This window comes from Lampetra fluviatilis, chromosome 11, assembly GCF_964198595.1.
Source record: "Lampetra fluviatilis chromosome 11, kcLamFluv1.1, whole genome shotgun sequence".
Classification (NCBI taxonomy): Eukaryota; Metazoa; Chordata; class Hyperoartia; order Petromyzontiformes; family Petromyzontidae; genus Lampetra; species Lampetra fluviatilis.
In genome coordinates, this window is record NC_136285.1 from 13,075,036 (window position 1) to 13,135,983 (window position 60,948).

The window sequence follows — 60,948 nt, forward strand, 5'->3', positions numbered from 1 at the left end:
AAGCGTATTTAGAAAGAAATACAGAAATCAGAATGTGGAAATATATATCTATCTACACGCAGTGGTGTTGTGTATGGCACTTTTATTTTTCATCCCGCATACTGCCAGTTCTTCATCGGCTGCACGTGGGTTACTGAGACTCCATGCGCCAGAGGAAAAATCGGGACCACCGCAGGTAGCAAAAAATATTGGAGCACCGATGCATTTATATGGCCAATGCGAGTTAATTACTCGATAACCCCATTCACTTCAAGTGGTTATCGCATAATTCACCGTTATTGGCCACATAAAAAAAAAAATTGGAACCACTAAAGTCATGCCACCTCAGGCGGCACCGACAAGTGAAATATCTGGTGTGGCCTCATGGGCCTATGAATATTATTTTTTATAAGGCCCTAAACGACTTGGGACTTCTGCCAAGACATGGCATCTAAAAGCCTTTGGAATGCCACGTCTGTTTAACACGCCTATCGGTGCCGTGGCATCGTCTCAAAAGGACCATGGGTCACGATTTCTCAACGACAGGACTGACATTCTGGAACTCACTCCCAGCTGAGATGCATCTTGTTCCAACATTGCTGGGTTTTTGAAAACATGCAAGCACTGTATGTTCACCCAGGGCGTTCTGTGAAATGATGTGGGTTTCTGAGAAATCAGAAGTATTTAATGTAACGTATGGGCCTGATTTCTGCGAGCTCATGGAGGATGGGTGAGCCTGGTGCCTTGGGGGCGGCTGGGTAGCTCTGCTATGTCCTAAGCTGCTTTTAGGATAACTTTTATATTACTCTAATAAAGAATGTATGATTGATACTCAACCTGCTGTGGCCGTTCCGATTAACTCACGAGTCCCACCACCTCGTAACATCTAAATCAGCTGAAGCCTCCCGTAAAATCACGTGACCTTTGTGTGGCAAACCCCACTTTAAATCCTTCCCCTCTCCCCCCGCCCCCTGTGAAAACAGACGCTGCTGCGTGCGGGCTTGCTGCTTCCTTGTCACTCGCTCTCTTGCATTTCCTATCATCACCCTCTCATACGTCACATCCAGGCCTGATCCTTTATTTTTATCCCTTCCTGCTGCTCATCTTGAGCCATGCCCTCTTTGTCCGGCATCCGCCGTTCCCTCTCCTGGTCACCTTTCCCTGTTTGCCCTTTTTTGTTGCAACTGACTCTGCTCCCCTTCCTATGGTGTCCTATGGGTAGAAAGTGTTTCATGATGTCTATAGTTTAATTCTTAAAATACAGGCCTTAAGGAATATTGTGCCACGGTAATGTAGCACGTGCCATTGCCGGCTACTTTTACCAGTATGCAAACATGAACCGAACTTTATATGCACATAATTTTAATATCAGTGCTATCCACATTAAGATGTGACAGTTGTGTACAACAATGCCCTCTCATTACATCTCATGACTGGTAGCTAACTGCTTTTACGTGATTTTAACTGACTGTTAAATGTATCCAACTCTTCCATTGAAAAGGTGATTTACTCCTTTGATAAATCACCTGCTGTATGAAGGCGTCCCAAAAAATTTGGTCATTGGGGTTACATGACCATACTTCACCATGCTGGTCAATGCACACTGGTGATGGATGGAATGGGAGACCAGGACTTGTTGAGATATCACTCGCCACTGACGCTCGCCATAGCTTGGTTGCCATATTCATATTGCAGCGCACCAACCCATCCGCCACTACTTCACACACCCCAGTATCTGTGTGCAATATCGATAACATGTTTTTTTTTACATCCTCTAAGCCGGTGCGCGCTTGGCTGCCTGTGACTCGCACGTAAAATCGCGCACTCTGTGAAGACTGGAACATGTGAGTGTGGGTGGTGCCCTGTAATTTGCTGTAGTTTTGTGGCAAGAGAACACACACAGGTGTTGGCACGGCGCGGTGATTCAACGTAAAGCCTCACATCTGCGCTCAGATCCGCGCACTCGTTCCGAGGATACTAACAGCGGGGTTTTTTGGTTCAGATTTTGACGAGCCAGACGAGACCACACGTGGTTGCGGGATCTAATATGGGTATAGTTACTAAGGAATATAATCGTTAATTTCCGACACTCAAACATACATAATCTAATAACAGCGTTTGTTTACTGTTTGTTGATCGGCTGTCATGAGCGAGGGTTTACATTGTACAATCAATGTAAAATTAATAATTCGTTGATTAAAACAAAAAAAACCTGGCCGCGGTATTCTGCGTGACACTAAAATCCAGTTTGCTCGGATTCACCAACGGAACATCTGAGCGGCCGTGGCATTTGCAACGCGTGGGATGAATTCCTGCGGCTGGCCACCGTGACAGCGCAAGTGACGCCGACCCGGCGAGTCCCGCTCTCGGAGGAGGACCCTTGAATTGAAACAAAAAAAACCCACAAACGTGTCGCCGGCATCGCGCGTGCAGCTGCGGCTGCTCTTTCCGTGACCCCCGTGGACTCTTCGAGAACGCGGTAGAGTTGGAACACCAACGCACATCCACTTGAATCGCATCAGACCCCATGTTCTTAGGTGGTGGGGGATTTTTTTTTTTTTGCCGACCTGTGCTCTCTCTCAAATATGATTATGGCTGGATACAAAAAAAAGAGAGAGGAGAGAGAGAGAGCGAGACGGAGAGAAAAGGCCGCGCCAGGCTACATGCTGTAGAGTTGAAATGCAGCTGCATTTCAAGACGTTGTCAACCGGCGTAAAATGCCAGTTTATACGATAAAAAAAGGAATTGTGTGAATTGAACATAAATATTTAACAATACCGATGAGATCATTCAACTAGATTATGTCTTTTTCAGGCACGCGAATTTAGTGCAAAGCGCATTCTTATATATTTTTTTCATCCAACATAAGCTCGTAAAAATTGCAAGTGGCTAGGGCCATTTGGGTGCTTGTACCGATCGCAAATCCACTTTTGTTTGTTTGTTTGTTTCCGCTTCCACAGTCGGCTGGTGCCGGAACAGCCGGCCATCCATCCTCCGAGCCGCCTCGGCCGCGTGTGCCCTCGCGCGCTCCCCCCACCGAGCTGCGCCAAAGTGCTCGCGGAACTCCAAGCGACAATTTATAACGCGGCCGCGCTCTGGCCGCACCCAGAGCCCGGGTCAATGCGCAGAGAAGCGCCCTTCCGCTTCGAACACTAAATTACGCTTCCAGCAATGACGAATGGCCAGGGGTCGGGTGCAACCCAGTGTGCCAGAATGCCTTCAAAGGGGTCGCTAAACGCTGCCGGGAAGTTGCCGTCGCGAAACGGCGAGCAGCGCACTGGGACTTGCGATCCAGAGGGTCGACGGTTCGATCCCCCGGCAAGGCGGTCGAAGTAATATTATGGATAAGAAATAAATAAGTAGCTAAATAAATAATTCATTGCGTTGAGAGGGTGCCCCCCATGGTGACGTCACGCCAGGGCGTCTCAGAGCAATTTAGACGCTATAAGACGTCGTTAATTATGAATGTGGTTTTTAAAATTGGTGTAAATGTATATATGTTGAACTTCTTCCGCACCGCGCACGTGACCAACCGCACTACTCAGAGGTTGTGACAAAATAGCTCAAGAGGTGTTCGGTGCAGAAACTGCTGCGTTAAATGGACACGTTCATTAACTCCTCTCCCCCACCTCGTCCGCCCAGCTGCATAAATGGGTTCACCACCGTTGATCAGCGGGTCGCATGTGGTGGAGTAGAGTGTGTTGGTATTCCCACCTCTTTCAAAAGGCCTGGCCAGCGTGGAGAAGTAGGCCAAATCCCCCCTCTCCCTCCTCGCAGATGGGTTCATCTGAGCTCCATCAAGTGGGAGATCCTTCAGCCAGCAGTGGCACGAGTGTTCACCTACAATTATCACGATTGGTGACGTACGGTGCGAAATAAGTTCAACATTCGCACGCACAAGCAATTGCAGGTCCGCACCTTTGCTTCATTAAACGCTGCCGACACACCCCGCAACTGGAGCTGGCTCAGAGCGCCCAGTGACAAATAACGATGGAGATGAATTCGTTGCGAGCGATTTCAGTTCCTTGACTGCCATGGAATCGTTCCCGGCGGTTTTTCTTTTTTACTTTAACATCACGGCGCTCTTTCGGGCGACACGATCATCAAAGCGCCGTGCTCATTAGATTTGATTGCCAAAGGCAGTCATGCTTTTGGATGTGCGGTTCAAAACACGTGATCATTACACACACACCGCATTCTTTAAACAATTTGCCTGCCGAGCAAAATCAGTGCTCCAGCTCTTTCATTGTTTTTCCCAGGAGAGAAATAAGCTGTCATCGTCGCTTGAGTTTATTCATACAGAGACTACATTATGCTGTCTTTCCCCCGCACCTCCGATTAGCACGGTTGGTTATGTACGGTGCGAATGAAGTTCAACATACATATAGTACATAAATACATTTGAAGCTTTCGTGACTGCAGGAATCCATACTCTTTGGTTTTTTCCGTAAAGTCACGTAGGTAGAAAATAAAATCAATCGCGACGTTTCGGGCGCAACACAAGTGTCCGTCATCAGGTGGGAAAGTGTGGTCTGCTGCTGAGGCAGACTGTTTTAAAAGGTTTGAAATGGGAGTAGCCCAAGAAGTGGCCGGGGCTAGTGATGTGAATTTGAGAAATAATCATGTAGCTGTAAGATAGGAGAGCGGCCTCCTATAACCCTTGAGCTACACACATTTCAAACATTTTGAAACAGTCTGCCTCAGCAGCAGACCACGCTTTCCCACCTGATGATGGACGCTTGTGTTGCGCCCGAAACGTCGTAATTTATTTTATTTTATACCTACGTGACTTTAGCGAAAAAAACAAAGAGTATACACGAATGCATGTTAAAGGTAAAGGTGCAGCCCTGCAATGTCTTTCTCACTCCACTGCTGGTGGAAGGTCCTCCACTAGAGAGAGTACACAATATGCCCCACTAGAGGGTATTTTGCCTACTCTTCCACGTTAGCCAGACGCCCTGGAAGAGGTTGGGAGTATCCACACTTTATCCCACCACAATCCACTTTCCAATTGAGTGTGGTGTACCCACATACATATATCCTGTATATACCACTGGGTGGACACAGGTTGGGTAGTGTAAGAAACTTACACTATCGTATTCAACTTTCGTCGCCTGGAGATCGAACCAACGACCTCTCTGCACTTGCATAACCAGTGTTGTTAAGCCGTAAACACCGCGGCAGCGTCTCTAAGAAGCCTCTATGGGTGCGGTTGTGTGTTGGGTAAATCTTTTTTTGTCTATATTAAAGGGAAATGTGTGAATATGTGTTTCTGTTCGAAATGTTTAGCATACTTCCCGACATGCAACACACTTGAAATTTGGCATGTGGGTAGCTTCCAGACTGTACACAAGGCAAAACGTAGAAAAATTGAATTTTGTATTTGGGGGGGGGGGGGCGCAATATTGAATGTATTTTGCACGGCAAGTGAGCGGTGACGTCACATCTGTGATGTCACCCTCATGCGGCAGCGTCACGCAGTGTGCCCGCTGACGTCACGCATCCCCCCCCCCCGCCACCGTCCGCGTTGGCCGTGTATTAATCGAAGACAAGAATCCAAGTCTCGGGCGAAGCCGGGTCGTAAAGCCAGTCAATAACACATTGAAGTTGGCAAACGCCACAGCAACATATCACGATCCGCGAAATAAACGTGTGAAATTAATTTCTGCCCGGGGTAGCATCGCGAAATGTTGCCATCTAAGTGACGAATCGCTTTCATAACCTGGCCTCCCTTGTGCGTACACCGCAAGTTACAGGCGTGACGATATGCGCACTTGGGAGCACGGTGACATCACCGTGCAGGTGAGGACACGGGCATTGAGTGGTGGTGGGGGGGGCTTCAGGGCGCGCGCCCTCCTCTTGACCCCCTTAAGAGCCACAACGGGGAAACGAACGTTGAGCGATGCACGTGGAGACATCACAATTGTGACATCCGCGGGCCGCATCAACGTGCAGAAAACAAGTGAAAGGCCTCCGATGAGGAGGGGGGAGAAGGGGGGGGGATGTCATTGGCAAGCCAGTGTGACGTGCCTTGCATTCCACAATTTCAGCGCGTTGATGTATTATTATTATTGCTCAGCGTCAGCATTTCCCCCATCCCGCCTGCGCAATGAGTTCGTTTCCACCGACAACCCTCCTCTGCATTCCTGCTGCGTGGGGAAACATATCCGAAAAAGGAAATTTGGGGGGGGGGGGGGGGGCAAGGTAATAGGAGTTGACGATGAAAAAGTGGGTGTCGGAGATTCTGCGAGGCTCTCCTGGCTAACGATTTTAAATTGCAAGCGACGCAGATGTTATTTATACAGACATCCATCCTGTGCGGCTGTCCGACCAGCCGGAACGGCCAGCTGACACACGACATCCAGTTTAACAGCACGGAGGCTTTCGCGACCAAAATTATATTCATGAAAAAAGTTTTATTATTACCACGTCATCACTGATGGGTTCAGTGATGACGTCATCTTGCTCTATTTAAGACTGGAAGCAGGTGGATGGTTTCACTATTCTGGCAAATCGCCCGATGATGCTGCTTGTAATTGCAAGCGAAACGTCGTACTACTCAAATTGTAAATGTTGTGGATTTACTCTCCAACACACCGGTGGGCTGAAGTAGTAACTATTTGGCGTTTTGTTTACGTGACAAATCCCTTACTTATTGGCTGTGTCGGGTGGTGGAGGGTTACGACACATTTATACTTACGCGATCTCAAAAACCTTTATACTGGTAGGAACCTTCTGGTTACACCAGCCCACAGGGGATAATTGTGTCCGTCCGTCGTGCAGGGAGGGGCTGGGTGGGGGTGGGAGGGGTGGGGCTGGTCATCCCGTGGTGCCCTTATAAAACTCAACGTTTAACCTACTCACGCCGGCTTGTGCCCGCCCTCACAGTCGGCCATATTTGCGGAATACACCACGCCGCCGTTGACCCTGGCCATTGACCGAACAACCCAACGCGTTCCTACCAGCTCCCTCCACAGGAATGTGCTGATGAACACGACATCGACCCTGCCAATCAACCAAATCAGCTGGACCAAGTGTCACTTCACAGATGTATCCATGAGTCAGCTTATGTGTGTGCGTGTGTATATACAGGGTGCTTCAAAAAATGTTTAACACTTATGAGAATTTGCAACAACACCACAAGAAATGGGCCTCCGGGCTCTGGAGACCACCTGGAGAAGATTCCAGGCACGTGTTGACAACGATGGCGAAAAAGCGGAGACTATTTGACTTTTTGAAGCTATTAACATACATTTGTTATCATGTTACAGTGCATTATTCGTTCTTTTTCCATTAAAAATGATAGTCCCATTTAAGTGTTAAAAAAAAATTGAAGCACCCTGAATATGTGTGTATAATGTAGGGAGTGGTGCACTGCGCTACAAAATTGGCGACCCAAGTACAATTCCTGATCACGGCCAATACCAGTGACGATCGATTATCTGAACCGTTCCTGGGCCTCCCCTAAGTCGATTCAGCCTCAAATGAGTACATGGTGCAGTGTGTAAAAACATCGCCACTGGGGAAACAAAGGCGGTTGGGTGTGGTTCTGGCCACCCACCCTCTCATGTGCCGTTACGGCCTTCATAGGTGCTCGCTACCCAAAAGTCTGTTAAGTCTGTACAGGGGATATTTGTCTGTGTTGTTTTTTGTGTGTATACAGGTTAAGGCAGTCAGCCGATTCCGACCCGTCAACCCTAAACTAAGCTGTTAGGTGTGATGAATGGCTGTCTCCCACAGGGACCCACATTGGGCCACCCATGCTGCCACGAACTGAATTCTCTAGGAACCATAATTTGTATTGCTTTTACCGCTGCCCCGGTGTGATAAATGGCTATTTTACAATTCCATTTCACACTATGCATACGCTGTTCACAGCACTGCAGTATGCTTTAGACTGAATGCTGTCGAGTGGTGCCACAGTGCTCTCTGGTTCTTTCGGTAAAGTCACGTCGCTATAAAATAACCAAAGAGTATGGATCCCTGCAGTCACGAAAACTTCAAATCTGGATTGGTACCACAGTGGTTTGTACACCGCGTACTGGACCTATCAACCTGAATTAGATTCCGAGCCATAGCCCAGCATCAGTGGCTCGCGATATCAGAAACGGCCCTTTTACTGGTAGGAACCACCTGGTTCCACCAACCCACAGGGGATTATTGTGTCCGTCCGTCCGTCGTGCATCCAAAAATGGGAGGGGTGGGGCTGGGTGGAGAGGGGAGGGTGAGGAGGGGCTGGGTGGGGAGGGTGGGGAGGGGCTGGGTGGGGAGGGTGGGGCTGGGTGGGGGGTGGGAGGGGTGGGGCTGGTTGGGGAGGGGCTGGTCACCCCGTGGTGCCCATATAAAACGCAACGTTTAACCTACTCACGCCGACTTGTGCCCGCCCTCACAGTCGGGCATATTTGCGGAATACACCACGCCGCCGATGACCCTGGCCATTGACCGAGCAACCCAACGTTCCTACCAGCTCCCTCCGCAGGAATGTGTTTATAGCCACCATCCCCACACTGCTCAAAATACCTATCACGGTGAGGTGTGGCCAAACAACTGGATAGACCAACAACTGCGTGGGAAGGCTTTCAATGCAGCAGTGCATTGACAAAAAGACTGTAAATTATTATCATTTTATACCGAATGTTTGGGATCCTTAGTAATAACAACATGGGCACTCTTTCTGTCCACCCCCACCCACCCACCTAAAAATGCTGCACGCGAAATTCCTGCAGCGAGTCTACGAAATTACAGCGTAGAGTCTGCAATAAGTGCATCACCAACATCAAAAGGTAATGCGAGGCGCTGGCTTTGAATGACGCCACTGAGAGACAGCAAGGCAATCACATGGGTGGCCTCCTCGCCTGCTGCCCTTGGTGACAACTTCACGACTATGCTGGTTGTCACTACGAGCGAGAGGTTGTCGTACCTCCGATTAGCACGGTTGGCCTACGTACGGTGCGAAAAAAGTTCAACACACACATGCGTGCCGAATTTTTTCATGCGTGTGGAACGCTGAAGCAATAAATAGGCACGATTGATCATCATCACACGGCTACGGTAACCCCAAAGACATTCAAAGACAAAGGCGCACACAGGAACACACTTACTGTCCTCACATACAGACCTATAGACTAATATGGAAATCTATAGACTCACACAGAAAGCCATACTCACACAATATACCCATAGACAAATTTGGAGATCCATAGACTCGCATACATACCAATATATCTCTCGCTATATTAATTGGCCGTGTCGGGTGGTGGACGGAGTACGACACACATTTTACTTAAACGGCCACGTGACCCAATCCATCACGCGTGTATCATAGTATTGGTCGGTGAGGCCCACGTGTTAAACATCAAACACTGTCGCGTGTGTGCTCGTTTAATTTTTCATCCATCAACCACTACACAGATGTGTGGGGGAAATGCACGGCTAATTGCAGTTGATTGATATACGAAACACCGCGTCCCTCCACATTGATTGTGCGTAATTAATAACGCACAATTCTTTTGCACAATGTAATTGTATAGGCCCCCCCTTGTGATAGTAACGCGCCGCATCATCGTATTTTTACTACTTGATTGTATTATTACAGTTTATTAATACGTATCCAAGCAAATGGATCGTAAGCCCTAATATCCAATTAGCCTCTGACACGTGCATTAGTTTGCACACCACCCACACAAGGTTTCACTTCCAGCTGCGAAGTACAAATGTGTCCCATTAGAGGCGTGCTTCAGATAAATAATTTCAATAGAGCTTAAAAAAAAGAACGTTAGGTCTTGCGGCGTATGCAGAGGGCATATTTGTGTTTTCGTGAGCGATCATAGCAGAGGATGTCGTAACAAAAAAACAAGCAAACACTGCACTATAATATTAAATTAACATAATTGTACCAATTCCTGGTGCAATTTGCATGCACCTAACAATGTGTGCCTGAGGTGAAATATTAGAAGAGCATCCAACAGGATGTACAACCGAAGAGATGAAGCTATTAAATCAACGGGTAGGCAAATTCTCGGATGGATTATTGCATTTCAGAAACGCGACAAGGTGGAGGTGGATTGGGGAGGCCTTCATCCGGAAGCGGATTGTCAATGGCTGATGATTTTAAACACATTCCTGCCGAGGGAGCTGGTAGGAACGTTGGGTTGCTCGGTCAATGGCCAGGGTCAACGGCGGCGTGGTGTATTCCGCAAATATGTCCAACTGTGAGGGCGGGCACAAGCCGGCGTGAGTAGGTTAAACGTTGAGTTTTATAAGGGCACCACGGGGTGACCAGCCCCTCCCCACCCAGCCCTACCCCTCCCACCCCCCACCCAGCCCCACCCTCCTCACCCAGCCCCTCCCCACCCAGCCCCTCTCCACCCTCCCCACTCAGCCCCTCCCCACCCTCCCCACTCAGCCCCTCCCCACCCTCCCCTCCCCACCCAGCCCCTCGCCACCCTCCCCTCCCCATCCAGCCCCACCCTCCTCACCCAGCCCCTCCCCACCCTCCCCACCTAGCCCCTCCCCACCCTCCCCTCCCCACCCAACCCCACCCTCCCCACTCAGCCCCTCCCCACCCTCCCCTCCCCACCCAGCCCCACCCTCCTCACCCAGCCCCTCCCCACCCTCCCCACCCAGCCCCTCCCCACCCTCCCCTCCCCACTCAGCCCCTCCCCACCCTCCCCATCCAGCCCCACCCTCCTCACCCAGCCCCTCCCCACCCTCCCCACCCAGCCCCTCCCCACCCTCCCTTCCCCACCCAACCCCACCCTCCCCACTCAGCCCCTCCCCACCCTCCCCTCCCCATCCAGCCCCACCCTCCTCACCCAGCCCCTCCCCACCCTTCCCACCCAGCCCCTCCCCACCCTCCCCTCCCCACCCAACCCCACCCTCCCGACCCAATCCCTCCCCACCTTCCCCTCTCCACCCAGCCCCTCCCTCCCCACCCAGCCCCTCCCTGCACGACGGACGGACATAATAATCCCCTGTGGGCTGGTGTAACCAGAGATTCCTACCAGTAAAAGGATAACTGTTATATGCATGTATGAATGTTTAACTTCTTTCGCACCGTACGTAGCCAACCGTGTTAAATATCATAAACTCCCAGTATTAGAATGTATTCACTGTATAGCGCTGTGTAACACAGTTTTTATTTATATTTCATGGCATGAAAGCAATAAGACATTGTGTCCTGGGTTTTCCCTGCTTAGAGGTCATCAGGGAGAATAACATCTCTGCTGGCCTCTATTCCTGTTAATTATTGGTTTCAATATTATTAGAATGACAGTGGAGAAAAAAGCCTATCTTTCCTATCTGATTTCACTCTTTTTTTAGATCGCTGGGATAGGTTCCACTTAGCCGATATCATCATCATCATTGACATCATTGTCATCTTCGTCATCATCCATGGTCAATCCACTGCTGGGCGAAGACCTACTTAAGTCATTGCCATTCCTCGCAGTCCTGCGATGTCGTCCTCTTTGCAGATTCCCCCCCTTTCCCCCCCCCCCCCCCTTGCATAGTAATTTTGTAAAATAAACCTTTATTTTAATGGAATTAAATTCGGGGTCACCAGACATCTGGACCACTGCGCGTGCAACAAGAACGCGTTTGGAAAATTGAAGCGAGCCATGACTGTCCGCGTGGGGGCCACCGTACGAACAACACGTCGTTTGGCGGGGGATGTCGCTCGCTCGGCGACGATTTAAATTGCGCGCGAAATTCTTTTTTTAATAATCATTACCGTGACGAGCTTTCGTTGATTTTTGTTTCAGTTTCTTAACGTCTTGTTCTGTCGTGTAAAGCACGCTTCAAGCTCGCTCGCGACGCGTTTCAGCGGTGGACGCAGCATATTAAACGTCGCAGGCTCGGCTGCTTGCGTTGGGAGGCCGCTGTATTTACAGACGAGGCCTCCTCTCACTCATCCCGACGGCCCCCCCCTCACCGAGATCACTAAACAGGTTGAGTAATAACAACACCGTCTTAACAACAGATCGAGAGGGGTGCCTGGGGGGGGAGGCGTTGCTTCACTCACGCCACCGTTGGTCCGACGCGCGGTGACTTGGCCTAGCCCAGGAGGTCTACAACCAAGATAACACGAGTTATATTTTTTTCTTCTATAATTATATTTTAAGAGTCGCAATGCACGTGCATACCTGGCAACCCATACCGTTTACCCGTATTCTTGTACAGGGAAATGTTGTTTTGAAAATGTTTGTTTTGAAAATGTTTGTTTTGAAAATGTTTGTTTGATTGTTTCTCCTTTGCGATGGGGCTTTATAGGATGAACGTTGACATTGATATGGGACACGGGGTTGACCAATTATTTCTAGATTTGAAGCTTTCGTGACTGCAAGGATTCATACTCTTAGGTTTTTTCGGTAAAGTCACGTAGGTAAAAAATAAAAATAAATAATACCTACGTGAATTGACCAATTATGTCTCAATTGGTCTGTCATAAGGTAGAGAGGGCACCGATAAGGGGTTGACAGGTATGTGCGCCTGGTGAATCCCAGACGGGGTGGTCCTTAATTTAAAAAAACGTCACGAATTACCGTACAGCAAGGCCGCCCTGGTTATATTTGCGGATATAATAGTCAATCACAGGGATAAGGCCAAATTCGAAAACTACACCGCAATTTGTTTCTGTTGTATGTACTGTTGAACTTCTTTCTCACCGTACGTAGCCAACCGTGCTAATTGGAGGTCCGGGATTAACCACGGCAACAATAACCCTCTCCCCCCACTTGCAGGCTAATGCCCCAGGTCTGTCTTTAAACTTCGACTGAACCTGGCCTCTTGTCGAGTTCTCGCCTGGTATAACAAAGTAGCGTTGAAACTCGAAATGTTAAGTGCATGCATCAGAGATAACTCCAGCTAGTCTGCTCTTTGACGCTGGCCAGATGTTTTGAAGGTGTGAGTACCCCACGCTTTACCCCACCTGATGAGGATTGCTTGTGTTGCGATCTAAACGTCGTGATTCGTTTTATTTGATTTCTACCTACGTGGCTTTACCGAAAGAACCAAAAAGTATGGATTCCTGCAGTCACGAAAGCTTGAAATCAAGATTGCGGTGTACCCATTTATACTGCTGATGCACAGTGGGCAGGCAGGAACGATTTAAGAAACTCATTTAAAACTACGAACCGGTTACCGGTTCGTTTATTACCACTAGATTGCAAGCCTAGTGTGCTAACCACGAACACCACCGTTATGCTGAGATCATGTCCTTTATTTTACCAGGTGGGAACCCTCCTAAAAAAATGTTTGATGCTCATTTCTTTATTTAACCCGGGGAGAGCCCATTCAGATGCTATTCCACGAAATGTATTTTACTAAACAATTTAAGAACACCTTAAGTGTTAATTTTACATTTATTAAATGCAGGTTAATTTATTTAAGCAGGTGTGAAATGAGTCATTGTATTTAGTAGAGAGCTAAGGAAGCCATATGAGACATATAGATTCATCACATCTGTTCTTATGTAATGAAGTATCTCGACTCTCTAATCAGCTATTTACTAAATACTGAACATATGTTGCACGCTTGCTTGTAACTGTGCACTTTTGTGGTTTGTGTACCTCACAGAATGCCGGTGAAACCCTTGCCAGCCACCAGTTTACCTGATCACCACTGCCCTCCAGGACTGAAGCGGATATACTTTCGAGATCTCGATGTTGGCAAAGTTAGAGACGACCGCTATGTCAAGGTTGTTTGGACGGCAGCACCTTACCCTTGCACAGCACAGTGCAATGCTCATTGACCATGCCTTGTTTTTACCGATTGCATCAACTCTCAAGGACGTGCATGACGGTTGTTTGATGCATATTTCTGCTTTGCCTGCGCACAGGGGCGGATTTGCAAGAGGTTTCCGCTGATCACTGGGAATACTAAACTAATCAAAGTGGTCTTGGAGGAAGGTGTGTACGAAAATTGCAATTCACAACACAAGCCGATACAATTAAGTTAACATGTAAGGTCCATAATAGAGTTTTTTTTAGGTTAGATCGCGTAAATATATGAATGTGTCGTTAAAACCCGCCACCACCTGACACAGCCAACTAGTAAGGGTTGTCACGTAAACAGAACGTGCACACCGGTGTGTTGGAGAGCCAAGCCACAACATTTACAAACTGAGTATGACGTTTTGCCAGTAATTACAACTAGCTTCATCAGGCGACAGCCTGATTTGTGGAGAAGTTTTACTGTTTCGTTAGTTTAACACGTAAACTAACATGTAAGGTGTTAGCTGTCCTACTTTTATAACGCGATGGTTTTCCTGGGTCCATATAAAAGGGGGAAAAAATCCCAGATGTCATCATAAGCCATGCCATATACACTTATCTATGCATACACAGAAATATATTTACATACAGCTTGTATTGTAGAAAAACAAATACACATTAAATTTAAGTATGGTAATATTCTCTCACAATGTGGTGCTGCGATATATTCAATTACCCTCGGGCAAATTGAGCTTATGCGAACTTCATGGATGTGGCCAAAAGTTTCCTTATCCAGACACTTGCCTGTTAGGAATATTGCAGAAAATGGTATTTGCTTGATTGTGTCGTGCTTGAGTTAGCCTTCAAATGTGCCACTTTTGCATTTTCCTCTGCGCTCAACCACATCATTACACGCACCTAATAAAAAGTGACTTTAAAATAGCTCTGGGTAAAATATCAAGCCTTTGTAATGAACAGCTCTACTATCTGCTCAGTAAATCCTGTAATGCTATACTCTATATACGTAAACATAAGCTTGCTTCTCTCGTGCTTTGTGATGTTTTCAGATGCCGGACCTTCAACGGCTGATGGAAAAGCCATGAATGTGTTCATCTTTGGAAGTCTGGCCCTTGAGAGTGACAAAGCTTTGAATGATGGGGTGCGTTCACAAAATAATGTACATGTACTCCACTTTTGTGATGCAGGTTATTTGATCATACTGAATCATGGTTCTCAGTACAGATTGGTGAAGGTGAACAGTGGATTTTACCACACTTCCCTTTGCCAAATGTAGCCCCGCAGCAGCCTACAACACTTTTTTGTGCATGGTGGTCATCTATCCCAAGCACTATCCAGGTTCAAAAGTGCATTTTCGGTGATTATTTCAAATGCAAGAGCGCTGAAAGGTGTCATGTGAACAACAAAGAGCAACTTAAAGCATGTTCATAGTTGTCGACAAATGGTTGTGGATTTTTGAGAGTGGCATAGTTGCCCTTAAAAGCAATGACCGAAAAATATACCTCTTAAATACCTATACTGTATTACCAAGCTGTCTGACGCAATTTTGACGCTTTGTATTGTGAGCGTAAGAATTGTAATTCACCTGGCATTACACGCACACTTTTGTAAACGCCGGCAGTTGTCAAGGCCACTGCGCGTGGCACATTGCCACCCGTCTGACCGCCGTGTGTTTTGGCCACCAGGACGTGGTGGCCCTGTCGGAGTTCTTGGTGGACAAGTCGCCACATGCAAATATAGATGGGCGCCACCGTCTGCAGCTGGAGCTCAGCAATGACGACTGCTCCTGCATCTGGGTGAGAGCCGAGGCCGCACGTAGCACTTTTGACCTTGAACCAAAATGTGCGATTACATTATTCGACATTTGGTTTTTCTTAAAAAAAATGAAATACGGTAATATTTTATAAATAAAATACTGGTGAGGCGGTGGCGCAGTGGTTCGGATGCTGCATTATGAACCCGGCGACAGGTCTTGGGCCCCCTCCTTCCTTCAGCAACTCGCACTTGTACAAGTGGTGAAGTATGGTCAATCCCATATTGGTGGGAGGCCTTCAGCAGTGCAAATGAAATGTATATTTGAGATGTGCTCAGCAAGTTGATACATTCCACCGTGTAGACTGTGTGATATGTCAACTGCTGGAAAAAAAATGTTTCACTGAAATGTGATGAGTTAATCTTTCCTTTAGACATCTCCACCCACGTCTTCCACAACACTTGTGAACAATGCAGACGTTTCGAGTCCGCCGACCAAAAGGAAAGCCAAGGTATGCTGCTGTGCAAAGTCGGTGACTGCGAGACATTACATACGGCCTTTACTCTGGCATGTAAATTCTTAAGTTGTCTGCTTTAATATTTACGAAAATCTAATTATGTTCATGGCAAGTTGGGATTATTGTAAAAATATTTTAATGTTATGCATTCATACCTTGCCAAATGCTGTTTTATGGAAAGCGTGTTTCAGCTATGCACGGTTTACTCATTGAGGTACGTTTTCCGGAACATGGCGGTGATGTTTTGGCTCTACGCGGTTTGGCGCTGATAAGACTCTCATCTCCGCAGCAACGAGTAGTGCGGGGTCCGCTTGTAGATGCTGCGGATGAATATCTCTTTGCCATCTTCCCTCCCCAACACTCTCATGTAGTGTCACTCAATTCGTAAGCCCCCCTTTAACACCCCCATCAACATTCTTTTCACCATCATAATCACCATCATTCACCGTAAGTAAAATAAACATTTTCAGTTAAACTTTTTTTGGTTAATTTTACGTCCCAAATTTATTTGAATTCCAAGCATGTTATGTGTACTTTTTTTTTTACTTGTCATAATCCTGTAGAATTATAAGTTAAACAAAGAGAGAGGAGATGATAATTTCAGACCAAGGAATGCAACCCTGTTTTCCCCATGAGGACCATTAGTTGTTGAACGTGGTTTTGCCCAACACAGCATTTTCCAGGCAAGTAACCCCCACATTCAGGGAGATAATATTGGAGTATATTGTGAGAAATCTTGCATTAACTTAACGTCATAAGAAGCAATTATTTTTATTATCTAGACCAGGGGTGGGGAACCTTTTTTCTGCCAAGGGCCATTTGAATATTTATAACATCATTCGTGGGCCATACAAAATTATCAACTAACTCACCCCTAATGTGATGGCTGGAACTGCTTCTCTTTGGCGAGGCGTGTGATGTTAGCTGGTATTGATGATGTTGCTACTCGCAACTGCTTTTCCAGATTTGCTCCTAGATTTATTGAATTTCGAGTCCCGCCTGCGGTTGCCTTGGCAGGGCCACACCAAATGATTTCGCGGGCCTTATACGGCCCGCGGACTGGACGTTCCCCGCCCCTGATCTAGACTATAGAACTGTACAATTTTAAATTCTTGAGTTGGTGTTCTTCCAACACAGCACAATATAAATCAAACACTCATTGTAATCAATAAAATTTGCTCCATTGTAAACGTTTATAGGTTAGCTTTAGTGAATCTCATGAGCCTTGTTTAGTTTATTTTTGTTCATCCAGGGTAGGGCCCATTGATAAAAAAAAACGTCCGGCGGCATGCTGCTATAATGACTCAACATTACATATTGCTAGTCCTGCAGTAATACTACCCTGGAAAAACTAGCCGAGTGGTCATGTAGATGTTAATTTCTTTGACATCACAACAGCTTCTTAGGCAGACAGCGATGGCAATAGGACATGGCAGCCTACGAAGCACTGCAGGATGCTGTGTGTGAGCCGGTGATATGAACAACGATGAAAATGTAATGCTGGAGGATTTTTTTTTTTCCTATCAAAACCTTTCGTGTCTCGTCATGATGCATTTGTTGCTTTTGCCGACAGAATTCGGATGTAAGCTACACATACGTCACCATCGATAAGATTCGAGAGGGCATGGTGGTGAACGTCTATGCTGCTGTCAAGTTCTTCAGGCCTCCGACATCCACAAACGGCACAGGCAAGCCAAAAATCCATGCATGCTCGTGTCATAATTGCGCTCATCCTCGTCTTTGCTGAGCCCCCCGAACACACTCTTAACAACCATTGTACACTGTAGCTTTCAGCCCAGAACACTCAGAAGGCGTTATGTAAGGTTTTTGGTACAATCTGTGCTTCGGTTTAAGTCACCCAGATCTACCGTTGTTTTCTTGGTTTCCAAACTGGCTGGACACCTATTTTGGTTAATTTATACATCTCAATGAAAATACGAATGCTTATTTAGGTTTTTTAAATACATTTTTAAAAATAATCTTTATTTCAACAGCTGCCAGAATACAGGACGAACCACGGGTGAACTCGGCACTGATTTGTCACAGTTGATGTTTTTTTGCGTAAAATAATAAATATTTTCGTTAAATATATTAATATATTGACATGTATATTACATGTATTTATATTTATCATATATTATATGCATGTAATATATTTAGATACATAAAATATATATCTTTGTGGTATACATTAATTACACTTCTCTCACCAAGTAAATCTGGAATTGGGTCACGGGGCTTTACGTTGTATATCTTCCAGCGCTATTACCAATGAAGATGCTTATCCTGGCATCGCAAGTTAACATTTTGGACTTTGTCGGAGCCTCGCGCGACACACCTAATGTTTAAACGGGGCTCGTGTTCGTACACTCACTCGTGGTAGCGCTCTAAAAATGTAGTTGACACTGTCGTTTAATTTGGCTGCCTCCCCCCCCACCCACCCACCCCGCTCTTGACAGTTTTGCGGCACTTGAGGTTCCGGCCCTGTGGGCTAACAGAGCGGCCAAGGCGGGTGTTAAATTTAGGAGCTGTTTTCACACTTTGACTCGGGGCTTTCCAGATGCGTGTCGTTTGACTTAATTAAATGCAAAATATTAAATTAGGTGAGGCAGTAATAAGACGTGGGCCACTGAATATAACTCCACGCTTCAGTAAGTACAATTGATTGGGTAAGATTCTGGTTTCATTAGCAGTTGCTGATAACTACTACGGAAATTTTGCTGCATGGTATATTAGAGCTTGTTATATTATTCAAATAGATTGAGTTATTCTTAAGAAGCATTTCTTAAGGACAGCCATCAACTGATAATATAAAGTTATTTAAGCTTTGTCTAATAATGCAGTTATTTCATGGGACCTCCTTTGCCAGTACCAAAATATGAGAATAGATTTTCCCCTTTTTTCTGGCAAAAAAACAGGTGTTAAGATGCCAAAAGGCGTCCTCTGGTCTAACACCTTTTGAGACTAGGCTCCAAAGAAAGCTGTCTTTGGTGTGGACCAATCAGTTTCAAAGACAATGCATATATTATGTTTTTTGTGGTTAATGCAGACATGATTCCTTGATTAAAGGTTTCAGTTTGGTGTTTTAGCATCTTAACATCTGTTTTGTTGCCATAAAAAAGGGGGAAACCTATTGTCACAATGCAGTTATTTTTTTGTTATATTCCATCAAGAGAATAATTTAATCGGCTTGCACAAATTACACTCCTCATAAAGTTAAACTGTCTGCAATTGGGTCATAGGCTTTATGTTGTATGTTAATGTTGATTGTTATTGAAAAGTACTTTTTAAAATGCTAAAATCAATTTACCATTCATTTCAGAAAGTTTAAAGATGTAAAGACTTAAGTACGTTTTGTTAGTAATCTTACATTTGCTGATTTTATTGGCTGCAACCAGATAAAATTACGCAAATTGTTCCAGTTAGGAAAATTAGTGAAAATCCCTTGCCAGGTTCACGTCCCAAGCTTGGTCATACTGTTTCTGTTGAATTCGATGCAAATTGCTCCCAAGCAGAGCTGAATCCTTTGTTGAATAAATTAAGGCTGAATAAAACCCAAGTCACCTTGCAAACAAATAAAATATGTTTCAGAAAGAGTATAACTGTCTTTCGATTTAAAGCTTTCGTGACTGCAGGGATTCATATTCTTGGTTCTTTCGGTAAAATCACGTAGAAGGGAAATAATACAAATGTATTGTTTTATTTTATCACGTAGAAGGCAAATAATCCAAATGTATTGTTTTATTTTTATGATTTCCCTTCTACGTGACTTTACCCAAAGAAACAAGAATATAACTGTCTTGTTGAAAATTAAATAATAGTTTCCCTTTCCATGTCATTAATTATAGTTGAGCCTAAGAGCCAGGAGGCAAATACACAGTCAGGGTACCATCACAGATTCAATCCAAGCTCCTGGTCCACTGTTCTTCAAGTGCAAAAAACCCCATAAATATCATCCTCCCCCACGATGACAATAATTGTCACGATTAAGGGTTTAAGAATCGATTATTTTTCGTGTCCCATAGTCACCGTCTTCTTTGCCTCGTTCACTCCATTGGCTCTCTAAGCGTAGCATTAGCACATAATTGCGTATAATTTTCAGAAAACGTTAATTGATTCATGAAATGCACAATTGATTGATATGGCCTCACGAAACGATTTTAAATTATGTGTATCCTTGCATGCCTCATCATTAGGCTTGTTTGTGAGCCACATTCTTCTTAATCCATTATGCACTGGGGTAAGAGATTACATTGTATTGCCAAAATGTACAGTTATAGGGCATATTTGTATGCGTGTAGCTTCATCACCATCAGCCACACTTGGTCAACTGCTTAGTTGAAGGGCTTACAAAGTGCGACCCCATTATATAACAATCGATCTGCACGCGAGCTGATTTCATCGGTTCCATCTCCTCCCAAATACATTTCATCCAGTGTGTGGGATTCCAATATTCTTGACCATCCGCTTTCTCTGCATTGCTGACGGCAAAATCATGCTGCCATCCAATAGAATTAATTACAGAAAATGTTATGAGTGTACCTTGCCACCAACAAAATTATTAATTCTCGGCAATATTTATGTTTTGTGTTTTGTTGCCGCTGTACTTACACACCACGGATCTCCCTTGTAAAATAGCCGGGCAATTGACTAAAAAGGATAATCCGTGTAACAAATAAAAATAAATGTAAGACTAAACAAAAGTTCACTGCTGTGTCGGGTGGTGGAGGGTTACGACACATTTATAAATAACGCGATCTGACCCAAAAACCTATATTATGAATAATATTGGTCGCGAAAGCCTGCGTGTTAAATTCACTGCCATCTTATCTGTCCTCAGATCACTTCATGATACTGTCGCTGGTAGACCAGAGCAAGCCAGAGCATGGGCTCCGGTGCATGCTGTTTGGCCATCCTGAGCAGCTGCCACAGGTCACACGCGTCGGAGACATCGTGAGGATGCACAGGCTCAAGGTGTGCGGCACAAAGAATACCACGTGTCTCTGAAAGCGCTGATTAGTGCTTTGTTGGGAGACTGCTGGGAATAATATTAGATATTGTAAGCTTAGGTTGTGAGGTACTCGGGAGATGGTAATACATCAGAAAGGTCATTACTCCTTTTCACATGACTAAGTCTTGTGGTCTATACCAGTTTCATATTTAACACATTTACAGTGCATTTTTTTTGTATTTGTTGGTAGGGTTGTGTACACACACACACACGGGTGTTTGCCTTGGCTGGAGGGGATAAATGTCCTCCACATGCTCGGTTACCTAAATGCACACGAAGAGACGATGCTTCGTGCCCACAAGTTGTTTAAGTACGGTCTAGTTACACGCTTACTGGCGCTTAACTGATCTCGTGAAAATACTTTGTGCCCTCCGAGAGGAATAGTTTTTTTACAGGTTGCATTGTCGTTTAAGTGTTCTCTAAATCCCTTAAGCCACACGGCAAAAACTACGTTGTTGTCAGTGTCGCTTTGTTTCTAGTTTGAGTTCTGATAATGGAGACTTGGCCTCTCGAGGTTGCATAGCTTGAGCACAAGCTGCTGTGCCAGACCGGGCTATGCAAAGCTTGGAGTTAAATAAGCACCTTCTGCTTTCGATGGTAAATCGGGTGTAGAATGGTATTTTGGTCTGTGAGCTTGTGAGCACGTTTGTTGTGCTCGCTTGCACAGGCATACGTAGTAAGTGGGTTTTTCTGTCACTAGCTAAATGAACCCATAACATCCGGATGTGTCCCATGACTCCCCTGCCAGAGAGCCTTTGCCACTTTGTAATTTTTTTTCTAACCAAAATGTCCCATTCTTGCATGTGGTTTGCTGCTCAGATTTTATTTTTTCCATGCGCGTCTATTCTGCGCCTCTTCTCTCGTCACATCTGCTATCCTTACATCGAGATGTGTAGACTTACATTCAGAACCACAGGCTTACAATAGTCCACTACAGATACAGACTTACATAGAGACAGATTCACTTACATAGAGATCCATAGACTTACATCTACGAAGCTAAGAGTCTCATTATTGCATCGGGTTCGCTGCTCAGATCTTCCTCTGAGCTTCTATTCTGTGCCTCACAGCCACTGTCCTCGTATCTCGTTCCACCGCGTCCTATACATCTCCATCTCCCTCTCAGTTTCACCTCCCAGACGTCAATTTTATTAACCCCTGCTGAGGCTTCAACTTATTTATTCCTCCTCCTCACCCCGAGAGATATTCCAAACGTCCATATTTGCCAATTGATGTGGTCTCAAAGTGCACCTAGTTTGGCACAGGCCCCATGGTAACATCACCACCACTTAGTAACGAATGCACCGGCTGCTGCTGCTGCTGTTGTTTAGCCCGCGGTGCTGATTTACTTTACTCACCTTGACAGGACGGCAGGATGAGGTTTCACAGCTTGGAGAGTGGTGTTCCCGCGACACGTGTTTTGTGCTCGCATTCCCAAATGAATCGTCCGCACTGCCGCGACGCGTTAGCGCCCACGTCGGCTCGCTTTCTCATTTGCTTGACATCGTTGCTCACGCCCGCGTGTGTGCCTGCGTCTGTGCAGGTCCAGCTATACCAAGGGGTGCTGCAGGGCAGCAGTAGCCCCGGGTTCTCGACGCTTGTGTTTAGCGGTCAAATGGGCGCTTCAATGGAACCGTCCTCCACCACTAAAAACTACCACCTCAACCCAGCCGTGGACCACACGATCCTGCTGGCTCTCCGTCAGTGGGCGTCCGAGCGCTTTGTGTCACCCTCCTACGGTGTCTGCTTCTCTGAAGTCAAGCCACCCCAGTTCCTGGATATTCGGTGTCAACTCGTGGCCAAGGCCGTGGTCGACCACAGGACGACCATTCTCAAGGTGCCGGTGATCAGCAGAGCCTTTAGCTGTAGGTTTCGGCATGAATTTAGTTGAGGTGGCTGGGTGGCTCAAAGATCTGAGCTCGCACCAATGAGATTCTGCGGTATAATCAGAGTTTCAGACACCTGTGATGTATCATTGTCCTCATGCCCTGTATTAGTGGGGGTTCTCAACACAGTCACCAACGACTGCACGAAAAAAAACATCTTCACATTTACATTGGTTCTGCTCTTAATTTGGCAAAATTTCAGTTCTGAGAATCAAACATCGGTTTGACTTTCATATGACAAACATGAATCTTGATGCCAGAGCAGCTGAGAGTGTTCTGCACTGGCTCGGAGATCCCTCGAAGAGATGTCCGAGGTAGCTGAGCGACATCCGCTTCCGTGAGCCATTCCCTACGATGAGGGGTTGCGAGAGATCTTTGTAGGTACTTTATCGTAACATAACGCCGATCATGCAATGTGGATTACATTGGGGGGAAATATTTGTTTTTTAAGTACAGCATCTTAGGTTTAAAAAAAATATCCCGTCGTTGTAAAGTTTGAGGTATAAAGCCCTCCTAACAAAGGGGTTTGCACAATTGAAAAGGTAATCTTATCTTACGGAGATGTATTAGTCCATTTGTGCAAGGGGCTTTAAAATCATTATAAATTCGTACATTCGACGGCAGTGGTTAACATACAGAGTGTGGTAGTTTAAAAGTGGTGGTGTAGCTACGGTGAGGGTAACGAGGGCAGGTGGGAGTGGGTCAAGGGGGGGCTGGGGCACTCTAGTTGACCCGGGAGGGCACGTGACCGGTTAAGTGGTGGATGTAGTAGATTTGAAGCTTTCGTGACTGCAAGGATTCATACTCTTAGTATTTTTCGGTAAAGTCACGTAGGTAAAAATGATACAGCAAATCTGGCTGTGACGGCCCCACCTGATGACGGAGACTTGTGTTGCCTCCGAAACGTCGTGAATTTTTATTATTTTATTTTCATAAATTTTTATTTAATTTTTTAGCTACGTGACTTTACCGAAAAAACTAAGAGTATCAGTGGTGGATGCTTGAACGTGTGCTTTGTTCCCCCAGGTATGGGACGGAACACACTGCCCTTACCCCATCCACTGCTTTCCTATCGACTATTCTATCCTGGTGTCAAGGTCGGACTTACTTCAGCGGTCAAAAGGACTGGTCGTGGATATTGCCGCCTATGATAACCATGCGAAAACCACAAGGGACCTGCAGGTGAGATTACTTTTTTTTTCTATTATCATGAACGACATTTGTTGTTACTTGCAACTAAGACCGCACATCCTTGTTGGAAATACTTACACAAGTAGTATGAAAAGATAATGCATCGTTATTTGTGGATAGCTGGGCAAACTATCATTGCTATTCTGTAAAGGAATACAATTGGATACATCAGAGTTATTGAAAAGCAACAACTTTTGGTGTCCGATTATGTGCGGAAGTTGAAAAACCACAGATGATCACGTAGAGCCTTTTTGTCAATCGTCTATTGGATGAGCATCTTCCACTCCGTGTGTGTCATGGGGTGTTAATTTTCCCCATACTTCACCTTGCTCGTTAATATGGGTTGGTGAAGGAAGGGAACATAGCCATTGCAGCATAGTACAGTACAACAACGGATTTTAGCTGCATTGACTTGTGTTTAAAACAACCCTGCAGCATCAATCATTGAACCCTTTTTAAATAATTACATTTTGAAACAATGCTCGATGAGAATTTTCAACAATGTTGTGATTCTTTTTAACTTGTTCATTTGAATGTTGGCATTCATTGGCTGAGAGGAGCATCTTTCATACCGTGACTCTCCCATTGAGCAGCTTGTACCTTCTTGCCATTGCAGCAAGAGAGTGCATTTAGTTACCCACTTCAGGTTGCGACGATGCTCATGGCATCGGGGCCAGTGCGATCACTGAGCAGCATCCTGGCGTGAGAGTGACGTCAGATATTCGCAGCTCACCAGGAGCACCGTCACATTATCGCCATTACATAGCGGAATGTGACCGGCCCTTTCATAATCTTGTCCGCCACCCGCTGTCGACAGCGGGGAATCAAGTGGCCATGAAGTTCTCACTGGCGAGAGGAGCGGGGCGAGCGTCAACGCCGCCCACAAGTGGCGGCTGGCGGACGTGATGAATCGTTGCTAAAAGAGCGAATAGTTTCTTTCTATGGATAATGACGTTAATGGTCGGCTCAATAAATATTTACATTGAAATTTTACGCAATTAAGAAATTGGGCGTCCAATGGCCCACCCACCCTAGCTAATAGCTTGGTCACATGAAAGACATTGCATATTTATTATTTTATTACGGCCAGGACTAATCCTTTTCCCAGTTGGTCAGGTCCGAGTTTAAAGCCTAAGGTCATTTGGAGTATTAAGTCTTCCGTTAGTCTCAGTTTCCCATAATAATACTTTATTTTTTATTTTCCTTGTTATTAATTAACATTGCAAAATGAACATACCATTTTACACTACATCACTGTCAATAATGCTGTTTTTAATACAAATATCTGGAGTGGGATTTTTTTTTTTAAGAGTTGCTCTCATGCTGGGACGTTGTTGTTAATCTGCTTAACCATGAGGTGGTGTGTCTCGTATGTTGTGCAAAACGTTTATAAGATTCTAAAGATGAAAGCGCAGACAAAGCGATCCGTTGCAGGTGCAAGGTTTGGCGAAATCAGACGGGATGGATTTTTTAAAAGCTCAGCCGTGAATTCTACTTTTTGTATGTGTGTGTGTGGTGACTGGCTGGCATGAAATTAAATTTAAATAGGATTTATTATGGCACATTCCCCCCCAGTCATATGGGACCGAGTATGAAAAACCATTTAGTCTTAATTTAAAGTTTTGTGGGGCTTCTTTTAATAGTTGTTTTGTTTTTAATTAAAATGTAATCATGGGAAATGAATACCGCATAAAAAGACTTCGTGTTTGGATATCTGTAATATTAATTTCCATTCAAATGCAAATTTCCATCTGCTTTTAAACCATTAAACATCCTCCTCTTTTACAAATTGCTCTTTTAACATCCGCAACTTCCACTTTTTTTGCAGTTCCTATAAGCCATAGATTTTAAAGTTCATCTGGAATGTACGTATTGTTATAGTACCTCGGATTGATATGCAGGTCATGTCAAAGCAATCATTTTTACAGAAGTAGTATAAAACATTGCTTCTTATTCATCGCACAAAATCAAGCTCTCCGCAATAATAGTCTTAAAGACATTGAAGTGCTTAAAGCATTTATATTTAAATGCCCTGGGCTGTTGCTGAATAAAGAAACAGATGCAGTGTGCGTCTCACAAACACTGCAAGCTCTGTTGGCCGACGCAATCGCACGTTGGGTTAAATAGGGAATTGGCTAGAGACTCCATCACAGCAGCAAACGGTGTCTTGCGAGAGCCTATCTTTAATTAGCGGTGCACAAAACTGCCTTGATGCTGTAAGCCCTTGTCATGAGGGCTTTTTATTTTTTATATATATGTTATCTGCAAAAGATTGACATTAATGACAGCTTTATAAAAATGCCGGCTTTCTTTTTGCGTCTAATAATGCATTCATTAATGGAGCATTCAATAGTTCTTTGTGTTCTTAGAAATTGCATTTATAACTAGCACAATGCTGCAGTTGGTCATACAATGATGTGGCTACTAATAATGCAGCCAACAGCGGACTCACCAGCAAATCCTAGGCTCTTTGCCGTCATCTGCTGGACATGAAGATAAAGGATCCCTATTAAGCAGAGCTGTTGAAACTGACAGTTATATTCTGGGCCTTGTTTTAGGTGTCCCTATCTGGTGATATATTATGCATGCGGTTGCAAATGAATATTTTCATAGCTCGTAGGTTTAAATATCAAAGCGCTTGGGTTTCATTTATCATACGCTGACAGCAGATTTATTCTGCAGGGCACAGACTGCACTTCACAGGCTCGTGCCTGCAGAAATCAGCACATAAAAAGAAGTGTCACTATCAGTACCTTGAACAGCAGTTTGCAAAGACAACACAAATCACTGGGGGAATATTGTTTGCGTTCCATTAATTGTGGTTGCTAAGGCAATACGAACGTTGAGATGAAATGCATCTCCCTGTGAATATCTCATGCCTCCTCCTGCAAACGTACGTATTGGCGTAGTGACACTAGAAATAATGCCAATCGCAATGTGCAAGGCTTTAGCCATTTACATGAGATTACATTTGGCCTGCAATATATCTTTATTGGTTTTGCTTATGTTGTAGTTTTCACTCAGCCACTGTACAATTCAAGTTTAAATGCGCATTTTAAAACAAAAGTCTCCTAAGACATCATGCAAGTATTGGGTATTACCAGCAAGGTTCAGAGGATCGTGGATCCTGCTGGAGAAGATTGTGTTGCACACAAAGCATGACAATGTGGTTTACTATTATTGTGGGGTTCTCCGAGATGCAACCATTTAGCAAGAATGTAGCAGCTCGTATTTCTGTCATGCATATAACAGTCTCAGGGCTGATGGTTACCATCTCCCCACCCTACCCTGCACATGTAACTATTATGATTCACCTCAAACCCCCCCCCCCCTCATCCACCACCAGCCCCCCCTTTTCCCGGCTTTGCAATTAATTTGCACGATTAGAGTTGCGAATTCCATATTCTATTGTTAGCCGTCTCGTGAACTTTTGTTCGCGCAAATTAGCAGGTTTTGTGGGGTGGGGTAAAGTGTAGGTACTTGCACCGCTTTTAAGATGTCTTCCCAGTGTGAAAGAGTAGGCCAAATACCCTCTATAGTGACTCAAGGGAGTTCTTTCCAGTTGAGGCCCTTCTGCCAGCAGTGGCGTGAGCAAGACATTGCAGGCTGCATTGTAATTTATACTAAATGCAACGTTTAAAAATAATTAGTTTTTTGCACGAATCATTTTCAGCTCTTTCACGATTCAGGGTTGATGTACCTGGAGCGCAAGCGTCGATTTTAGTTGGTGAACCTCCGATTAGCACGGTTGGCTACGTACCACGCGAAAGAAGTTCAACCACGTACATTCGTACGTACGAACCGATGCGTCGTTACGCGTGCTTGCCCCATCCCTCCCCATGCAACGTGTCGTGCAGCTGGGGTCGTTCCTGGAGATTTTAAACCTGCACACCTACCTACGGCAGTCAAAGGACAAGTCCGATACGACCCAGGGCGAGCTGGAGTTCGTTCTACACGGGGGCGGTACCGCCTTCGGCCGTGCCATCATCACGCTCCCCAAAGACAGCCCAGAGCTCCTCTCACTGCATCGGTATGGCTTCTGACATAGCTACAAGACTAGTTTGACATCATCATCGTCCCCACTAAATATTTATACCGCACCCTCCTGCAGTGCCTCTTAAGGCATCCTGCGACAGGGCACCAAGGGGTGCCACGGTGGCGAGATGTTAACTACCTCGCCTGGTATACTGGAGGTCGTGGGTTCGATCCCAACCCTGACACCTGCTTTATATTTTGAGTTTTCATGTCTTTCTCCCTGTGGTTGAATGGATTTTTCTCCAGGTCCTCCGGTTTTTCCTTCCACATTTCGAATCAACACGCGTTTAGAGTATTTGACTGCTATCATTTGTGACCAGGTCTCTTCTGAACAAGAGCGATATAGCTCAGTGAGCCTTCCCTGGGAAAATAAAGAATAGTTTTTTTAATAGATTGATTTGCCAATAATTAATTGACCTGGACGCCGGTGCACGTGGATGGCCTTCTCTTTTTTAAAATAACTTAACAGGATTTTTCAATTAAAACTATATTTTTATGAACCTTATGGCGGGACCCCGGGGTCCTGAATAAACGGAAGTCAAAATCGTAATTAATTCATTTCTTTTTGGCGACTCCATCCCACATAGCTCGTAGAAGAGATGGCGGAGAGCAGCGACGCAGCCAGGACCCGTAACAGCCCCGAACATCTGGTTCGGTCCCCCTTATATCTGCCCGGCACGGCCAAGCTCCACCTCTGGCCTCGCCCCCTTTCCAGAACCTTCTGGCTGGTTCCCGGAGCTTCTCGATTGACTCCACCTTTCACCTTTACCCCAGATACTCCCCCCTTATAATACGGCATGTAATGCAGCCGTGACCGTAATTACCCCTTTAGATGTCACCCTGTCATTACACACATTTATCAATGTCTAAGGTTGTACATTCACGTGTCAGTGTTTTAAAAAAAGGAAGGGTTATTAGGAATGTTACATTACACCAAACCTATCTTGCTCTTGAATATTGTTTTTTGTGTTGTTTAGTTCATGTAACTTGCTGACCCACCCCTACGGGACGTTTGTGAACAAGAGCTTCATAGCTCATCAGATTCCTCCGGGATAAAGAATGATTCTGATTCTGTTATGCATTCCTCTCTTCCTTCCGATGCCTGTCTCTGAACCACAGGGCTCTGGGAAAGGTGGCAGAGGAAGCTGCAGATGCCTTGCTCACAGATTCTCTGCTAGCAGCAGCAGGCGACACGGATGAAAGTAATTCTGGTCATAACTAACTTGTGCATGCTGGCCACTTGGTCAAGTGGGACGTTTCTCATGAGTCGTGGAATATCTGTAGATTTCTAATTGTAATCTTTTAGTCAAAGTTTCCTTTAACTTTTTACGTCCGTAAAATTTGTAAACATAACGTAGTAAAGCTTATTCCAAAATTCCTTTGATAGATACACATTGTGATGGACATTTCTTCAAGGAAGATGCAAGACCAAACAGCTCTTGTAGGTACCTACCTGGGCTCTGTCAAAATGAGATTAAAATGTTGATTTTAAGTTATTAAAGAAAAAAAAAATGCACAATAGTGGGTGTCATTGTAATCTTACTTTCGGGTCATGTCACTGTAATGCCATGCCTAATCGGTTAACAACCAAAAACATTGAGTTCCACTTGTTAGGCTTGTAACGATGGATTGCTTTGTTGATTCACATTCATTCTGCAGCAAATTAAAGCTAAAAGAAAATGAACAAACTATGGTACAAACTAGGTGGAAAAAAACTAGAAAAACAATCCATTCCTGAATTATGTCAGAGATCATTGAATCGCCATTGGTCGTGAATTGTTACATAACGATCACTTACTTAACCGTTCTGCAGTCAAGCAATGAATGAGTTCCTGAAGTATTTAAAATGTCACGTTGGTGCATTAGCCAAAGGTTTCAGTAACTGGTGTCATTTAACCATCCCCAGCACCAGAAGAGTGGCAGGGCGAGGCAGTGGAAGGCTTAGTGGGTCCACAGGAGGAGCTCAGCGATGACGACACGGAACCTCGCTGCCTGCAACGTTCGGCCACCGGTAGGCATAGCTCTATGGATTCGGGGGAATACGGGAGAAGTAGCCTCCTCCGTGTACGAAACAAACGTCCCCGTGTCGCCTTAACAGATTGGGGCAAGTGCTGTTAGCGAGCACCTATAAAGGCCGGAACGGTACACAAAGGGGGTGGGTGGCCAGCACCACGGCCGGCCGCCTTTGTCTCCCCAGTGGCGATGTTTACACACCGCACTTGGTACTCATTTGAGGTTGAGTCGACCTCGGGGATGCCCAGCACCAGTAAAAATAAGCGTCACCGGGGTTGGCCGTGAGCGGGAATCCAACTGGAGTCGCTTGGTTTTGTAGCGCAGCGCGCGAACAGCGACACACACCACTCCTCCGTGTTACGCATGCCGCACGGACTCCCAACCATCACAAATGTGCCCGCCGCCCTGCAGTTCTGACGGCCCACCATCACATAAAGGCCGTTGCCCTGAGCACGGTGTTGGCTGCCCCGGTCCCGAATAAACATCGCGTCCGCGCCAGGCTCATCGGCTACCGTCCAGAGTCGCTCTTGCGCAGCATCAGGCTGCACTGCCCGCGGTGCAACGCCCTGTAAGCAATACGCATCGCTCACACAGTTTTCACCACCGGGGCTCACGCCAAGACTGTATTAGCGACTCCTGGCACGGCAGTACTATATAGCTCTTGATGTATTTTCGGGTTTTATCGCACGAGCGGCATAATGTCTTGACATTTCGCTCACAGTTCCTGAAGAAGCTGTCAGCATGGAGCGAAACATCAGACACGATGCCCCAAATATCACGTGATAACACCTGAAAACTGACCGCGATGAGTGCCAAGCAATCAGGACGGTGGAACTAGAGTTTCCACTTAGGCAGTACTGTAGGTCATGCTTCGGCAGAACTGTGACTTATCTTCAGGCAGTGCTCCAGTTCGCACTCATCACGCTGTAGATTTAGGCTACTTTGATTGAGTCCTGAAGCTTGTACAATGAGCCTACTATGAGTTATTACAGGAAGTAATGTAGCTATAAGGCAAGGACTGACTCGTGCCAATGCAGAAGTGTACTGTAGTTTACCCAGTGGACGCACACGATTTGCCTGCTAAGTAATACTGTATTATATTGCACATCAAACCCGAATGTCGCTAAAAATCCCACGCTCTGCATTTAGCAAGCAATGGCAATGTTTGAATTAACCATTCGGGCATCGTGACACTAAGCCGAGATGAGCAATGAAGCTCAAGTCATTTGCATTTTAAAACTTGTCTCGTGCAACAATGCCCTGCACACACCGTCGTCAGCCGGGACATCCCGAGCCAGGAGGTCGTCTCGTCGGTGCTCAAAGGCCTGGCCACGTGGCCGGATGACCCGGTGGTGCAGAGGAGCAAGGAGCACGAGTCCAGCTTGTGGAGCCACTGCTCCGAGGAGGACGCAGCTGCCTTGGAAGATGGCTGGACCTGCCGAGAAAGACCCGTCTTCCGCTACGTGCCGTGTGGTGGAAGAACGGGCGCTAAGCAGGCGTCTGCTTTGCTCGTGGAAGGTGAGACGCCGTCGTCACAGCTGCAGCCATTGTTCATTTAGTCGGCATCTTTTTTTTTTATTCGAGTCCTAGTCCCAAGGCTAGTTGAGGACATCCTGTGGAATTTTTAGTCAGGTTCTTGGTGAATTTCATTTGGTTTTTCCCATAGCAGTATGCGTCTTCATTCAGGCTCATTAGTTTTGTGTCGGCATATTACTGGTTGGAACCTCCTGGTTACACCAGCCCACAGGGGATTAGTGTGTCCGTCCGTCCGTTGTGCAGGGAGGGGCTGGGTGGGGGGTGGGAGGGGTTGGGCTGGGTGGGGAGGGGAGGGGCTGGTCACCCCGTGGTGCCCTTATAAAACTCAACATTTAACCTACTCACGCCGGCTTGTGCCCGCCCTCACAGTCGGCTATATTTGCGGAATACACCACGCCGCCGTTGACCCTGGCCATTGACCGAACAACCCAACGTTCCTACCAGCTCCCTCCGCAGGAATGTGTTTTAATCGTTAATTTCGTAAACAAAACAAGTCAAGAGTGTTTTTCTGCTCGAACAAGAAATGTTACAGTGCTCATTTCGTTTGGCGTACCCTTGCCAGTGGTGGAAATTCTTACATCCCCATGGCAGGGATCCGTTTCTTTCTAGGAAATCCAATGTTAACCTCCCAGGGGTCCCCCAACGTGTGCTGCTCGTTAGATCCGCGTTGCTTGTTAGACCCACACTGCTTGTTAGACTCGTGCTGCTCGACCACGCATAGCCCCCGTCTGGAATTTCAACTCAAAAGTATATATATTTTTTTCTTTCAAATATGACTTGACGCAATAACCCTGTCCTGTGTCGATCATTGTTTCCGTGACGCAGTCCGGGGAGCTTATTCTGTGTTTTCTGCGAGGCTTTGCAGGCACGGCTGTAACGGAACTGCAAAACCTTTCCGAAGACGTTGGGTGCGTCATCCCCGTGACGCCGCGGGACAACATTCTCACCATGTGCGATGACCCAGTTCCGTTTGTCATCAAAAAGAGTCGGAGTTACTTCAGGTCAAGCGGCACCTTCCACACACTCGCCCTGGGGGGGGGGGGGGGGGGGGGGGAGGGTCGTGCCATTTAGATGACCTCTTGAGTTGACAATTTGAAAATAAAATTACTCACCGCCTAAGATCCTGCATAAATATCAGGCAGCCACCCACAGTCAAGCCACATTCTTCAGTTATTTGAGTTGACCGTCTCAGTCCCGGGGTGAATGACCTCAGACATTTATTACATTTGGGTTTCCACTTTATTAAATTCCAGCTCTTTGAGAGTTGAAAATATCAGTTTGACTTCCATGCAACAACAGGTGGGCAAGTGCCGCCCCCTCGGTTGGGTGAGGTCTCAGTTGAAGGGATCTTGGAAGTAGTTCTGTGATAGCTGCTACCACTGTAGATATCACAGACACGACGGGTCGGACTGCTTGGCAGATACTCTTTGTTTTTTTCGGTAAAGTCACGTAGGTAAAAAATAAAATACATAAATAATGATAACAACTACATTAAATCACGACGTTTCGGGCGCAACACAAGCGTCCGTCTTCAGGTGGGGACAACGTGGCGAAAGCACAACCGCTTCAGTGTGTCTAAGAGATGGCTGTGATAAGGAATTATATAGAGAAGGTGGGGGAGGGGGCATGGTGAGTGTGGGGGCGGGGTGTGGGCTGGGAGGTAACCTGGAGTTCAAACTGAAGCTTTGTGATGCAGGGGGCGGAAGTAGATAAGAAAGCTTGGCAGATGTTCCTGAAAGCGTCTTCTCTTGACACGACACCGACAGCACGGTCATAAAAGTTACAATTAAAAAATGTTTTCCCACAGATGTCTGGATTGCAGTCAGCCAAGAGCAGGAAGTCTTTGCGGCTTGGAGAAGTTGAAATCCTTTGACGTGAACAAGATCGCTGGAGGTGGTGCTCGCTGAAGGCTGCCATCACAGCCCCATTAACTTGTTGTACTCGGCAAACATGTTTTTTTTATCCATCGTCACTATTATTAACATACTGCATTATCACTGTGCTTCTCAGCTTTGGGAATACAACCCATGCGCTATATCTTCACTCTGAGATTCCAACTGCGCGACTCCACGGGCGACATCGTAGCCTCGCTCGCTGCAGACGAGGCTGTAAGTTGCAACTCAATCCCCTCCACAACCCCCCCGCCCCCCCCCCCCCACCGCTAGCTGTCGGGTTACACCTCACAGGGCAGCTACACCGCGTTTCCAGCCGGTGGGGAAGCAAGCCGGCTCGGTGCTCAAGCCAGGTGAATGGTCTCAGCTGAGATTACGACGGCAGCCTTGCCAGGCCGACCAGACTCGAGTGCCCAATTTTTACGAGCAGTGCCGCGGGCTTTCACCTGGGCCACCCTTGGGAAATACTCGTGATAATCCACGGGGTCAGTGCATAAGAAGAGACGGGCTTGGACATTGACGTCCCTCGCTGAGGTCAACGTCAGGGCTGTGGTTTTGGGGACTGCCCTTGTCATCGTCCGGAACGATAAATCCACTGCCGTCATAAATATCCCTGCGATGCAAATTCCATCCAGCTCTTAAACCCGAGCTGATCTCGTTGCTTCTTGAGCGTGTATCCACCTTTGGCTGCCACTGTCGTTAGTCTTGACCACTTACCATCCCTTCTAGGGACATGTCCTGCCCGAGCCCGCCAAGCGACTGCGTACGAGTTTATTTCATCGCTCCATATCTGCAGCGGCGAACCTTGTTTGTGTTTTTTCAACTTTTGCTAGTCTAGCCTAACTAACGTCTCCGTTAAACACTCCTTAAAATACACTCTTATTGTGATTGCGTGCCTGCGGCTGTGGAGCATAGAAAGAGGGCAGAGTGGGAAGGGCTGAAACCATGGCTGCATGATTTGGGAAGCAGTGCAAAATTCGAGCTAAGCTGGTCCAGGACAATTCCTAGAGTGATGAGTCAACTTGCCAGTTGTCATTAGAATGTCACATTAGATTATTGTACTGCCTCATGCTACTGCTTCTCAAGTGCTGCTTCGTTAACTTGAATGGAAAACTGCTGGGCAAGCAACGAGGGTGCCATGCGTTTGCCACAAATAAATCACAATACCTTGCTGATCTCGTCAAGGAGCATAGACCATTACCTGCACTCTGGTGAGCCTCACAGCAGCGGATGTTGGCTAACCATCGTACAAAGACAGTCACTGCATCACACGCTTTAAGGTACGCTTCTGTGGCTGTCTGGAATGCTCTTCCGATATTCGTAAGCCACTGGAGCTACGCACTTTTAAATCAAGATTGAAAACTCATTTAATTACAACTACGTTTTGTTTAGTTTGTTATCCTTCCCCCACACTTGTGATTAGCATGGTTGGCTTCGTACAGTGCGAAAGAAGTTCAACATACATACATACATGTTGCCATAAGTACGACCCCACAGCATCGCCAAACAATGGAGCCTTTCAACGGGACGCGCAAAGACTCATTTTCACAGTTATTAATTGCTGGCAGAGTACTAATTGAACTCTTGGGATGGTGGTGATAAGTGTAGGTGCTGTGACGTGTGCCAGCGTGTGCGTGCCGATCCTGACCGCTGGTTTTTAATTGTCACCTGTTGCACCACGGTCGTCCTAATTGCGTTTTAAGCAAGAGTACAGTGGGACCGATCTCTCCGTCTGGAGCTGCAGTCTTTCTGTGTTCGTCTCAGCCAGCAATGACTGCGAATCTGTTTGCGCAGGAGATATTTTTCTGCGGTCTACAAGCAGAGGAGGTGCTTGCGGATCAAGATTTGCAGCGTCGTCTGGTGGACATCTTGCACCGGCTGTGTCCCTACGATAGTAACGCAGGTAACCACGTGTTATCCGTGTCCCGTGTTCGAAACGCGCTCTGAAAAATGTTAGCCGTGTTCAATCAACTTTTCTTTCGGAAGAGTTCAATAGGAGCAACAGCAAAAATGGCCGTTTTGGTTTTCCTGCCCAGAAACGGAATGAGATTTTTGCTTTCGTATTATTGTGATTTGTGTTGGTTTTTCGTTTTTGAGTGGGCTGGTTTCCAACAGAATATTATTTCAACTTGCCTTATTCACAATCTTATTAAAAAGTAAATGCATAGCAGGAAAGTTACGATGCCCCAATCGCTTTGTAAATTGCCTCGCCATAAACCAGTAGCCGTACATGCCCTCCAGCAGGATCCTTGTGCCGTTATTAAATGACCTAAATGTTGGGCACATACGTGGGTCACCTTATTCGTTTTCCTCATCCAACAGAGAACCACCCGTGGCTCGAGTGCTGCCTGAAGTCATTTTACAGCGACAACCTGAAAGCCCAGCGGAGAGTGCACTATCGCATCTTCAGCTCGACGCTGGGCACAGACGAGTGACAAATCTCTGCAGAGGCGATGTTGCGTTGAGGATAACCCAGCGCTGTCCCCCCCCAACCACCGCATTCCCGTGTCTTTCACCTGATATTAAATGGGTCCTGCAAAAGAGCTGGCTGAAGGTGAAGTGTGGTGGGATCTGATCGAGACCGGAGTAAAATGTGTCCCGGCTTGTTCTTACTTTCCTTCTCCGCGGTCGATAATGTAAATTGTATATCGTTTATACCAAGGGCTTTCGGTACAATGAATCAAGTTGGCAGGTCGTCCATGCAAACATTGGCTTGTGATTGGTTATATTAAGCAATCTGAGGTATTCACTTTGGGAATACAACACGTTTTTTCACCAGGATACGGACTGCAATTTTCCAAATGTGGTAATTGTCATTAACACAGGCGCGTCTCCCGTAAACAGCAAGATGCGTTTCGCGAAAATTGCTCGGCAAGCTAGTATCTGAATCGATCTGTCGTATTCCCATTGACTCCTCTCATGCTACAAGCCAAGTTACGATTCGGCCCCATCATCTTCCACTCTTTTTTTTATTAGATTCAAATTACTGGATAATTTTTTTAATAAAGAACATGGAATTTATCACCACACGAGAAGAACCACAGTGCAAGGTCCCCCCCGATAGCCTGAACAGACTGTTGGGGCAAGTGCTGTGAGCAGAGTAGCAGCCATCAAGGCCAGTACGGCACACATGAGGGGTGAGTGGCCAGCACCACGCCTGGCCGCCTTTGTCTCACTCGTGGTGATGTTTACACACCGCAGCGAAGCTGGTAAACAAACAGCTGCGCCTGCGGTGCATCCCCTGGTGCCACGGGACGCATTTATGCATCGGTCTTCGCTAGATAAGCGAATATTTTGATAGCTTTTCGAACAAATAGGGAGAAATTCTAATTGCTCGTGATAGCGAATTCTCATAGAAAGAACGCCCGTTAAGCGAGACACGCCTGTAACCTTAATGGATTTACAGTAGGTTTTACACTTTAATGTTTTTTTAGAAAAATGTGTTTACAGAATGACAGACTTTTGCTGCCCCCTCCTGGTATGTTGAGCCAATAAAAAAACGTCATGAGCATGTGTGTACGCCTCGATTGTTTAAAGTTTAAACCCTTAAAATGACGTGTATACACAGGGACAGAACACAGTTATGCTGCATCAACAGCTAGACCTGCTACTGAAGATATGTAAAAAAGTCTAATTACGATTGTTAAAAGAAAGTTAGAAAATATTTTAGTTTTAAAAATAATTGGCATTAGATTGCGTGACTTTAAAAAATGCGAGACATTTTTTCTTGAAAACTTAACAGTGCTTGCCAACTTTGGGGGGAAAGCGTAATGCTTAGTTCAGTCGACAGGATAGTTTATGCACAATGCATTGGACATTCGCCGAGGGTCCACAGACCATACCGTGTCAACCCATGCGGTTTCCCCGTATTCTTATACAGGGAAATCGAGTTCAGGTCCATATAGCGTACAGCTGTTTCAATACGGGCAAAAAAGTACATGTTTGTGTTTCTCCCTTGTAATCGGACTGTAGGATGAACGTTGATATATAAGTGCATGGGCTGACCAATACGCTCTCAATTGGTCTGCCAGACATGTGGAAAGGTAGCGAACCAAAGCTGTGCGAGGTATGAAGGTATTTTCAGCCAATTAAGTAATTACGGAGTTGAGTCAAGAATGGTGGCAATAGTGAAACGCGCACGAGCAAAATCGCCCAATGGATCCTGAAATTGTTAATGTGGATTTACTCTCCAACACCTAACTGGCACGTTTTTGTTTATGTGACAAACCTTACTAATTGCGCAATCTCGTCCAAAAAACTTTAATGAATATTGGTCACGAAAACCTCCGTGTCAAACGGACAGGCAAGTTTAGCCACGATGTTGACTGGTGAAAAAGATACCGCGGGTTGTCCCTGCATGTCTGAGTGCCTTGCCCGAGGCCACTGTGGAAAGTCGTTGAAAGGCTCATTGTACAGTGACACCGTCAGCTTAAGAGCTAAAAAAACACAGGCGGGCATAGCGAGAGGTGTGATGGCGCACGTGTGATAATTGCCTGCATCTAATTTCAGACCCAACTAGTCGCAAGGGTGTGGGGGGGTGGTCGGTTTGCAATTATTGTTAATCTCGACAGTGAGCAATTAACGTATGGCTTTTTAACAAGTGTTTCATTGAAATAATTGATATACCAAAAATGCTGGTCGCAACATACTATGAAATAAATCAGCAGTTGAATGCGTCAATTTTTATTTCTACATGCATATGTACAGCTTATAAAAAAGCAGAACATGCCTGCCCACTAAGGAAGTAATGTACAAGCGGGATAAGGTAATGATTACACATTACATTCCTAGACTATATATACACACACACAAGCCGTCAGGATTTTAAAAGTTTTTCAAAACTGGCTTTTGTTGCAACTAAAATCCTTTACTTTCACATTTCAGAACGAATGTCTGACGAATGCATTGATGGTTCAAACGGCCGCACAGATCAACAGGAAATCCACTATTCCATCCAGACGATACAAACAAGTGCTATTAATTTGAACAAGCGCACACGCAATTCATTTCATTGCCATTTTAACCACCTTTTTATAAATCTGATTTTCCACATTAACATTTTTTATTTTCTACAAAAATGACATTGATTGGGAAGAAAAACATTATTAACTGGCCATCCGTATCTACCACAACACTCGAATCATGGCCCTCCCCCCCGATTCAGTTTGTGCACAATTCAACGATGTCACCACACGCCAACAGTATTTCGCTCGGTTGTCAAGATGCAACAACGGTACCCCCTACGCTAAATAATACAGGAGGCAACACATTAGAAATATGCATCCTACTTCATCAAATACCAGTAATTCCTTGTTCCACAAGGGGACACCAATCGTGAGTTTCCCTGCCTCACAAGTTACGTAAAAAAAAGCCATTGGCTTGGCTAAAACTTTGGTACCATGGGTCTATTTATGTTCTTTACATTTTCAATTTAGGCTTTAACTTTCCTGAATTTACCTGCAACAGGTTGTAGGCAATGTCTCGATTCATAGGGAACTTTATTTCAAGCGCAGGGAGGTTATTAGTCCATTAAAATTACCTTTCCCAGCCAAAAGTGGAACTGCAAAGGCGATATATTTCAGAAGCTAAGTTTGCATTAGAACGAGACTACAAATCCCATGTTTATTTCCTACTCACTAATGCAAAGGAGTATAAACTACATTGTGGAGTCTCTTGAAGCCAAATAATGTTTTTAAGTGGCGAGGGTGTACCGCAGCTTGTCGAATTGCCAGTGTGGAGACAATACCCTAAACGCTGTTGAAAGCAGTGCAGATAGTTAATGTTTTTATTAAAACGTCAACATTCCTAAAATCAAAACGATGAAGAAATGCCACCCAAATTAAAAACTGTTCCAAGATAAACCTCTAGAACTGGGTCCAACTGTTCACCAATTGATCTCCACTTAAACAATCCGTGATTAAACCCAGCAAATAGGTAAAAATACATTAAACCACAATGTTACACGGGCACATTGATTCCAAGCGTAGCCAACAATTAAAATCAAGCAAGTGTTGAGGTAACAATGTTACTAACCATAACCAATGAAGACCCAAGGCAACAGAATAAACCATGAAAGAAAGCATCACGCTAACAAATGCTGTCTATGCAAGGAAAAATTCCATTTAGTTGGGCCTGCATTACCTGGGGGGGGCTGACGCTTACAAGCACGTCATTGACAGGCACTGCCGTGGGGCCTGGCCCAACCCTAAACAGCTGACACAACGTACCGATCCCTCACGCCGACGCACGCGGATGATGCGCAAGGCAGCTTGCGTTGCAAGCACGCCATATGCCCGTCAGTAATATTTGGGCGTGTGTTTTAGACGCAAGACGACAATACCGTCATGCTGACCACCCACACCTCTTCTGCTGCCGTCAACATGAATGGGTCTGCTGGGTATAAGCGACGCACGAGACAGGTTCACAATCGACCACTCTGCAGAAGTGGCTGTGGGCAAGGGAAACTACGCAATGCACCCTGAAAACACAAAGGACTTAGAGACGCATTTCTAGATTACTCCACTTCTGTTGTCATACTTTGAAAATCTAGATTTGTTACAATTATTTGAAGCAAGCCCAAGCAAATGTACAGCATAATAGATTTTTCAATCTTACCATTATACTTATTGAGGTTCACTGCCTGCATCGTGCATGACGGCCAAGATCATTGTACCTAGACTGGGGGGTTAGAGTAATGAGTGCGTGGTGGTCGGTCCTCAAAAGGAATGTAAACCGAGCAATTGATTCGACATACAATATATACAGTTGAGAAAAACAGTGTCGTCAATGTCTTTTGAAAATACATTAAATAAAGCCATGCAAAATATGGGGGGGGGGGGGGGGAGGGAGCTTAAATATGGAGTGCATCTCTCGATAGCAAACGTTCCCTGTAACAGGTGGTGGGAAGTCCTCTTTGGCATCCATAATGAGATTGTCAGTTCAGAGTTATCACAAGGCTTATTAAATAGCGAGATGCTGACGATTAAGTTATGCCCTTAAATTAGACTTAAATCAGTCACTTGCTCAACTCTTGTCCTGGTACAAGATTGTCGGCATTTAAAAATGCAATACTATGACAGGACACTACTGTGAAGTGAGCTGCACTGCCAAAACGATGTCGGAGTTAAACCAAAATGCTGTATTCTGAAAACACTCATCACAGCATGCTCGTAAATATCATTAACTTCACGAACTTCACTGAGATGAATGCCAGAGGATACACATGGCCCATTTCTGCATTTAAAAGTTAGTGTAAACATGTACCTTGCAAGTTTTAAAATTAGTTTAAAAAAAAAAATTCACTTGTAAAGATGGGCCTGATCCGGTGAAAATTCCTGGTATGAAAAATATATGTTCAAGGCCTGCCAGACAATAATAACGTCTAATTACCAAATGCAAAATCCATAAGTCGCGTTAATATAAATAACAAAACGCACCGAGTGGTAGAATCTCGCATCACAACATACGAAACGTTCGTCATGATACCACGGGCATTGATACATGGAGGGGGGGGGGATATTATATTCTTGATTGCATGCAAAGTTATAAATAAGTTACGCAGCTCTTTTCTGTTTAATTATGTCTATGGCATTCAGTCGTAGAGTTACACGAATGTCTGATGCTACATGAAGTTCCCTGCCCGGCTGAGGGTTGTATGTAAAAAAATAATCAGCACAAGAGCAGTATAGCTTTGCAATAGCTTATATTTTTCAAAGAAAAATCTACAGTTCCAATTTGGTCATTTGTACAGCTAAAATGATCGTAAAAAGCATTCCCCTCTGCAGCGTTTGGATTTCTAGCTTATCCAATGCATATGCACAACATCTGAACGGGACACGTCTCCTGGTCTTTTTATTAGCTTTATAAATGGAGCTGAACATCGCGTTTGCACTGAACTTCACAGTGCAGACTCCTTAATTGGCTGACTTGCTCTGTTATGATGACATGATTGACTGGTTCAGATTCCTGATTTGCTCTAATACTCATTTTTCCACCGACATCCAATCAGCACCAGGATGGCCCCCCCACCACCCTCACAGTATGGGTGGGGTTCTCTTCCCCACTGGCCGTTTGCCGTGCCTAGCCAGAACCAAACGGGAATACGCTGGCCTCAATTTATTTGAACCCGAGGCAAGCAGGGGCCATGGGCAAAGTTGAATAATTATCGTTATGCGTTGTTAGTACACATGAACGTGCAATGATGACATCGCTCGTTCATTGTGTCACGCCTCCAGTTCTGCAGTGGAAAGACAACCTGGCACCACCTCCTGAGCCGCAAAGAGGGTGGGGCTTGGCAAGGCTCGGTTGTACGGTGTAAAAATATGTATACGACAGTCACATGCAATTTTCCTGTTCTTAAACACGTTCTTTTTGTATAGCTCGGTAAATACACACAAGCACACAATTCCTACAGGCATACGCCATTTTCCCATACCACAGCGTGGATGTGATCCATGTCGTACCAAACACTGGAGGCACCTGCAATTTCATAGCTGATGTTTGTATATTGCAAGCTGCAGGGAAAGGAAAAAGCACAGCCTGCAATTTTATCATTTTTCAGAAATTTGGAAAATGTAGTGCTGTGGCATCCACAGTTATCAAAGTAGCGGTAAGAATACCCACAGTGTTCTGTGGTGTTATGGCCAATTGTTTTTAAGCAAACATCTGCAATGGGAAAACTAAATCCAGAGTACAAAAAGTACCAAACAAAAAAATTGTTTGGTGGCATGCAGTGTTGTGCGTTATTTTGTTCAATTTCACCGTTTACAGCTGTGCATCTGCAAAAACCGTTAAGGGCCACGATACACTTGGGGGCAGTTACAGGGCAATCGTTCCAGCAATATTCACTGGCAAGGCATTCAAGGGAGTGATGGTTCTGTCTATAAAATTATTGGAGATGGTGAGGCAATTTACTGCCGGCAAAGATTGTTGGTGACGATTGCCCGAAAATGTTCCCGTGTAAAATGGCCCTTAGGGCCCAACTTTGCAGAGTTGATCACAAAATGAACTCGGACCATGATGTGTTTTTTTCTGACATGCTGCATTGCAGCTACAAAAATGCAGGTGCCAAGGTTAGGACCAACATCCCTGCAAATGAAACCTGACATTTCGCACAAACGTACCACATGTGTATGACTATTGGATTAAACTGACAAAAAAAACTAGGAAAACCGAATTTGAAAGGTAAAAAAAGGCTCCACATTATTTAAATAAAGGTCCTTTTCCATCCACGAACCATGTACACATTACAAATTATGGATGGCCTTAAACATTTATAAAACAGTGAAACTTGTCAGGAAATAGTCCCACCACTCAAAGACAGTAAATTTATATCAAGTTGCATTTCAATTGAGATATCTTTGAATTATTTACAGGTGTACCTTTCTTTCCCCCCAACCTTAAAAATGTTAAACGCTTCCGCACTAAACAGCTCGGTGAAGTGAAAAAAAAAACATTTAAGTAGTTGGGATGACAGCCTTTCAAGTTCACGTCACCTTCCACACCGAGCAAATGCCAGGTGCGTCATAAGCACTGTGGCGATGCATAATCTTCCTGTCAAGGGCCGTCTTCACGAATTGACAATGTTCACCTGTTTAATAACGTGGCTTGAGTTGATTTTATACATTCAAGTAAACTTGTGTGTAGTCATTTCTGGATACATTTGTTTTTAAGTTAAATTACAAGCGTGACCAGCAGAAATTAGATCCACTGTTTTGCTCTTGTGCCAGGTGAGCGTGGTTTGGGTAGGCCCTTGCCTCAGTCCTGTTGTTTTTAACTCCACTTTACAGGAGTCCGTAACCACTCTGTAATGATGAGACCAATGCTCGCGAACATCAGCAAGAACCCCGCCACGCAGAACATTATGGCCTGTGGACAAGAAAAAGGCACAAATCCCCTCGTATAAATGCTCAGGCAGTTTGTCTCAATGAAAGCCAGATAATGGCACTTGATTGAATATTCAGATGAAAATACAGCAGTAATGTTGACTCTCATCTCAAATTCTCGTTTTTTTATACCAATGTTATTCTTATCTTGCTTTAATTCAGTTCCTGAAGAAACGCCAAGCCCCATAATGCCAAACAATATCCAGTACGATGTGTAAATACATTGGGTAGCTAAGATGAATGCTAAGTTTCAAGTGGCATAGCAGTTAGCTTAGCGGGGGATACTTACGCCAATTTTTTCTTTTCGAGATTGTGTCGCCAACTTCAAGTAGAAAAGCGAAGGCAAGATGAAGATGAGTAATGTACCCGCAGATGACCCTGTATTTTGAAAAGAAAACCATCAGTTTCCACATACACAATTGATTGGATAAAGCGAAACCTTTGCCAATTAAACAAAGTCAACTTTTAAATAATAAAATGCTTCAAGTTACATTTAAAAGTGAAAGAATACTTTGAAATAAAAAAAATGCACCACTTGTGTTTGAATCTAATTTTTGTTTTAACTTGACATCTTGCCTAACAACCCACACCCATTCACCTCCACAGACCCAACATCTCCAGGTCACATACCTCGAGTGTGCATAAGAAATTCACAACCAATTTCACTCTAAATTGTGACAACCGTTAAAACTGTGGAGGTAGTGAAGAATGTTCACACTCCTACTACCATCCATGCCACACCCGCAAGAGGACGCAGCAACAAATAAAAACGGCCATGAAAAATCAAATCAAGGGGCACTCACCTATGAAGCCAAAAATCTCTCGGATGGATGGCACGAAAATGACGAGCAAGATATCAAGTACCAGGAACCCCATTGCGATAACAATGTGCCTCCACCAACTGAAGGTTTTGGTGCGGAAGAACAGCTCCTCAACTGAGCTCCGCATCTGCATGTGAGAATGGGAAACACCGTCGCCAACATCAAAGCACCGCAAATCCCGACGCTTTCCAATTCACTCCCGATTTCACTCCAGTCACTCGCTGGCAATCAGTCGCCTCTTCATCACTCTATCATAGTTACTTGCTAACTATGAACCTCTTTACCGATACACTCCAGACACCAACTCACCAATGGTCAGTCGCCTGCTTACTCTTCTATCCATAATACAAACAATGTTCTCATGAATGTCACTCATTGAGTCTTCCAAAGTTGAGTGTTTATCAAACTAACCATTCATTTTGTCTCATCCATACGGTGTTCAACCACAACAATGCGGGTCACAACACTTCTCTTTCTGCTTATTTCCTCGTATTGTTCGGCTTCGGAATATCATTCCATCGTCTCGCATTTCTACAAGTGTTTAGAATCATACAATCTTGCAATCTTGCACAATTCAAGAAATATTAACCCTTATTCATTGCTTTTTCAATCGTGCTGTTTGATGCTGGTCGCTTGGCATTTTGGGCCTTTGGGTCTGTTCTCAGCAACAGCGATAATACAAAGCGGGATTTTCAGCGATCCCGGGCTCTCGTACTCTCCCCAGATCTTTTATCTCAGAACCTCAAATCGACATCTGCACAAACATCCCCTGCATCTGCCAATGCCTTATTCGCAGCTGCTGCAAAGATTCACATCCATGCATTCAGTGCATAGTGATTTAAATATTAAGAAAAAAATATTTTTAAAATTCTCAACCGCTCGAACTGCGAAAGGGCACGTACCGGGAACAGCACGACGGGCACAGTGAGAGTGACGGCGATGAGCACGGCAAGGCGCACGAGGAGGATGACAACACTGAAGCCGCCCAGCTTCACAAACGTGTGCAGCAGCTCTGCTTCTACGCCGCCTGGCAGGGGGAAATACGCCACCACGAGAATGAGCAACGTTATAGGAATACTGTGCACAGAGCTTCCTTTACGAAGCTCCCAGGACGTTGATGGCGAAATGTCAGAGACATGCCGAGCAACACATGTGGAAACAACCAGAGAGCACACGAGGTCGCTTTCCGCGTGATATCCTCATTCGTGTTCGTGGTGGTTTTCCTCGGGGTACTTCCAGTTTCACACCACGTCTAACACTTATTACTTGTAACTGAACAAATATCCCAATGCAGCCTCCTCCTGAAAAAAGTTGAGACCTCGTTCTTTCCTGGGTAAAATGGCCATTTTATCAGTCTTGTACCTTGCAAAAAAATATTGCATGAATTTGGAATGGATTATTTATTGCTTTCCAATTAGCGTTCGTCTTCAGAAGTATGTAATTGCCAGTATGGAGCTGATTAGGAGCTGCTCATGCAAATCGTGAATTTTCGCTGTAATTTCAACAAGTCCCTCCCCCCCCTCCTGTTTAGCCTAAACTTTCTCACTGAAAACAAAATGCATTGCAATGTTAGTCAAGGTATTCCGCTAAATTAATTAACGTACAAAGTGAAAGCTGTATCTCTCGTCAGATGATCATTCAACAAGCCAGTGTTACACCTTGCCTCCTATTCAAGCAGCACATTCATAAACTCAGCTCCCCGTGGCTCCTTACCATAAAATGTTAAGTAGCCAAAGATGGCCGTGAGCAGGTACATTCCAAGCATGGCAAACATGGATATGTTGGAAACTTGCTGCATTTTCTTCTGGGTGGGTCTGCGCAAAATGAACATGGTTGTCAGAGGTTAAACTTGAAAATCCCCCAAAAAATGCCAAACTTGACATAAATACCATGACAATAGCATCCACAACTACGCTGGGAATTGCTGTGAAATCATTAATAGTCAAACACTAGATGAGATTATAAAGTTAATTTTCAAGAAGACCTGAGCCACCAATATAAGAATACAATGTGATTACAAAAACGTTTGAGACAATAACAAGTACGGAAAACGCAACCTATACATCAACGCTAAGCAATTCCAAAATAAGCATTTATTTCGCCATGTGGTCCTGAAGCTGCGTGGGCCAGTGCAAGGTTCTTACTCCTTGAGCTCCATGTAGATTGGCAGGATCTCTGGATGAGCCACGAACGCAAACATCAAGATTGGGATGGTGTACGCCGTCTGCGACGCACAAACCACACACGCAGCCGCATCTTCAGCAAAGCATTCTGAGAAGCTGGGCCCATCGAAAACCAACCGATTTATGAAACGTATTCTAAGTAGCCGCCCGAAAACTCATCGCCACCAACGCAGCCCTTCCACACGCTCACCTTGAAGTTGAACAATCCGAGATAAATGGGGCAGGTGCCACCCAGCGTCTCGTTGACGGTCGTGTCGTACGTGAATGTGTACGCTTCAGTTTGGTTCACCGTGGTTACTACCAAGCAGGATATCTGGAACTTCTTGATGATGATCTGGAACATGATACAAAAATGCACACCGGACAAACGGGTCATCAGGTCACTGCTCCAGTATGACATGTAAATTGCTCACTTGAGTCAGAAATGCAATGTAGGCATTGGCAAATAGATTCTTGAATCTTAACGCCGAATTCAAACACTTAATTGAACCTCTGGGGTGAGACGTTCAATAATTATATGCCAAGGCGATCACAACATCATTACGCTATTGCACTTTTTAGAACAGTAATTGTGATTGGACATGACAACACCTTTCTGCACTTACCACAATTAGAAAGAAAACCATGCAGGCCAGAGAGAAGCTGCTGGTGTACCCAAGCAAGCCTGCAAGGCAAGTTCAGAATACATTCCATTTGTCATTGTAGGCTCCCATCATAAGCGGCTCGGCTAGCAGAGACAATTAACTGTAACTGGCAGCAGCTACACATCTGCCACTTTGTGAAGTCACTCAAAAAAGTAAAACACTATCACGCACTTAAAAAAAAGTTGCTAGTGTGTATGTTGAACTTATTTCGCACCATAGCTTAGTCAACCGTGCTAATCAGAGGTGCGCACAAGGCACAGGCCTTGAATGCCAAGCAGCCATCAACAGTGATATTGAACGTATAATCCTTGAGTTAATACGTTTCTTGAATTGAGCAAGGTTATAAGGTGGTGGGAAAAGGGACAATGGGATGGAATTTAAACGTCGAGCAGAGAAGTATTGAGACCTGTAGTCTGGTGGTTTAACACTGAACAGATGATGCAAAACAGTCAAGTCTCTGGTGGAAAATCCTCAACAGAGAAAGCAAGGAGTGAAAGTTTCATGGAAACAGCAACTATGGTAGTAACATATTCTTGGTTCTTTCGGTAAAGTCACGTAGAAGGGAAATAATAAAATAATTTTTATTAAGTCACGTACAAGGGAAATAATACATTTTTACAAAAATTCCCTTCTACGTGACTTTACCGACAGAACCAAGAATACGAATCCCTGCAGTCACGACGGCTTTAAATCAATATGGTAGTAACGGTAGAAGAGTGATGAAGAGGCAACCGACCGTGGATGAGCGAGTGACCAAAGTGAATAGGTTCTCAATCATCAATTGATGCTACTGCCTGACTTCACACAGTGCTGTGTCAATCCACCGTTGGATCAAGGACTCCCCCCCCCCGCTCAGTGTCGATCATGTAATTGTTTGACCATATTTCACCAGTGCGGGTTGGGTGGAGGGGGGTGCACCCTGGCAGAGCCGTTAACCGTTTCAGATATCACTCGCCACCCTGAGGTAGCTGGAGTTGGGCATCAAGCTCAGGGTCACCTGATTTTTTGTGCATTTCACTGCACCACCCACTCCACCCGGTACAAAAAAGTGTGTAGTAATGTCTAAATTCTGCAATAAATGTGTATTCCTCAAGCAAGCTTTAGAGTTAACATTTTTACAATTCTCAATATTGTATCGTCTTCCATAAATGCAAAAAATATACCTTTACACACAAACAAGCAGTAGCACTCACCTATGTTTTTAAGTGAACACAAGGGAAGGATAACCAGAAATCCAACGATTATCACCAGTATGTTTCCATTCAACAAATACTGTACACTGCAGGGGGAAAAAAAACATAGAACAAGACATCAGGAAAATGCTGCTGTGATTGAATGATATTAACAAATATATTAAGTGTGACACTTGGAATGTATTTTTTTTTCCTTATGGGATGACACTCGGTTTACCGAGAAACAAGGAACATTCAACAAACAGATAAACGTGGCGATAGAATCCTCGCCGTACAAAAAAGTTGGTGCCAACGTTTGTTTAGTCAAAGCACGTCATGGTACTCTTGTGTCAACAACAAACAAAACTGTGACGCATGACCGTGGCCTCAAAGACTATGATGATCTGGCCCAAAAGGAAGAACATTCTCCTTTTTTCCCCAAAGCAATATCTTCTAACACACAATTGCACAGCATACACCCAAGGGGACAACAGGAAGAAGACAAACAAATACAAAATCATCCATTCAAACAAATTGTCATCAGTTTAAATGTATATAGAAAACGGGTGATAGGAGGGCGCATGTCCATTGTGAACGCGACAAAGAAAATGAAGCAAGTCGATAAAATGATATTGAGGCCATCCGTTGAAACTATTACAGTATTACCCTTTTATCCATTGAACCTATGATTACATTTAAGTATTTAACCTATTATTAACTAAGTGGGGGGGAAATAGAGGATGACGGGGGGGGGCAGGGAGGAGGTTGCCAGGAAACCATTTTGGGAAGATAGTCTGAGATCTCTCTAGGAGGGGAACTAAGACGGCTCCCATACAGACAAAACATTAACCTCTCCTTCCATCTTAGTTGGATGTTGTAGACAACACCATCTACCATTCGTTAAGATAATATATATGAAGGAATTTGTAATGTATCTCTCTCAACGGGGCTGTAGGACGTGGAGGGATTTTTTTTTCACATCTCTTATCTCTCCTCATTTGTTGGAGAATGTCCGAAGTTTATAAAAAACTGATCTGGACATGTAATTTATTGAATGGTGACAAGCAGGAAGGCTCACTCTACCCTATCGAACCCCTGATTTCCGTCAAGGATTACTGCATATGATTGCGTCGATTGGTGACCAGGAAATGCCTCTCTCCCTTTTATGATCCCCTTTGAAGGAGGTTGTAAAGTCAAAAAGTTTAGGTGATTGAGCTTTAGTAAAGATGTTATGGTCGGCGTTCAACAGCGAGATCAGCATATAGCCTCTATCTCGTCAGATCTGCACCTCCCTTGTGGACAAGTGTTATTTATACTTTCTTCATTTAGGGAGGTAGCATGACTTTCTTTACAGAGTCTGACAGGGTGTGGCAGAGGTTTGAGTAGAGCCCATGGTCTTGTAAAACTAGACCTGGGAGACCATCTGGCCCAGTGTCTTCGTTAAGTTGACCAAGTTATAGTCAAACGTTCTCCTTTTTCAACGGTTTTACTTAACTTGATTCCTGTGTCGTGGTCAAATTTTGTAATCAAAAGTTAGTCTACCTCCTGTTGTCCAATCAATTCCACATTTTGCACACGTACTCAGATCCGGTAACAATGCACCCCTGAATCAAAATCGGCATCTATTAATCAATACAATCGCTACTTACATTTTGTATGGACGCCTTATTATTTATATATATATGTGTAGGTAAAAAACGCCGCAGTCCCTAAACTCTCGAATCGCCACCCCAAAGAAGCAGGCGCCACATGTCTCAGGTGCGCCTGCCCCATGTGAACGAGTTACGGAAGTAATCAATTCATTCTAGTAAGCGTTGATGTGGGAGCAGGTGCCGCATCAATGACGTACTTCTAGACCGTGAGTTACACGAAGTTGTTAATAAAACCGTTGTTTTGAAAAAAATTTTCATAAGGAGTTTATTTACCACTATTTCCTGCACCGACCAGAATTCTTAGAATCAATGCTCAGACCAAGCCCAATCCAGCTGAGGCTCAGATCCAACAAGACCAAGCACAAAGGTGACACCACGTGCTGCTGTTGTGTACACTTGTCGATACTGGTGTGCACACACAACTACCATCATCGTGGCTAAAAGCAGCATCGCTGTGTCCATGAAGGTGGTTATTGAATAAGGTCTGATGAGTCTTTCTGCTAGAGCAAGCACGGTTACAGATTCCCTTGGCAGTGTCCAGTGTTTCCATAGGACATCTACTGTCAACTTCCCATGCTTCAGTTTAATACAATGGAGTTAAGGGCACACCATACGTTACCACTTGCTGTAGCAATTCACTTACTTATCGTACGTTACTACATGCTGCAGTTACAAGACTGAGTGGGCTTTCCTGGAGGGATTTCTTATTTACCAAATTACTTCACATTTCGCAATGACACATTATTTCTCAATGAAGATGGATACAATGAACTTTGATCTACTGCTCTATATTGCAGGTAATTTTCACAATGTTTTCAAAACATTGCACGTTGAAATACAACCCAATAATTTTGGCCAACCAGCCAAACCAGACCCGTCGCTTGAAATATTCAGTTTGTTCGCACTCCGGTAACAAATGTAAACATCTGTGCGACCCTTTGAATCATTCAAATGAATATCACACACATTTGCCATGACACTGCATGATGACGTACATTGTGCTTTGTTCTTCCACTGGTGCATTTATCAGCGATTTTAAAACTTCCGGCATCTCGTACTTTACGATGTAGAGGTAGCTTGACATAGCTGTGGAAGAAGAAACAAAATTAGTTGCTCAGCTTCTTAACGACCTTTGCAACCAAAGCGTGGAGATTTTGCTGCATATCATTCAGATAAATGCCGGATAACAGAACATGTCCAGTGCGTTGCATATTCTTCATTGGTTAAAAAAACTATAATTTTCTGATTTGTATAAGAAATTTGCCAATAACTTTGGAAAAGCCCACTGGGCATGCCTGCCACCAAGGGCAGCATTTGAAAGCGCTTTAAATGTAATGGATCTACTCACCACCAATGTTCTGCAACATGATTGCCGCAGCTGCTGCAATCTTTCCTACATGCTTGTACGCCAGAAATCCCAATTGCTCGTACGACTTTGTACCTATAACAAAAACACGTGTGAAGCAGAGACGTCATATTTTCATTAAAAATTGGTCACCAAACTTCTCTATATCCATGGACAAAACCCTTAACTTTCATTACTTGTGTTAAATTTTTGGCACCCCACCCCACTCACATCGAAGTGCACTTCACCCCAAAAACCATACCAGTGAGAGAAGAAATCAATAGCAGATGCCAACGTGAAGCAGCCAAGTCACTGGGACTTTAGCCTTTACAAGGGACGTGTGGCAGCAATGTGGAAAATTCTAACCCGAAGACGATGTTTGCAGTCATGCGCTTTGAATGGCATCGGTAGCCGCGTACAGAGTTTTGCTTTCCAAAACGGGACGTGCAATGTTTATGATCGCACTACAAATTAAAACCCATCGATGTACATACCAACTGTACACAATTATGCTCGTTCATAAAAATTCTCACCAGATGAGCGCCCGTCGAGAAAGAAAGCATCTAATTTTCAATATAAACTTACTTCAATAAAACAAGTACAAACTGAACTGTAAATCTACAGCTTCTGTAATTACATCAACAAGCTAGTTTTAAGCCCGGGTGCCGATGAAGAGAAAATTAAATCGGCTAGCTGTAAATGTTCGCATGTTGCATATCACCTTGGCCTTGTCAGGCACCAATGGCCCCCACAAAACATGGAGGATGTACTTAATGGGAAGTAATCAACTTTGAGAGGACAGTCTGTGCAGTAAGAGTACACTCCAGGAAAACACAAATGGAAGCTCAAGGGGGCTAATTGAGACGCTACAAGCTTCACAGGGGTCTTGAGAACAGTGTGCTTGTCCGTGTTGTTTGTGGCCACGAGATCCACTGCTACAGTGGGAGTGGATCGAACACAGCGTCTGAATTCTCAAAATCTTAAGAAAATTTGGAGCAGTGGTATAAAATTTAAGAAAAAAAAAGCGTAAGAAAAGATAGGCAGGAATTTAACAAAGTTGAAATAAACTACTGAGATCAGTTTAAGAATGGCCAAGTACACATTTAAATTGAACTGTCATAAAATAATGTCCACAAGAGTCTTGCAATTGTACGGTGTTGTTTCACACAGTGCTGCGTTTATATCTCAGGCTCGGAATCTTAAATATGTACAGTCCATAATACTCAAGACAAGACACTGTACTGTGTATTACAAAAAATATCGCAGCGGTACAACGTGACAAGGTTTTTTTCTTTAGTATTAACTAAAACTATTAACTTCCTCGCCTGGTATACAGGAGGTCGTGCGTTTGATCCCGATGCCTGGATATTTGGAGTCTGCATGTTTTCCCCATGGTTGCGTGGATTTTTCTCCCGGACCTCCAGTTTTTCCCCTCCACATTTAGAAACACGCATTTAGAGTATTTGGCTGCTATCCATTTCCACGTGATAAGCCACTTCATCGAGCTATCATTTCTGTCCGGGTTGCTTCTGAAAGAGCTATATAGCTCAATGGGCCTTACCTGGTAAAATAAAAAATCGTTTAGTTTATACAACTAGTGTAATAAAAAGCAGAAAGTCTGTTCCCAGACCACGCACCTGCCGAATGTGACGTTTCCAGCAGCAGATGTACAGAGTAGCAGGACATCACAGCAACTGCGAATAGTAAAACTCTGCAGGCAAACACACACAAAAAGGCAACGTTAATTAGTAGGGTGCACCACACACACAAGTACTCCATTTTAACGTGTATATGTAACCCAAGTGTGAGGCTAAAAAGCAAATGCCTGTGGGATGAAACAAATTGATTGGGGGTTTTTATAATGGTCATGCCAAGATGTGATAAGGTCTGTTAAATGTACATGGGAATTTTCATCTTACTCGTTTGGCATTGACCAAACAGGACACACGCAAGTTCCCAAAAAAAAATCCTGGAACATTTAAAACACACATCCACATTACTGTGTTAAAGTTAGGCTCTTGATGAGCTCAACAAAAATGTGACATTTAAAGACTTTGCCAGTAACAAAATATTACAATAGGTTTTCCCCTTTTTCTGGCAACAAAACAGGTGTTAAAACCTTTTACGAGGAATCATGCAGACACGATTCCTTGTAAAAGGTTTCAGTTTGGTGTTTTAACATCAGACTATTACAGAGTCTGCCACGTTCAGACTTATGGCCACTTCAGTAATTTTCTGTACAACACAATGCTAAGTCTCCGAGCCAGAAAGCTACTTGAAAACACAACTCGGTAATTTCTTCCAATCTGTTAATAAACACTTGACGCCACATGCAAAACAAAACATTCCAAAGAATTAAGTGATCTAATCCGCAGCAGCCTTAAATGGTTAATTGGTCAGCATATCTGTAATAAAATGCCACCTAGTCGTGACAGAACTCAAAGTTAGAGCTCGCTACACTTGCTGCAGTTGGGATAGGTCAGATTTTCCACTCAGATGGTAAACGTTTTCCCTGTTGTGGGCCCCTACTGCCACGGCATCGTTAAGGAGCCACTGAGCATGCAGATTAAGCAGCGGAACGTGGCCAGATTCCAAACCAAAAAAACAGGCACTCGCATTTACCTAAACTATAATATGCCTACATTACCCATTTATAATTACTTCAAGGGTTTATGAAGTCACACCCCCAGTTCGGTTACAGGCTCGCAGACAAAAAAGGCAAAGTTAGAAGGAACCCAAACGTAAACACGCACACAGACATTACTCAACAGAAGCAGCATTTTTTAAGGAATACCAAATATGCCAAACTTGGTAATGAACACAGATTTGACTTCTAGTGTGCCAAGATATCCAATGGCCCTCATAATAGTTGCTTTGAAAAGGAACCCAACATGTCATCTTGGGTACTGTGCAGTAATGTACTTGGAATGTGTAGCACTGGCTTCGTTTGTGCATTGGAGCTGTGGAAAGTGAAATCAGTATATGCACAAGTCACTAAGTTTATCCAAATAATCTTAAAATTTGAGCCAAACGAGGCTGCACGTGATAACCTTGCCTCTACCTGTGCACTGTAACAAGCTTGGTCGAATTTACACCCTCAACAGGAATGTGAATTTTGAAGAAGGGACATTGAAAATGAACGCCCCCATCGTGGGCCTCTCAGGACACGAGTCAACGAACCCAAGGATTCCTTTAAAGTATGTTTAAAATAATATTAATTTGCACACAGCCTTCACACACTCCTGTAGTGAATGGCTCAAAAGAGGTGTGAGGAACCACATACAAGCAGGAAGGCAGCCACACAATTAGCCTAGCACTAACAATTGCTCAAGCTCTGTGATCCTCGATATATTAAGGTGTTATCGGCCAAATAATAAGTGTTTACATATGGGAGGAAACCAGACCACCCGAGAAAACCCACGGGTGCGAGGGGGAAACACTATACTATCCAGATGGAACAAGTGGAGTCCACATTTTTGCTGTCCTGCCTTCTCGTGGCAAGTCAGGGCATCACACCTTGATGTCCACGTGGAAAGGAGTTCCACAAACATTTGTGCCATCCACCAAACCTCGTCTTCACAGGTTTGGTGGATGCAGTCACCACCGCCCGGCTAGCAATTTACTCTCCTCAACATCTGACGCAGCTGTCGTCTTTCCCACGCACAGTTTTTGGATTGCGAAAGAGGTTTCTACAAATAGTCAAAGACATTTCACTATAGCTGTTTGTGTAACGATTAAAAAGGCATTGCATCCTGAAGAAGGTGGTGGAAAAAAAATCTATATATTTACCTAAGGTCATGCTCTCCACAATAGCTCTGTAATGATTTTCCCTCCAAGTTTAAAACAGGTTACTGCCTGTACAATGTACATATTTAAAACTATCCAATAGTTGCAAAGGTAAATACAGCATGAACTGTGTCTCTAACAAGTGCCCTTCTACTATAAATTGTTAATTTTTTTCAGGACTTCGCATTGTGTGCATTTCATGGTGCTGCCTAAAAAGGAAAGTAAAGAAACAAGGGCCAAATCAAACTATTGGTGGAGCTTTGAAATCGCAGTGTCTATTTTTTCACTTAACAAAAAATTACTTGTAATATGTTACATCTGGGCTTTAAAGTCTTGCTTCGATTCTTGCCTGTCGACGTGTCAGGAAGTCGAATTTGTGGGTGGGGCGCGAAGAAAGAGCGTGGCGAGGGGGGTGATGCGAGGGAGGTGCGTGGTATTTTTTGCAGTGTGTTAGAAGGGCGGAAAACCGAAGTTTAGCCAAGATGCCCTAGAGAAATAAAAAACACATACAACCGCTTCGGTCACTTAAAAGCAAAAGACTTTGAGCCAAGAATATTTTTTGGCTATACAAACAAATTATGGGGGTTGTTTCCCTTGTTGGCATGGTTATGAGATGCGCTTAACAAACGACGCTTAAATTTACTGTACAAAAAATGGCCACGTACCCCTGTATTCTTCGTCCATTATTTACAATATGCATACAAAATATTAATTTTATACCGCATCATTCATGCCAATTGCATCCCACGCCGTACATTAATTATGTGGGCCAAATCCACATCAGTGAATGTATAATACAAAACTTTGACGCGTTAATGGGCGTGCTCATAAATAGTGCAGATAACAAATTAGGCTTTGTTGTACAAACACAGACATCTGGTACTCACACAAATAAAATGATTCCAGTATTGGCCATGGCATACGACAATCCCAAAATGCCACTGCCCATAATGGCATTACTCAAGTTGAAAATTGACATGCCATATGATGTCTTGCCTTCATGGACCTAAATGGACAACACAGAATAGAAATTACTCTTCCAATGTATTTGAATTGTAAAACAGCATAGTTAGTTATGCATTACATTGCTAATGCAGAGCAACAAGCTTCAACTGCTTAAATAGAAATGCCACGTGCACAGTTCACCATGATGGCAGGCAATAGAGACAAACATTAATAGATTCAGACAATGTAACAAAGAATCACGTGGAAATTATTAGCAACACCCCCAACTTGACCGAACTAAAATTAGCCTTCAAGCAACATGTCACATTCATTAGCAGTGCAAAGAATAGTACACACTCAATCTACTCGGCTCAACGAGCTATTTTCACTTTCACTTTATTTTCACAGCCAAAAAATGTGCCACGTGGTAGTGAAAATAATTTACAAAGGAACAGTAACGCTCAGAGTGAACGTAAATCTTTCAAGAATCAGGCAGCGTTGGTAAATCACACATTGTGACATTAATTTTGCAACAGCTACGTGCTGAGCAATGACACGTCTTAAGGAAGCAGTAGAGCAAGCCGGCTTTTTGCCAAATCCGTGTGAGTTTTACCAGGCACTCTGGTTCCCTCTCATGTACAGTCTAAAGAAAATATTCCAAGGAGATGGCCAAGCATTCCAAAGCAACACCCTCCTGAAAAACATGTAGACGTACAGAGGATTGCTATGTATGAACACAAATTTTATGGGGTTTTTTAGACTCGTTCTAGGACTTGAATCTCACCTGGTGCTTCTTTGAATGCACCTTTCCATCATGGTGGATGAAATTCTCTCGTTCTGTATCAGCCTGGTCATCATACTGGCTGCAAGAGGCAAATAAAAACGTAACATCACAAAACACAAAGTATGACAGAACACATTCAGCCACACCTGCAGCTTGTGGATTCAATTGCCAGGTGTACATGCGGACTAACTTATAGCAAATATATTGCGATGTTACATAACAAATAGGGCAGTTTGCACATTGTGTCAATGCCCAGGCACGCAAGGTTGTGTGTTCTTACCTCGCAGTTGCGATGGTTACGTTTTCGGAGTCGATTATCCGTGGCTCGCCAATCCCATCGCTGCTGTCGCTATCGCTGCCATTTGGAATTCTGACGTGGTTCCCAAGTTCCATCTCTCCGGACATCTTCTCCAAAAGTATCTCTTGTTTCAGAATTCCGCCAAAAAAAACTTCGAAAGTATATATTTAAATGACGTTCACTTCTCCTTTCGGGGATGTCGATTTATTTCAAGAGAATGTTGCGCTGTTGGAGGTCGAAGAAATTAAACTTTAATGACATTGGCGGTGGGCTGCATGTAAAGTAGCTCAACTTCGCTCAGATTAACCTCTTGTTCATGTACAGTACAACACGTGTTCACTTATACGTGACTGTATTCATGGGTTTGGAGAATAAAGTTGTCAGATTTTGTTCGTTTTTATATTACCCCAAATCATACTCTCGTGAAAGTTTCCACGAATGGGAGGGGAGGGGGGGTCTTACATTTGCGGTCAATGGACTACAAAAATACCAGAGTATTTTAGGCACTGTCAAAACAATCCATGACATTGTGTAACACACCGAAGAAAAAATATCCAAGTTATGCCTAACTTGCTTAATGTGAACAGCTCATTATCAAGAATATCACAGGTCAGCGAAAACTGACGCAACCGTGGCTTGAGTCATGATTCTGCATGACGAGTCTCAACAAGGATTTTGTTTAAAGCTGTGATAAGAGATATCAGTAAATGAGCCATTGTTTAAATTTAATAAATGTGACGTGTGTGCATTACTGTCATTTATGGCTTTAAACTGTAAGCCCAAATAAGTTCTCCGTGAATATACACAAAGTTGATGCAAAGTTGCCAATGATAGCTGCAAATTACAAATCAAGTGCTTGTATTACACAGCACATTAAATTATATAATAGGTATACGTTATCTATAAGGTGAGAAACAAAGTAATCATAAGTAACGCCACAATATTCCTAAACCCATGTAAAATAATAGACGCCTGGTGAGTAATGGAAGAGTAGGCCAAAATACCCTCAAGCAATTGCAGGACTGCACCTTTACCATTAACCTCGTTAACATTTAAAATCGTGCCAATTTATACATTCACAAACAACACTGGTTGCATTTCGATTTAAAGCTTTCGTGACTGCAGGGATTCATCTTCTTGGTTTTTTCGGTAAAGTCACGTAGAAGGGAAGTAATAAAATAATAAAAATAAAACATAATAAAATAATTCTCACGACGTTTCGGCCACAACGCAAGCAGCCGTCCTCAGGTGAAGACCAGGTCTGTCGGGGAGACGTGACTTTAGCGAAAGAACCAAGAAGATGAACACTGGTTGCGTTTGAAATGTAGCAAAAGGACGCTAACACTCCCAATACTACAAGATTAAAGTATTCTCGTCTGACCGCATTCTTACCTCTTCTTCACTTTACAATTACACACAAAATATAATAAGTAGAGTCGCGTCGTATTCACCGACATTGTAACCACCCCTTGCGCTCTTGTGCGTGGCCACATTTAACAAAGAGCACTTTAAGGACGTCAAATATCCAACGTTTAATTTTAAAAGGCGGTGGTGGTTGGTGGTGGTAGTTGGTGGTGGTTGTGGTTGTTGGTGGTGGTGGTTGTTGTTGGTGGTGGTGGTTATGGTGGTGGTAGTTGGTGGTTGTTGTTGTTGGTGGTGGTGGTTATGGTGGTGGTAGTTGGTGGTTGTTGTTGTTGTTGGTGGTGGTGGTTGTGGTGGGGGTTTGTTGACGTTGTTCGGTATCAACGTCAAGGCCGGCCTGGTTACCGCGCCCATGCGTGCGAGCGTGCGCGTGTCGCCTGCAACTACGGCAAGGGATTGCATCAGCCACGGCCATGTGGCGGCGGCCCTCCCATTGATTTCCTCCTACGAGAGCGCTGAACACCAAAAAAAAAGACTTTTAAGCCTCAACAGACTTTTTGGTGGTGTGGTTAGCGAGCGCCTATTAAGGCCGACACGGAACAACAGGGGGTGGGGGGGCAGAACCACGCACGGCCGCCTTTGTCTCCCCAGTGCCGATGGTCGAGACACGCACCGAACCGGCTACTCATTTGAGGCCGAGTCGACCCACGGGAAGGTCCACGATTTGGTTCTTTATAATCGTCGGCGGTGTTGGTGGCCGCGCTAAGCGTAGCGCCGCCGCTCTCCGTAACCTCTTACCAATAATCGAAACTTTTCCCGCCAAATAAAACGCCGCGCGATTAGTCAATCGATTAATCGAAACTCTTAAATAGCCCGATTTAACCGTGCAGTTTCACAAACAATTTTTCAGGGACGAACTCTCAAAATAAAGGCTAATTAATTACGAATTAAACTGCTCAACAACCTCTTCGAAACTCCTTACCTCGGGGTCGGCAACTTTACGAACGCAGACGCGGGGCTTTGCCGATGAGGGGATGGATATTCGTCCCTTTTCGCGGGCGCGCTAACAGCACACTTTGAGAAGAGAGTGCACGCGTTTTGTATATATGATATGAAGACGCTAGAAAGCGACTTGGTGGGCGTATTGCACACGCGATATAACAGAGAAGGGATCGCGTGCGTCTGTGTGTGTCGACACGACCTCAGCCGAACGCCCTCTGCCTGACTGGATAGAGCGGCGTTCTATAGGGGCAGACCCACGTGACGTCACTAAGTACACCCCGCCCCCCCCACCCCCCCAAATAGTACCCCCACTACTTTAATTATACGTTAACTTTAATTAGTAACAACAAAAACGAACGATCGCGTTTAGCCGCTTGCTATGTTTTTTTTCTCTCTTACAAGGGAGAGCCTCATAATCATCATCACGGTGGCTAGGAGATGTTAACTACCTCGCCTGGTATACAGGAGGTCGTGGGTTTGATCTTGATATTGACGATTCTTGCTGTATATTTGGATTTTTCATGTCTCTCTCATCATCATCACGGTGGCTAGGAGATGCTAACTACCTCGCCTGATGCACAGGAGGTCCTGGGTTTGATCCCGATACTGACGATTATTGCTGTATATTTGGAGTTTTCCTGTCTCTCTCCCCGTGGTTGGGTGGTTTTCCCCTCCACGTTCTGAATCATGCGTTTAGAGTATTTGGCTGCTAAAAAATAGAAATGTCACGCGATAAGCCACTTCGTTGAGCTATCAATTGTGGCCAGGTCGCTCTGAAAAAAAATAACTATATGGTTCAGTGGGCCTTACCTGGTAAAATAAATTAGTTTACAGTTTAGTGTGTTCCTGTTTCTATTCTTGTTTCACAAGTTCTAGACTTGGAAGTTCAAGTCGTTTCGCTGTTCCTCAGTTGAAGAAGCACCAGACCACATCTGGTTTACCTATAAGGTTCATATAGTATGGGATGCATGGCCACAATTTCTCTAACATTGCTTGGATTTAATATCTCGATGGGTGTTCTTGTAAGGCTGGGTCTATATTAATCTAATGGGTATCTATGTATCTATATAAGTCTTTATGTATCGCTTATGAAAAAAGAGCTATACTGTATAGCTTAGGTTGCCACGGTGGTGAGACGTTAACTACCTCGCCTGATATACAGGAGGTCTTGTGTTTGATCCCGAACCCTGACAACGCCTGTTGTACGTTTGGAATCTGCATGTTTCCCCGTGGTTGTGTGGCTTTTTCTCCGGGTCCTGAGGTTTCCCCTCCACATTTTAACAAATGCGTTTAGAGTGTTTGTCTGCTATACAGTTCCACGCGATAAGCCACTTTGTTAAGCTATAATTTGTGGCCAGGTCGCTTCTGAAAAAAGAGCTATATTGTTCAGTGAACTTTACCTGGTAAAATAAACAAAAAATGTTTTACTTTAGTTCTGGTATAAGAGGGGGAGAGTGAGAATATAAGTGAGACGTGGTGGTTATTGTATTAGGTATAAACAGGCATTGTACAGGGTGGTCTAGATGT

At 44.5% G+C, this 60,948-nt stretch overlaps 2 protein-coding genes across 3 annotated transcripts; one reads left to right on the forward strand and one right to left on the reverse strand.

The window, feature by feature from the left end:
* Positions 1-14,763: 14,763 nt before the first annotated feature.
* On the forward strand, positions 14,764-37,038 carry POT1 (protection of telomeres 1). 2 transcript variants are annotated; one of them, XM_078861027.1, is made up of 18 exons: positions 14,764-14,850; positions 15,395-15,505; positions 15,896-15,973; positions 17,553-17,667; positions 20,820-20,953; positions 22,534-22,827; positions 23,903-24,058; positions 27,925-28,097; positions 29,222-29,304; positions 29,490-29,543; positions 30,009-30,113; positions 30,527-30,683; positions 31,395-31,633; positions 32,517-32,652; positions 33,459-33,544; positions 33,662-33,759; positions 35,338-35,446; positions 35,866-37,038. In XM_078861027.1, the coding sequence occupies exons 1-18, from the start codon at positions 14,791-14,793 to the stop codon at positions 35,976-35,978; spliced, it is 2,301 nt and encodes a 766-aa protein (XP_078717153.1). In that variant the 5' UTR covers positions 14,764-14,790; the 3' UTR covers positions 35,979-37,038. The 2 variants fall into 2 exon arrangements, with proteins under 2 accessions (XP_078717153.1, XP_078717154.1); XM_078861028.1 differs by lacking the exon at positions 29,490-29,543.
* Positions 37,039-38,201: 1,163 nt separating this feature from the next.
* LOC144934828 (sodium-coupled neutral amino acid symporter 2-like) lies at positions 38,202-59,649 on the reverse strand. The gene is made up of 16 exons (XM_078861029.1): positions 59,402-59,649; positions 57,040-57,282; positions 56,760-56,838; positions 55,918-56,036; positions 52,882-52,955; positions 51,248-51,340; positions 50,895-50,985; positions 48,269-48,354; positions 47,037-47,095; positions 46,622-46,765; positions 46,393-46,472; positions 45,962-46,062; positions 45,151-45,275; positions 44,231-44,375; positions 43,717-43,805; positions 38,202-43,410 (listed from the first exon to the last, which is right to left on the reverse strand). The coding sequence occupies exons 2-16, from the start codon at positions 57,162-57,164 to the stop codon at positions 43,315-43,317; spliced, it is 1,506 nt and encodes a 501-aa protein (XP_078717155.1). The 5' UTR covers positions 57,165-57,282; positions 59,402-59,649; the 3' UTR covers positions 38,202-43,314.
* Positions 59,650-60,948: the final 1,299 nt, after the last annotated feature.

What these genes read in the sequence shown, in the direction of transcription:
- POT1 (XM_078861027.1), top strand. Translation starts at nt 14,791, where the DNA reads ATGAATGTGTTCATCTTTGGAAGTCTGGCCCTTGAGAGTGACAAAGCT. An exon ending in GACATCCACAAACGGCACAG is followed by an intron (nt 17,668 to 20,819) that starts GCAAGCCAAAAA and finishes ATCTGTCCTCAG; the next exon opens with ATCACTTCATGATACTGTCG. An exon ending in CGCTCGCTGCAGACGAGGCT is followed by an intron (nt 33,760 to 35,337) that starts GTAAGTTGCAAC and finishes CTGTTTGCGCAG; the next exon opens with GAGATATTTTTCTGCGGTCT.
- LOC144934828 (XM_078861029.1), bottom strand. Translation starts at nt 57,164, where the DNA reads ATGTCCGGAGAGATGGAACTTGGGAACCACGTCAGAATTCCAAATGGC. An exon ending in TGCATTCAAAGAAGCACCAG is followed by an intron (nt 56,037 to 56,759) that starts GTGAGATTCAAG and finishes TTGTCCATTTAG; the next exon opens with GTCCATGAAGGCAAGACATC. An exon ending in GTGGAAGAACAAAGCACAAT is followed by an intron (nt 48,355 to 50,894) that starts GTACGTCATCAT and finishes TTCCCCCTGCAG; the next exon opens with TGTACAGTATTTGTTGAATG.